We start from the raw sequence: 72089 nt of genomic DNA on the forward strand, positions 1-72089 counted from the left end.
GCATTGTCTCTAGAAAAATCTACCTCAACATCATCTACCTCGAAGTTGCTGTCTAATCCTAGCCTATTGAACGAATGTTCAGGTCGTGGAAGTCCCTGGAACTCTTGCCACGATAAGTCCTGCATTAAACGGTCATTACACACACTTTCTATTATATCATTCGAAATGTTAGGAGAAAAGCTTTCGTTGGGAGCTGTCGGTTCGCAGTTTCCGTTGGTTACCAAGTTGGCGTAACGCAACCCCCATGACTTTTTAAACAAATTGCAGAACATATAAGGTGTTATCCTTACACATCTGCCACCGCCCCTTCTGATTTGTCCAAAATAATTTTCAAGGTTGTCCTGACATAATCGTCTCGTCTGTACATGTTGAAAACCTGAGCGTGACAAGAATCGCCACAATCGTTTTAAACTATTTATGTTAAGGATCCAACCCTTAAGGTAGTTGAAAGATGAAGTTATGTCAGCCCCGGTGTCATCGTTAACCGTCTAAAAATTGCAACTGTTCGGGAGTTGCCGAAAAAACTTTTTTATTGGGCAAAATAGCTTCAAAATTACTACTATTAAATATATCAAATAATTTATTAATAAATAAAATATATTCCGCCGTATTACAGTAACTATTTGAGGGACAAGTCAAATGACCGGAACTATAAATCGATAACATTCCGGAAACGACTGTGTCACTGAACACTTGACTAGCAAGTTTGACACTCATTTTTTGAAAATTATTTGGCGCAATATGATCATCAGACAATTTCGGTGCACAGCGAATGTGATTTTGCGAATCTTTATTATAAAAGTGCACTATATCGGACCAACTTATCGGACGCGATTTAAAACATACTTTATTTTTACAGTTTTCGAGACAATTTCTGGTATTTTTTAAAAGGTGGGGACAATCATTAAAAAAAATCACCTCTTTGCCATTTACATTGAAGGATAGGCGCTCTTCGCAAACCCCTAAGACCCTAGCTAAATTGAGAAAGTTAGAACCCTGATCACAAGCAAAATGACATGGATTAAGACCTATCTTTTGTAGCTGGGTAATGGCCTCAAAAATATATTTTTTGGCTACATCACCTTTACAGGAACCATGGACAATAAAATACGATAGGACGTGAGACCAAGGTGTTCCACCAATACCTTGGACCATCAGAGTCATCGCATTACCTATTACCTATTCTACAAGTGCGATTTTCATCGCCGTAATCCTCAACTCCTACAATTTTGTCAAATTTAGGTAAATATTGCATATGACTCTTAAGCGCCATTTCGTCACACAAAATAGACACGAATTTTTGTTCCTGACTAAATCCCCGACTTCTCAACTCTAAACATCTAATACTACTGCTATTACATCCTGGATCGCGGGGCCATTCCGAAACAAACTCCTCCAGAGTTCTCTCATCCGGAAACCTAAGGATTGGCTTAAGGTGTTTGTAAGCTAAAGGTGATAAGAAGTATACGCCTAAAGCCAGTGTTTTAAAATAACTGTCGTATCTACGACCATTGGGATTTCGGTTGAAATTTTTTATACTATTGCGCACTATGGCGCTTATCTGTGGAGGAAAATTACTATTAAAGTGGCCTATTAAATCAAAACCTTCCTCTTTCTCCTTTAATTCCTTCTTTATTCTTCTGTATTTCTTTGCTAAATCTTCTAACTGATATTTTAAGTAATTAATTTCCCTTTCCTTTTCTTCTAATTTATTTTTCAAGCATAAATTTTCCTCCACCAATTTTTGTTCCCTAAGAGCTCCTGATACTAAACTTAAATTTGTTTGACTGCCTATTTCCCTGGAATTAGCTATCCCTAAAAACCCTACTTCCTTCTGCGCTTCTTTTGCCACGGATGCTAATAGCATCAAATTATTACCGTTATCAAGCAATTCTGATTCGGTATCATTATTTAGAAAAGAAAAATCTTCCGTTCCCATTTCAATTATTGAATTGGGACTAAAAACATTTTTATATTTAAAACTAGGTTCCGGTGCAGCATTAAGCCTTAGCTTTTTCTTCAACTTCATGGTTAAGGAAAAGTGCCGATCACAGGCAAACAGATGCTTAATTTTGGTGTCTCCTACACCCAACCGATTCAGCCAAATTAAATATCTAATAAAAATACAAATAAAGAAACCCTACACCTTACAACCAAAATCTTATTTATATTTATTTTAATTGAAGCAAATACTATTATACTTTTCTACTTATTAAACTATTATTTATTTTTAAATACTACACGTAATATATATACTATTCTAATTATATTTTTCCTACCAAAATACTGTAATTTTTGAAATTATTTCTACACTAAGTACTACAATCAATAATGTGATACAATAAAATATTTATTTTTATTTAACATACAAGTACGTAGTAGAATTTAATTACAAATATATTATTACTATATGTACTGAGATTAGTAAATTACATATTTTTAAGAACTACTATATTAACTCTATAAAATATCATGCACAAAGTTTAAATTTAAATTTTGGACTAATCTGTCTTTATCCTTTTCCTTACAAGGAAAGTTGAAAATATGCTCTCCGCCTTCGCATCCAACCACACACTTCCTCACTTTCGGCATTTTTACTAAATTATACAAAATTAGTAAATTAATCACTTTGAAAATACATATATAAATATTAATACACACAACACACCAAAATTTTTTTACCCACTTCTATGAAATTTCGTTTCACACTGATTTTGTCAGTTAATTATAGCGGTTTATTTGTGGCATCCCGCCTTTTCTGAAATCAACTGTCAAAAATTCCCTGATCTCCTTGGCTGTCAAATAATCAAGGAACGCGTTTGACAGAAAAAGAGAGCCAACGCTAAAGTCTCGTATCATATTATCCATGTTTATATATTGACAGTTTAAATCAGAGATAAAGAGATCCCCAACTCTCCTGTCACTGGAAATGTGAGAACCGCTCACCTACCGAACTTTGACAGTTGACTGGATTGGGTTGGTTTTGACGTTTTGCAATTGGAATGACTGGAACGGCCAGAGCGAAATTATACCAAAAATATATGTGAACGGAGGAATTTGTTGCCCCCGTTCAAGATCGCTAATACAAATTTAAAATAATGAAAATCAAATAAAATGCGAAACTTAAATATATTTCATGAAACGTTTTGTAATTTGATGCACAATAGAATTAATTTTCAATTACAAATGATTAAAAACATTTATTAATTGAGAACTAACAGGCTTATTTCACCTTATTAAGTATTGAAAGATCAAAAGTCAGTTGTTTTAATATACAATAAAATCATAAAAAACGATTTAAGGTAAATGCTCCTAATTACGGCATATTAAGGTAGATTGATGAATATACGCATATTACAGTGAATCAAAAGTTAGACGGAATGAAGAATTATAAAAAAATCGTAAATAAAGCTTTTATTTTTCATATTAACTTTTCAAATGATATAATTTTTGTACCGTTTTTTTGTTATTAATACTTTTCTGAAACACTCAATTGGCCCCAATTCCGTGCTAAAATTTTGTCAAAATCCTAATTCCGTGCTAAAGTGATCCTTATTCCGTGCTACATTAGAAAAGGTTCTTATTTCAATTATTTCTAGCAATTTGTTAGTAAAACTTACACAGTTTATACGTGGAACACAACGAAACATTTTTATTCACATAAATCACATAGAAAATTACTTAGTTAGATAAAATAAAATAACTTCAAATATTTTAATGACATTATTTGTCAGCTATGCATTTGATGCGATATATAAACATAAAATAATAAGTATTTAGTTAGTAAAACTGTATACATTCAATTACTTGTACGTGAAATAAAATAATTTCAATTACATTAATATACATAAAGTCAGTTCAATATTAAATTTTAGTTTATTACATATCAGGTATTGAAAATATTCCTCTCTTATTTATAGGCTGAGGTAAATTAATTTTTTTAACTACTTCATCGGCGTCGTATTCTAAAATATCTTCTTTTTCTGGCCAACGCCAGTTAGATCCACTCATTGTCATGGTTTTGATTTGAAATTTTTCTGGATTCCCGTTAGTAACTTTTAACACCTGCCCAGGAAATTTCTCGCCTTCATACCTTACTACAACGTAGTCTCCTGGATTAAAACTATTATTAATGTTCCTTTTACTTTCACCTTTGAACCTTGCTTTTCATTCTTTTTTAAAATTATCTTTTCTTTCTTAATCTTTTTTTCTTCATCCAACGTTGCTGATACTCAATGTATTCAGAAGCAGTGGCGACAGTTGGGGTTAATTTTTTCTTGACAAATTTTTTGTTCGGGTTCACTGGTTGGGGCTCTGGCCAGAAAAGAGCATTTTTGAAAGGCGTTGGAAATTCAGATGTTTTTATTTCTATTGAATTAACTGTGCTTTTTGGTGGAGTTCTCGAATTAATATTAACCACGTCTACATTGTCATTCGCCTCCCTAGGGGGCAACTGAGGTCTTGGTGGATGGTTGACAGTTGTTGGGATATCTTCGAAGTTAATGGCTTGAGCTACTGGGCAAGGTATACTGTCAAATATATGTACTACTTCACTCTGCTTGGACTTCACGGCATAAGATGGAGTTGAGCTGCTCAAATTATGTTTGTTAACTAATTCTTCATTGAAATCTATGAAACTACATGTTTTCGATATCCAATAAACAGTCGTTGTTAGCTAAAATACTCGTAATATTAGGATCGGAAGTAGAAATACTTACTTGCAATGCAGCTACTTGTTTGCTCATTCTTAACACTTCTCCAAAAGTAAAATAAGTTTTCGTCTTTAACATCACCCTTCCAAGTTCCGCTGCACTCAATAAACAGTTTAAGCTTTTCAGCCGGCAACCTTTTCTCAAAACTTTGTAAAAATTCTTCGGAATTAGTTTCGAGTGTTTTTGTTGCTCCACAAGCCTTAAAACCGTTTTGTAGTATATCAGAAGTGATTGCAGATTGTATGCATTTCTGAACAATAGGTCCGAAATCTTCCCGTTTTATTCTTTGTCTATTATTTAGCATTCTCCAATTTTGTATTTGCTTTCTCCAGTCATTTTTTAAACTATGAAATACTGCAACATCCATTGGTTGCAGCAAGTGTGTCGAGTTTGGAAGAAGCGCTATAAGTATGATTCCTTTCTTCTTGCAAAACTCAATAAGATGCAGCGACAAATTTGACGTGTGTCCATCCAAAAATAGTACGATTGGGAGTTGTATATTTTCTTTCAGGATGAAGGGATAAAAGACATTTGTTATATATTCATAAAATGTTTCGCAGGTCATCCAACCTGAATCCGACTTTCCAATAGCCCAATCAGAAGGAAATTCGGAAAGTATGTTGGTTGGAAGTCTTTTGTACGGAAAGAGAGCAAAAGTTGGCATCATTTACCGGAAGCGGAAGCTCCTATGCATAATGTAAGACATTCTTTATCATCATTGCCAGATCTGAAGTATACATGCTTTGAACCCCGTTTTGTCAAAACTGCTTGACCTTTTGGACAAAGAAAAAAACGCGGACTCATCACAGTTGAAGATTCGTGTTGAATCTTCTAAAACATCGAGACAATTGTTATTTTCAAAGTATTGATATACTCTTTTAAACCAACTTCTTATAGAATATTCTGTTACCGACGCACGAGAAACTGTTAAGGATTGCGAAACACGTTGACTCACTGTGCGATTTCTTTTCAAAAACCCTTGCAACCACTTTCTGCCTGGTATATTATTTTTAAAAGAATTCGGCCGATTTAGTTCCTTAACCAAGTTAGTAACGCAGTTTACAAGTTGATATTTTGTTACTGGAAAGCCTATTTCCGCCAGATAACAAACCCATTTGACAATAAAACTTTCTTCTTCTGTCGTTAGCACAGTTGGAGATCCTGGGCAGCCTTTTAAATACTTGTATTTAATTTTGTCCAGTAGAGTTTGCTTCGGAACACGATATACCTTTGAAGCCTTGTAACATGTCATCCGATTGCTTTTTATTGCTTCAAGAGCTAAATTTAATGATTCCTGTGTATACTTTGGCATGATGGCGGCACTCAAATTTCTGTTAAAATGAATTGAAACGTAATTAGAAACACACCGTTCCCAACTGCGGCCTATAGAAAGGAATTAGGCACAAAATTAAAAACTGAAGCCTATTTTCGTGCTACATGTTTTTATAAATATTAAGCAGGGAGTTCCCGAAATATTTGATGTAAACTGTTTTGTAACTAATTTAAATTCCACCAATGAAGAATCATCGCAAATAGAGTCTTGTTAATCCAATAACATAGCTTTAGAAAAAGTAAGCCTCTGAATTGTGTTTACTCATTTTAAGCTCATTTATGAAATTTCATACGCAAAAAATAAGCTTTTTCCTCAAAAAACGATAGGACGGAAATTGATCTTTAAACAATTTATAGAGTTTACTTTAAGCTAAGAATTTAAATATATATTAAAACTCAATTTTCAACCCCAAAACAAAGTAAAACGAAATATGGTATATGTTCCTAATTCCGTTTCATAGCACTTAGATCGGTACAGGTGAAATTTCAATGTACCAAATTCCGTTCTAACTTTGCATTTAACATCTTTATGAGTTTATTATATAAAATTCATATTAAAACATATATTTCGGTAAAAAATGCTATAATGTACAAATATTTTAGTATATATATATATATGCACTTACCCAATTATAATATCAGTCTTAAATAATTTTTACACAACTCTTAGCACTTTTCACAACAAAACTTGTTAATTATCACCACCGCGCTAGGCAACTGCTTCCAGCCAACTAACATATGTGAATTTAATATGAAATAAAATGATTTATGGTTTGACATTTTTCAAATGTAAAGTTGAATATATTTTTGACAATTTAAAATAACTGTCCTTTGAATGGTGGGTGGCATTGACTTATTTTGTTTATTTAAAAAACTTGTAAACGAAATAGCACGGGATTAGGTATTAGGCCGTAATTGGGCACACTTACGTTAAGTAGTTTCGTCATATATTAAAAGTCCAATATATAATAATTTGCAATCGTAATAAATGTAGGGTGTTTTAATTTAAAATGCCCAAAAATTCTTATTTTGTTCGATTTGGCCATAATGGAAAATGTTATAATAAACGCTTATTTTGAGGCGCTCTCACACTGGAATAAGTTGGGCATCCCATTATCCCTGATCCCTGGTTTAAATGCTGTAATGCCCGCGTCATCATCTCTTACACAAGAGGAAAAACCTTTTTATTTTCAATGTGTTGTAAGTACCCTTCGTGGGCTGGCGTTAGATGTAGTGAGAAGAGAGCAACCTGCGAGTTGGGAAATATCGAGATGTCTGTTAATTGATGAATTTGCAGATCCGACACCTATTACTACTATGATATTAGTAGTAAGTAATTTAAAATACAAAGGTAGCGTTAAGTAACTATGTGAAGAAATAAATGCAGCAGTATGTAAGATTAAGGATAGCATTAAGTTAAAAGAATCAGACATTTCGACTATTAACTTTCTTAATGTTGAATTACAACGTATAAGTCTAAAAACTCTTAAGAGAGAATTACCGATCCATTTAGTAGCATTAGTTAATGCCAATTTGGTTACAGACGTGAAATCCGCTACTAGAATACTAAAAGAAAACGATGTTTACGATAATATTGTAGTAGAGAAGAATATTAAAAGTAAACATAATGTAACACAAACAGAACAACAATTTAATAATGACGGAAATAATAATTACTCTGCTAATGCGCAACAATATCTTCCTTACAATAATAGTTTTCCTAATTTTCAACAACAAATTCCTATTATCAATACTTTTTATAATAATAATGACAATTTTGGTAATACTCTTAAAAATCCAAGTAATAATACAAGAATACAGTCACGGCCAACATATACTGGAGGGAACAGTTCAAATCAGTCTAGGATTCGACGTTACGGAATTCCTGAACCAATGCAGCATGATATCGAGAATTTTCGGCTAAAATCCTCGGATACTTACCAAAAGTAGAATTGATAATTGAAAATCGATCATTTACGTTTCTAGTGGATACAGTATCATCAGTAAGTCTAATTAGATCTAAGGTTCTTAATACTCAAATTTTTGATACAAAGTCAATCACCTTAACAACAGTTACAGGAAAAGTAACGTTAAATAAAATTCAAAAGGTGTATACAAGTAATAAAAATGTAAATGCTGAATTGATATTCTACGTATATGATTTTTCTACAAAATACGATGGTTTATTAGGCTATGATATCATTCAGCAACTTAATGCTAAAATTGATTTTGCTAATAAAAACTTAATTTTAAATAGCATAAATTTGTAAATAATACTGATCCAAAAACAAACGGTTTTTATGAAAATTTAAATATGACCAGTGACTCGAAGGACTCACCATTTAGGCTCGAGCATCTCAACGAAGAAGAGATTTTGAGTATAAAAAAACTGTTATGTAAATACAAACACATATTCTATATAGAAGGTGATACATTAACATTCACTAATAAAATTAAACATAAAATCCAGACAATACACGAAGACCCCATATACGTCAGATCCTATAGATATCCTCAAGTACATAACTTAGAAGTTGAGAAACAAATTAAAGAAATGTTGGCTCAAGGTATAATTTGTCACAGCAAATCGCCATATTCTGCACCAATCTGGATTGTACCTAAGAAACCGGATGCTTCTAATATACAAAAATGGCGAATTGTAGTAGATTATCGTAAATTAAACGATATTACTGTAAGTGACAAGTATCCTATTCCTATTATGGATGAAATATTAGATAAACTTGGGAAATGCATGTACTTTAGTACAATTGACTTAACAAAGGGGTTCCATCAAATTGAAATGGATACAGGGGATAGAATGAAAACAGCATTTTCTACACCGAATGGACATTTTGAGTTTTTACGTATGCCGTTTGGTCTTAAGAATGCGCCATCGACATTCCAAAGACTGATGAATACAGTCTTAGATGGTTTGATCGGAAAAGTTTGTATGGTGTACTTGGATGATATAATTGTCTTCAGTACTTCACTTCAAGAACACATGGATGCTCTTGAAAAAGTATTTTACAAGTTAATGAAGCAAATTTAAAAATCCACATTGAAAAAACGGAATTTTTAAAGAAAGAAACCGAATTTCTCGGCCATATTGTAACCCCAGAGGGAATCAAGCCCAACCCTAATAAAATAGATTCATACATACCCATTGCCAAAAACTGCAAAAGATTAAACAATTTCTGGGATTAGTTGGCTTTTATCGAAAATTTATTAGAGATTTTTCTAAAATTTCTAAACCTTTAACTCAGTGCTTAAAAAAAGAAAATAAAGTCGTAACTAATGAAGAATATATAAACGCTGTAGATACACTGAAGCTTCTTATAACAAAAGGACCAATTCTAGCATACCCGGACTATGAAAGAAAGTTTACTCTAACCACCGACGCATCAAATGTAGCTCTTGGAGCTGTTTTGAGTCAAGAAGGTCATCCTGTTTGCTTTACAAGCCATACTTTTAATGAACATGAGTTACATTATTCCACAACGGAGAAAGAGTTCCTGGCTATTGTTTGGGCAACAAAATATTTTCGCCCATATTTATAGAAAATAGGTAGAAAATTTATCGTAAATACATAGTGACCATAGACCTCTCCAATGGCTCCACAGTTTGAAGGAACCAAACGCTATGCTGCAAAGGTGGAAGTGGAAACTTAATGATTTCGATTTTGATGTGAAATATATTCCAGGAAATGAAAACCATGTAGCGGATGCTTTATCACGTATAAAACTTTAAGATTGTTATTTTGGTGATACTTAATCTAATATTGCTACTATTCATTCCGCAACAAAAGATTCTGAATCTTATATTTCTATTTCGGAAAGACCATTGAATATAATTAAAAGACAACTGAGATTGATAAAGAGCAATGAAAATAGTTTGCGAACTGAAAATATTTTTTAGAAATAGTATTACAACAATTAAATATATTGACTTAACTAGCGATCGAATAAAAAATATAATAGAGAAATTTTTTATTGATAAAAAGACTACAATTTTCATGCCTAATGAAGCAGATTTTGTGAAATTTAAAGATATTTTTAAAACTCTAATCAACAATACAAGACACAAAATATTTAGAGCAACTAAAGAGCTCGAAAATGTTAGAGATTATTCGGAATTTAAACCTAAAATTCATGAAATTCATTTAGAAGGCCTTCATCAAGGCATAGAAAAAATTGCTAATCATTTTAAACATAAATATTATTATCCGAACTATTTAAAAGAAACTAGTAAAATTATTAACGAATGTGAATTATGCAATAGGTGTAAATATGATCACATTACCCACAAATTGCCTTTTAAAATCACACCTCCTGTTTACGAAATCAGAGAAAAATTTGTAATTGATTTTTGGGAATGGGAGAAAAGACATTACCTTACCTGTATTGATTTGTTTTCAAAATTTGGAACTGCTGAGGAAGTACAAACATTGAACTGGTTAGAAACAAAAAGAGCGCTAATAAAAATTTTTAATACGATGGGACCCCCAAAAATATTAAAAATCGATCAAGATCATGGAATAAATAATGTTAACATTACATAAGAACTGGTGTGAGCAGCTTATTATCCAAATAGAAGTAACCACTGGTAAGACTGGCATTGCAGATATCGAACGTCTTCAGAAAACCCTTAATGAAAAACTAAGAATAATTAGTAGATCGGGTGATAAAGAATTAAAGTACATGCAAATCGAGCAAACTCTTTTTACATACAACCATAATATAATACATTCTACAACCGGTGAAATCCCATTTTATATATATATTTTCTTCAATCATCTAGCACCGAAATTTAATGCTCAACTTATGAAAGAAAATAGAATAAATAATTCGAATAAGACACGAACAGAAAACCCTATAGACACTAACTTAATCAACGCTGAAAATTCAAGAAAACGTCTGGAAAAAACACATAATCCGTTTAGAAAAGTAGAGCTAGTCAACGCAGAATACGATAATAAACATTTTGTTATTAAATATAATAATCGTAAAGTAAGGAAATATAAAAACCAAATAAATTCCAAGAGAATTAAATTACCAAAAAACATTAATTAGTTTGTTGTACAAAAACTAATAAATAAATTGTTATTAAATTTACAATTCTATGATATTGTTAACAATGTTGTACAGAACTACTCAAATCGTTAAGTAAAATTGTATATCTATTGTTTTTAAGATACAATGAAGTTATTAAGTAATAATGTTAAAATAGCAATTTTTTTATTGTAAGTTTGTCGTTTATGTCTTATGTTTTTAAATTGAAACTGTACAGATTTTCTTTATTGTAATTTAATTTAAGCAACAGTTGTATCATACAAACTAACGCAATAAGGATATTGCTGTTTCTTGTGGCGAGAGGAGTAACATATGTACATATAATATATTTATTTGCTGTATTATTTTACCGCTATATGCTCTCTCCCGGGAATTTGACTCACTGTCATAAGGTAAACTTAATTCAGTCTGATGTAAACAGTCAAGCTACGAATAGCATTTTAATAATAAATAAATATGTGTTAAATTAAACTCAAATAATTGTGTTTAATGTTACTTGTGTATTAATACATATATAAATAGATATTTATATTAGTAAAATTTCGGCTTTGCTGATAAGCAAGCATGTTCAATGATATTTGAACACGTAGTGTCATGAGCGACCTTACAGAAGACGCAATGTGATAATTTCTTTTATTTGATAGTTGGGCTATTCCCTAAATGTATATAATATACTAACAGCAAATTTTAAATACAACTTACAAATATATTCTGCTACACGTTGACAACTGATCCAGTCTTTATTTTCTGGGTCAAATGTGAGATGACTTTATTATTAGCCCATTGGCCGTTGCGCTATGAATATCTAGTTCTAGTCCAATCTATTCTCAATCTGCTCTTTATTTTTTTAAGAACTTACATACATTTGTACATTTTTAATTGTTAATATTAAAGCTAGACTCTAAACAAAGAACAAAGATATTGATTTCTTATTAATTTAGCTTAGAGCGAATTTCAATTGTGTTGCTGCATGAATCCAAACTATGCAGAAACGCAATGGGGATTTAAAAGATATAATTTGGTATACTGTTACATTTGAGTTTAAATGCGGAGGCTGCCGTTAACTTACATACATATGTACGTTCGTGCAGTGGTGTAATTTCATTTTCGAACTTGTGCTTTTTCGATGTTCCTTCATAATAATTTACATTTTCGTAAAGTAATTTTTTTTCATACCATTGAAATTGAAAATAGTCATGCGCATCGATAATTCATTTAAGAACACTTGTTGTGACTATTTATACCCTTTTCCCCGTGTTACTCATTTTTCTTTTCGAAGTTATATTTTTCGATGTTCCCTCTTGTGGAAACTACAAATTAACAAAAACTTGTAGTACTCAAAAAGATCTTATTTAACATTTGCGTCTTCTTTATTTGTTAACATTCTCTGCTCTGACGTTACAAATTAAATTTTAGCATAATATTATTCAGCTATTTACCGGTAGATGTCGCACCTTAAAAGTCTTATCTGTTGAACAAAAGTTTAATGTGTAACAACTACGGAAGACGTATAACCCCGCAAGACGGGTAGCTGTTAGCAAACGTGTAAGCGACTTGTTCTTGTTCACTTTTGCATTCGTTAAAATATTTGTTACTTTTGTTCAGAGAGTGGGAAAAAAGTAACACATAGCTATTTAATGTTATCTCGCTCTAACCAATGGCAAATATCGCATGCTGCCTTGTTCTAAAAGAATACATACATTTGTTAGCAAATCTCTTCACAGTATGTTACGGGTAACAAATTCTTTTGTTAGCGCATAGCTTACCTATGTGTTATGGATAACAAAAAGTATTTGTTACCCGAATATCTGTTAGTGTTATTATTTTGGTTATCAGTTTGTTACCTATAACATAAAAACATGTTAGAAGGAATAAGCAGTAACAAGATTATTTGTTACTCATTTGTTACTTCTAGCAAATTCAATTCTTTTAAATAAAATTCAGTTTTTTATTATTTCGCTTTATTTAATAATAAAATCAAAATAATCAAATATTTACTTAAACTAATAATTTGCCTATTATTATTACATTCGGCAGAAAAATAATAGAAATTAAGTTTATTTCAGTATAAAAATTATAATTCTAAAAATTCATATTTGTAACAGTAAAATTAGAAACTTCAACTTACAACTTAGAACTAATATGTGTAACTTAAAACTAATACTATTTACAAATTAAAACTAATTTGTACAACTGAAAACTAATTTATAAAACTTAAAACTAATATTTACAACTTAAAACTAATATATATAAGTAATAATAGGAAAACTTATATTAATTGTGCCTTAAATTTATGCTTTTTTTGCTTAAAACGATTGTGGCTTAAGGCCACAGATAGTGTTTTTATCCTTGTCAGGAAATATATCTAAAATGAAGCGTTATAAGTTAAAAAACCTATCAAAAACTAAGCCTACGCACTTTAGCTTTAGTAGGGATTCCTTCTCCTTGCGCCCCTCTACATTGTAGTGGTACATTAGATCGTCAGAAAACATACCACGCAGTACGCCGTCCACACTGCCTTTTGCGCCCTTTGACTTCAATATTAGCCGCATCTGTAAAAACAGAAAAATACAGTAATTATATTACAATCGCATAATATTTAAAAACGAAATATTTACCATAGCATCCGTGCTTTCCTTTTGTGAAAGTTTGTCTTCCACGAAGCGCACGTGCTCTTCCCATGGCATGGGCAGTTTCGAAGCGAGCTCCACGTAATGCTCGTCCTCCAAGTCACCGGTGATGCGGATAGGGATGCAAACATCGTGAAATGAAACATCGATGGTTCGATGTATCGATGTTTCTTCAAACAACATCGAAATCAAAAACATCGGCAATTGAAACATCGATGTATCGAAACAACGATGGATTTTTGAACTTTTTAACGTATTTTATTAGTGAGCATAAAAAGCTTATTTCAGAATCATAAATAGGTGAAATACAGTAGTACGCCTTTAATTGATATATATTTTAGCTACCCATTAAAACCTTTTCTCAATAAAAAAAATATGTAAATAGTTTTTGAACAAACAACAAATAATTTATTTAAAACAGAATTTAAAAAAAACAATTTCGAAAGTCTTTTCCCTGTCAGGCGATTTCTTTGCTGTGTGATCGTTGCTCCAGCTTTAGAAAATAGTCGTTCACTAGGGACTGAAGTGGCCACAATGGATAAATATTTGGAAGCTTGTTTATACAATTCAGGAAATACATTTTTCATATCATCAAGATACATTTGCACTTCAACTTCCGTTGTTGTAATAGCAGATAAATTGGAAAACTTACATTTCATATTTTGGTGGGCCAACTGTTTATGATGGCTCCAACTATCAAACGGGTTTTCTGTTGCACACTCATCCGAAGATTCCGACGTACTAACGGCATTATTTGCATCCTTTATGAAATTATTTAAATACAAAACTGTTTTGTTTTTAGCCAGTTCATCTTTAAAATGCAGAAATTTGAATCTCGGATCCAATACAGCAGCCAACGCCAGAACTGAATTAAATTCAAGTTTGTCAAATCTCTTATTCATGTTCTTTTGCAGTTCACTCTTTAGCTCCCCTACAATAGCGTCTTGAGCTGACATTTTCGTCAGAGCTTCAGTTAAACAGGTATCAGCCGAAATCTCCCTGGTCACAATTTCAAAACACTTTAATAATCCAATCACCTCCTTAATTTTGTTCAGCTCGGAGGCATTAACCATAGGGGGTGCTTCTGGGCGAGTGAGCAGTACTTCACTTAAAATAGGGGCTAACTGGACAAATCTCTCTAACATATAAAAATATGAATTCCAACGCGTTCTTACGTCAAAAATCATTTTCTTGGTATTATGTAGAAACCCCACTGTCTATTTGTTTCTTCCGCAATTTATCACTGGCATTAACACTTCTTTTAATAAACTTAACAATGTCGCGCACCTTAGTTATCAAAGCTGATACTTCCGTTGACTTATCTATTGATTGCGTTACAACCAAATTAAGCGTGTGTGCGAAGCAGGGTATTAACAAACAAGCTTCTATTTAATTTCATCATGGTGGAATCATTATCAGTTACACAAGCAGAAACTTTATTTATGGAAACGTTCCACTCGTTGAAAAGTTTAAACATGGTTTCTTCTAAATAAGCTGCTGTATTACTCCTAACGTCCCACTCAACAAACGTAAATTGTCCAAAAAATGAATTGTTACCCCAAGGAACGACTGATTTTTCATTTTCTCCGTCCATATGTCATACGTTAGGCAATAACTGTCGCACTTACGAATATAGTCTTTGAAAATTGAAGACAGCGCGTCATATTTTTCATCAACTCGTAATTTTATTGTTTCTCTACTTGGAACTTTAAAAAGCGGAACCAGTTCTTTCATCATCTGCAGAAAACCTTTTCCTTCTACGGTGGAAAATGACTTGTTGGCCATTATAATACATTTCACAATTCCTTTAGTAATTTTCCTTGATTTAGGGCCATATTGGTAAGAAATACTTTTGACCTGCTCAAAAAAGTCTTTCACATTAGGTTGGATCAGCGCTGGCAACTGATCCGATTTATTTTGCAGTACTGACGGAGTACATGTACTAGGAGACGATTCAATACATGCAGTCTTCTTATTACTATTTTCGGATAACTCACTTGACGCTGTCGTCCCAGCGGTTGGTGATATGTTAATTATTTTAGAAATTTTTCGCGGTTTTAGTTCCGAGTGCGGCGTAGTTTTAGAGGAGCATTCTGCATTATCAACTTGATCGAGTAGTACCTTTCTATGTACATTCTCAACGTGACAGCGAAGATTCGACGTGTTACCTGATGTTTTTAATTTCTTGTGGCAGAGTTTGCATGTGGCGGAAGCATCTGAATTTCTTATAAAGAAGCTCCAGACCATGCTTTTTAATTTTGAAGGCAGCATTTTGAAAATCTGAAATATTATGTGCATATTTAAACGTCTATTTACATATATTTTATATTCACTACACCTGTAATAAAGTTGTGATTGACAACAGATGAATTCGAAACAAAACTTACATATGTATGTATATTAAACGCTCAAAAACAACTTCTAACACACATAGCACGAAATAGACTGTCGCGCAAAATGTATTTTCCATTTGTTGTAAAACTTATTTCGCATTAATTCATAAGCGAATTCTCAGTATTATTCAAGTGAACATTCAACCAACGAATTCTCCGTATTTTACAACAAAACACATGCCAGTTTCCTAAAGCGTTTCGAAGCAGATGTTTTCGCATTAAGTGCTGCAAAGATGTGGAGTAAAATTTGAAAAAACATCGACATAAAATATCGATCCAGGCAACATCGATGTATCGATGTTTTTTGAATCACAACATCGATGGCAAACATCGATACTTTTTGACAAAAACAGAAACATCGATGCATCGTTTGCATCCCTAGATGCGGCTAATTGAATGGTGCGTCTTTGCCGCTATGACGCGGCATCCGCGCAATAGTTTACTTTGTGCCTGCAACTCGGCCTTTTCTGGCATCTAGAAAATTAAAATATAAAAGTTAGCTTCTGTTTTAATTTGGCAATGTAATACTGCGTTACTTACTTTGTCTGTTAGGGACTTTTCAATGGCAGTGAGACGGGTCTCAATGGCATCCAGCTTCTGGATTATATCTGAAAAACATAAATGTATTTTTATTAAGCAAATACTAATATATTTATATATAGCGTCACCTGAAATGCAAAATAACGTATCATCAAAAAATTCAAAATTGTATACATAATATTACATATGTCCAACATTTTCAGGTTCTGTGCTCAGATATAAACCAGTTTTAATCAATTTTAAATTTTTCACTCATGTTCCATTTTATTCCGTGTTTCATTCTTGCCACTGTAAATTTCCGAAAATGTTGTTACGTTATTTTGCATTTCAGGTGACGATATATACATTAACCTGCATGGCCGCCAGACGATGGTGACGGTACTACAATGGGATGGTTCTGCTGGAGAAGTGCAAACGAGAATGTAAGCTATTTTTTTGAACACTTTATCTGTAAAAAATATTATTAAAAAACGAAAAATATTTATGTTCAATACAACCTCTATGGGGGCTCAACGGTTGTGAGCATTCCACTTCGGAATCCATTCCTTCCACGAGGTCATCGAAATTCATTCTATGAAAAATCAATAAAAAAGGTGATGAATGAGTGGAACTAAAAGAATTTTATCATCTATAGGTATGGAAAAATACTCATATTTAATATCATCTTCTTCTTCTTAATTGGCGTAGACACCGCTTACGCGATTATAGCCGAGTATCAATATCATCGGCATACGCCAGCAGCTGTATACTCTTATAAAAGTTTGTACCTGCTCGATTAACTTCTGCAGCTCGAATTATTTTCTGCAGCAACCGATTGAAGAAGTCACACGATAGGGAGTCGCCTTGTCTGAAACCTCGTTTGGTATCGAACGGCTCGGAGAGAACCTTCCCGATCCCGACGGAGATTTTCGTGTTGCTCAACGTCAGTTTACACAGCCGTATTAGTTTTGCGGGGATGCCAAATTCAGACATTGCGGCATAAAGGCAGCTCCTTTTCGTGCTGTCGAAAGCAGCTTTGAAATCGACGAAGAGGTGGTGTGTGTCAATTCTCCTTTCACGGGTTTTTTCCAAGATTTGACGCATGGTGAATATCTGGTCGGTTGTTGATTTGCCGGGTCTAAAGCCACACTGATAAAGTCCAATCAGTTTGTTGACGGTGGTCTTTAATCTTTCACACAATACGCTCGATGGAACCTTATATGCGATGTTGAGGAGGCTAATCCCACGGTAGTTGGCGTAGATTGTGGAGTCTCCATTTTTATCACCTTTGCGGGTTCTACAAGAGTATGCTCCGGTTTTGAAACCTTCTGTAAGCCGCCGCATTTTTTCGTAGAATTTTCGAGCATTACCCCTGTCGGCCAGCTTATTAAGCTCTTCGTACTCACGCATTTCGGCCTCTTTCTTCTTCTGTCTACAAATGCGTCTCGCTTCCCTCTTCAACTCTCGGTATCTATCCCATCCCGCACGTGTAGTGGTCGATCGTAACGTTGCGAGGGAGGCAGCCTGTTTTCTCTCCGCTGCGACACGGCACTCCTCGTCGTACCAGCTCTTCTTTTGCACTTTCCGAAAACCAATGGTTTCGGTTGCAGCGTACGTAAGGAGTTTGAAATGCCGTCCCACAGTTCCCTTTTACCGAGTTGTTGACGAGTGCTCTCAGAGAGCAGGAGTGCAAGCCGAGTAGCAAATCGTTCTGCTGTCTGTTGTGATTGCAGCTTCTCAACGTCGAACCTTCCTACCTGCACAGAGGCGGGTGCGAATCTTGGCTGGAACAAGATGGTGATCCGAGTCGATGAAAGGACCTCGGAGCGTACGCACGTCCAGAACACTGGAGACGTGTCTTACATCTATCACAACATGATCGATCTGGTTGGTGGCTTTTCGATCCGGAGACTGCCAGGTAGCTTGATGTGTCTTCTTGTGCTGGAATCTAGTACCACAGACAACCATATTTCGGGCCCCGGCGAAGTCAATCAGCATCAACCCATTTGGGGATGTTTCGTCGTGGAGGCTGAATTTACCGACCGTAGTGTCAAATATACCTTCTTTGCCCACCCTGGCGTTAAAGTCGCCAAGCACGATTTTGACATCGTGGCGAGGGCAGCTCGCATAGGTGCGCTCCAAGCGCTCATAGAAGGCATCTTTGGTCACATCGTCTTTCTCTTCCGTCGCGGCGTGGGCGCAAATCAGCGATATGTTGAAGAACATCGCTTTGATGCGGATTGTGACTAGACGTTCATTCACCGGAGTGAATGATAGTACTCGGCGACGGAGTCTCTCTCCCACCACGAATCCAACACCAAACTTGCGCTCCTTTATATGGCCACTGTAGTAAATGTCACAAAGACCTACTCGTCTCAGTCCTTGTCCCGTCCATCGCATTTCTTGGACGGCGGTGATGCAAGCCTTTATTTTCGCGAGGACATCAACCAGCTGGGCAGCGGCACCTTCCCAATTAAGGGTGCGGACATTCCTCTTGTTCTTATTTCGTTTGCCATGGTCGTCATCAAAAGGGGGTTTCTTTTCCGAGGCTTGTTGTTTCTTTTCCTTGGGGGTGATTTTTTACGTGACGGGTCCCAAACCCAGCGCACAACCCTATGTAGGGGGTGTTTCGGCTCACTTCAGCTCGCCTTCGAACGGATGTTCTTAGGCTACCCAGAGGATACTTGGTCAAAGACTGGAAGTTGTGAGCTGGTTGAGCCATGTGTAAAAAGAATCGTTGCTGGCCACTCCCAAGTGAATGGCGATCAGAGAACTTTCCTCACTTGCGTGAACTTCTACACATGACTCCATCCTCCCATTTAATATCTAACCTACTTGAAACTACCTCATTTTCTGAAACTTTACCTACAAGTATGCCTAAATCTGCAGAAGCAACTGGCTTTTGAAATTAATCGTAAGTCTCAGAAAAAAGAAGGCCTATAAAAACATCGCCCTCTATTTTATTTTAATTTTAATTTAATTTTTAAAATCATGCTTCGGAGCAGAACAGATATCTTGGACAAACAAATGAACATTTTTAGTTATAGAGGAGGTTCTCCAGTTCATTAATATATATAGTTATACTCGCGGGAATATTCGAGATGTTTGCGTTTAAAGCTCAAAATTACCACTATTTGAAGAACGTATTTTTTCGATTTAAAACTAAGTTTACACTTATGTAAATTTCGCATTTTTATGTTCATTAACACTTCACTAATTTGTGTGAATTTTTTTTAATATTAAACTTATTGTTCAGTTATATTTATTTAACACAAACTAAAGGATTGCAATATGGATCTGAAGAACCTCCTCTATCCGACCATACCCATTTTATTCCCGAAATCTTGGGACGGTATTCTAAAGTCGACACAATTACATATAATTGTAACCGCACAATTCGTTTAAATTTAGATTTTAAATTTTTTACATTTACACATTTACACATGTATGTATGTATATATGTATATACTTATGTAGATTTAACGCACAAATTACATATTTCACAAAAATGCACAAATTATGATAGATGTTGAATTAAATACGCACTATTTAACTTTAATAATTTAAAACTTACTCTCTTATTTGTTTGTTATACGCAATTGTTATACGCATCCAAATGCTCCAAATGATTTCTATAGTATTAAAAATTTTAATTACACACACGACATTCAATTCACATTGCTTACGTTTTTCTCCATGTTAAGCTCTTTTGTTTGCTCCATATAAAAGAAATTATTAACATATATTAGGGCGGGTCGATTTAAAAATCGCCCATTGCTCTATGAAAATCATAGTCTTGGGATCAAAGTAAGAAACTTTGTCCAAGGAACCATACCTCTAAAACGAAATTTGATGTCCCCCAATTTGGGTCGAACTTTTGAGTAGGGGCAAATTTTGAAAAATCCCACTTTGACCCATTTAGAGTGCTCCAATCGAGTCCAAATGTATGACCGATCCCCACTAACTTTGGACGGCCGATCCACCCATGCCAGTGGCACACCCCCTGGAACTCCCCTGGGGGGTTCCCCATACAATCATTTCAAAAAATCACCATTTTTGGCCTGTACATGAAAAAATCAGCTAAATGGCTATGTTTTTTATTTATTTACTTATAATAATGTATATTTTTTCTCTTAAGAAATTTATTTAGTCAGAACATACACCCACTGTATGTAAATGAAAAAATTAATTAAAGTGAGTTATAGAAAAGAAACTAAAAAAAATTATTGTTTGAAGTCTTTTTTACCTTCAAGTCTGGGCAATTTCGCACGGCTCTCTAATGTCGTCGCCATAACAGCCTCTACATTTTCCGGTATAACCCGTTTGGAAACGCTAGCTAGCAATTGAACATGTCGTCAATTTTTGGATCATTAAACGGTGAATCATCTTGATTTAAATATTCTTTCAATGTATCGTAAGGAATGCTTCGCGTGAATGGTGGTTCAAATACTATATTTATATCATTCAAATTGATCATTTCCGTATAACTTGTGCAATTAAAGTTTATATCTGGTTTTTCATAAACTCTAAGTTCCATTGGCTCGTCAACATCTGTTCGATAGCGTAGAATTTTCTTGATGGCACAGTCGCGCTTTTCTTTCCTATCATCAAACAACATTGATAACAAGATATTTTTTGATTGACAATTTTGCGTAAACGAGGTTCTAGAAATCGTGACCAACCAATGAACTTTAAAAATAATGCACTGCCCTACACGACAGAGCTGTAATACTTGATATTGAAGTACATTGGCACATAACATTTAATTATAAATTCAACCAGAATTCTTAAATTTGCATCTGGATTTTCCGTTGTCACATATAATCGCAATAATCTAGCGGCTTTGGTGAGCCACCGAGAATGTACAATTTTCCCTGGTTTGATGTTAGCCAGATCCACCGGAACCACGCCGCTAGAAATTGCATGGGCCATGTCGTATAAGTACTTCGAATCGGTGGAAATTTTTTTTTTCTGGAGCAGGGGGCATATTTTGCAACTCAATTTTCTGGAAGCCGTCCACCACCTAAAAATATATAATAATAAAATAATTAAAAATGGTTGACAATTATAATAAATGAGTGATAGCAATAACTTACCGGAAGAGTTTCACAAGTTTCGATTTGACGGCTCAGTTTTCCTGTTGCCGATCTTGGTCCAGTGCTGGTTGATTTATCCAAAGCTTCAAACAAATGCCGAAACGGAAGTTCGTTGAAGTGTAGAAGACAAACAAACCAATGCAATGGTCTTTTTAACAGCAATTCGAATCGTCGTATAATTCCACCGAGTGGGCCAGTGTTTGTTGGCTCACCGTCAGTGCATATTCCAATTAATGTATCCAGTGATATATTTTTATCGTTGAAAAAACCAGTCTTACGTAACCAATCAATTCAGAATTGGGTTCTCTCAAAATAACAAGATGAGGTTCTTTTACCATCCTAGTTTGATACTTCTCATCAATTTTATCTATCGTTAAAGTATCATCTTTTCTGCCATCGAATGGAAACGCTAATAAATTGGTATCATCTAACCGTTTGCGAAGCACTTCTTGTCTGCATTTCTCTTTTTCACTGCGAACTTTCGATTTATCCATGATGAGAGGTTTCCCATGCTTATCTTTAATTTTAAAATTTTGCAAAAGAGCGGTTCCCAATGCTGATGCTACTCTGTCAGGCACACCAAATCTGTCACATACCAAGGCAAAGTTAAAACAATCGTATCTCTCTGTGTATTGTGAACTTGTGCTTCTATCCATATCTTCTTGAACCGGTGGCGGTGCGTATGTTGAATCATCGGGATCTTGGTATGTTGGCATTGATGACATAGACGTTGCTCCTTGCTCTTCAGTTTCCATCATAAATGCATTCATTGTTAGTCCTCTCTGATTATCTTGATCGTGCATGAACTCTTTGAGGCGTTCGGGAACCCAGCCGCATGCACATGGAGCTGCCTTCAAATCGCATTTACGTGTTCCAATGTAAAAAATTGTTTCCAGAGATTTTACATACTCTGTAAGTTGTTGGGTGTTGTTTCTTCTCTTGATTTGCTCTTGATACTTGTCAAGCAATTTATTCAATTTATTACATACACTTCTTTTCAGCATTATTTCCATACCAAGTTTTTCCCAAATTCCAATCAACTTATCCCTTTAGTAAATGTCATCAGAATGACACATGCATTTATTTGGCTTATAAAGCCGATAATTGAATTCCGATTTCAGTTTTGGGTTTGTGGTTCATTGAATATTTAATTTTTACTCAAAACAAAAAAAATATACTATGCCGACATACACCGACGTGTCCTAGTTAGGGACTTTGATTTGTTATAGGGACACGTCGGATATGCTCGACGTCGGACAGAGCCGACATGTCCTATTTCATGCAATATGATGTTACTGTGGGACACGTAGTCATTATCTGACAATAAAAGTGTATTTTTCTTTCTGTGTAATTAGGCTAAAATACAACAAATAATATGAAAGAATATTCAGTTTCATAGAATAAATGTTCATTTATTTTAGAAAAATAAAAATTTTCGATTCACAGTCCATTCATTTGGTTTTTGTGTACATACTTATATAAAATTTATGTTTATAAAATAAGCAGGTTATGCATATATCTCCAAATACTTTTAAACTAAAAACTAATATATAAGAATAAAAAAAGGGAACCTAAAAAAGTTAATCTAGATTTGACGATTGCTGTTGTTGCCAATCAGTAAAACACTCGCCAATACATAGTCCAGGGTTAACTTCACACACTGGTTTCCTTACGAACGCCATTCTTAGAACATTGACGACATCGAATATATTATTTTTTTGTACCTTTGCGGGGTATGTTTTCCAAAAAATGATCAATTTGAATTGGAACTGTCAATCTACGTTTGCGACTAGGTTTTTCTGGATGAAATTTTGATTTCGGCAAATCTATCATAGCATATATCAATTATCAAAAAAGTTAAAAATTCCATTTTTGATTTTGCCGGAAATCTTTTTTTGTACAACAAAAATGAATTGTGTACTGCCAAATCTAGCATTCGGAATATAACCATTTTATACCACCGAATCGTCTTACCAGGACTTGAATAATAAGAATTCATTTGATCAGTGCGATCAACGCCACCCATAAATTCATTATATCTCACAATTTCAAGTGGTTTTGACTTTCCTACCCCAAATCGGTTCTTTGTTATAACCATCTGTGGACTGTAGCCGGTATACATAGCCGGTGATACATAGGACATCTCTTTTGTCGTACCATTTTGATACATACACCTTTCCTTGTCTTTTCCAAATATACCTGCTTTTAATTTCTTTTCTGTCGCTTCAATTGGATTACCTTTTCGATTACTTCTTAACGTTCCAGTAGTGTGAGTTTTGTGCAGCAATAAATCATGAGATAAATTTATACTGTTATAATAGCTGTCCGAAAATAGGTGATGACCCTTCCCAAAGTATGGAGTAACAAGTCGATTAACAATTGCGTCGATTTTTGAACTTTCGTTGGATCTGGTTGTTTACCTTTATAAGTTTCAATATTTAAAACATAGCTGGATGAGTCGCATAGTTGAAAGAATTGTATTCCAAATCGTGCCCTTTTCGATTTAATGTATTGACGAAAAACGAGTCTACCTTTATGGAGTAACAACGATTCATCTAGGACAATTTGCTCAGACGGCCACAAAGCAGCTTGAAAACTCTGATTTATCAATTTTACGAAATTAAATATTTTTGCCATATGTGACTCGCCTCGCACATGATTAGCAGTAAGACATCTCAAGATTTGTTCGAACCTTCTGCCGGATATTGTCGCAGAGAATGCCGGGTGATAGTATAGTGCAGATTTCGAAAATAACTGACGAATCTTTGGTACTTTAATTTGCTCTTGAAGTAGACACAAACCTAAAAATTTTAACATTTCAGGACGATCAACGGGTGAAAATTTCATCATCCTTTTGAATCTGCTACCTCTCTGCTGGTTACTTAATTTAAGTCCGTATTCATTTGTACAGCTAATAAGTAGCTCCATGATGTTGTTATTAAATACTTTATTGAAGAGATCAATTGGAGACGATGTGCCACTTATTTCGATTTTTATACCAGACGAAGTAGAATCGAAACTAAAATTTGGTATATCGCTAACCGTGTCATGCCAATCCTTGTCATTTTCATCCGCTTCTACATCGTCCGTTTCGGAATCAATATTTTCATCTGCTTCTAGAACGTCCGTTTCGGAATCAATATTTTCATCCGCTTCTACATCGTCCGATCCGGAGTCATTGGCTTCACCATCGCTTGCAATGCATGCACTTTCCTCATCACTATCAACGTCCGAATCGCCATCGCCGTCGGTTTGATACGGGTCCTCTTCTGACGAATCATCGGTACAGCACTCATCAAACATTTTTTGTAAATGTTCTTGTTGTTTTTCGTGATCCATTTCTATAAGTCAATTTTTTCAGCGTCAAAGCAAAAATAACACAGGAAAAACAGGGAAAGTAAAAAAATAAAACTTACCAAAAATATTACGTCCTCACGCAATGACACTCTTTTTGCAACTGTGCAAAAATACAAATAAGTACGTCGGCTATAACCGACGTGATGTTTTTGTCCCACTCACGAAAATTTCCCTTATAGTTAAGAAAAAAAAAAAAAAAACAAATCGAATTGGGACACTAACTTATGTAAATCTGATTGCTTCTGCAGTGGCACACAATAAGCTACTACATATAAAACCAATGCAGTAGACGTCCCCTATGTCCGACGTGTTTATATACGATTTTTTTTCTATGTAGGCATATACCGACGTGTCCAATTTAAGACATTCGTTGTGTCGGATTATGCCGACGTGTCCGCGAAAGGGTTATCTTGTACTTGAATAGTGAATGATTTATGGGAAAACTTTTTTTGTTCTGTTTTAGCACTTTTGCTTAAGTAAAAATAATATCTCAAGATATCCAGATGGGTTGGTAAATGAAGATCAGTCAAATCAGTAGACACACCAAAAACAGTAACATCGTGCTTGGGTATATGACTCATTGAGTTTTCGATAGTTGTTGATGTAGTTGCTTCATCTTGCGGTGTAGAGGATGGTGGATTCATTGTAAACTTTTTGATTTGGAATGGTCACTTCACTTATTATTTTTTTTGAAATACCGTAGTGGTTATTGCTTTAGTTCTCCTCACTTTCAGAGGTAATAAGAATGAAATGGTAATTTCAATTTTATTTCAAAATTTGACCCTACCCAAAAGTTCGACCTAAATTGGGGGACATCAGAACTCGTTTCAGAGGTATGGTTCCTTTGGCAAAGTTTCTTATTTTGATCCCTAGAATATGATTTTCATAGAGCAATGGGCGATTTTTTTGTCTCCCCGCAAATCGACCCGGCCTACTATATATACATATGTATGTATATGTATAAGAAATTAATTATAAACAAGAAAAAACGTTAACTTCGGTTGCACCGAAGCTAAATACCCTTCACAGGTGCATTTCTGTTAGTAACTATGTGTTCAGCTTGTATGGAAGCTATATGCTATAGTAATCCGTTCTAAACAAGTGTTTTAGAGATTACATTGTTGCCTTAGAAAATAAAATATAGCAAGTTTCGTGAATATATCTTGTCAAATGTGAAAGTTGTCCATACAAGAACTTGATTCCGATCGTTCAATTTGTATGGCAGCTATATGCTATAATTAACCGATCTGAACAATTTCTTCGGAGATTACATTGTTACCTTAGAAATTAACATATACCAAATTTCGTGAATATATCTTGTCAAATGTGAAAGTTTTCCATACAAGCATTTGATTACGATCGTTCAGTTTGTGTGGCAGCTATATGTTATAGTGGCCCGATATCGGCCGTTCCGACAAATGAGCAGCTCCTTGAAGAGAAAATGACGTTTGCAAAATTTTAAAAAAATATCTTAAAAACTGAGAGACTAGTTCGTATATATACAGACAGACGGACAGACGGACATGGCTAAATCGACTCAGCTCGACATACTGATCTTTTATATATACTTTATTGGGTCTCCGACGATTCCTTCTGGGTCCTTCTTTTTACAACGAATTCAGAAATACACAAGAAAATCGCGAACACACCCATTGTAATGTCGTTGTAAAATTTGCCGAACAGCTGATTTTTGTGCCACAACAAATAAACAAAAGTGAGAAATATGCCGCGAAAAAGCGAAAAAACTAAAATATTAGATTTTATTGTTGATAATTGTGAAAATCAAATTGCTGATGTGAACGGTAGGTAACTTAAATACTTATAAATAAATAGCTTTTTAATTATATTATTTTTAATTTATCCTTATTGTTCTCTTTTTCTATGGCTAATTTTTCTTTTTCCAGCTCAAACATCTTCTCGTGTCTTTCTTTTTCCAAAACAAACTTCTCCTTTTCTATACTTATCCGTTTTTCCTCCCTTTCAATGTAGTCTCTGTGTTTCTCCTTTTCTAATTCTAAGCGTTGCATTTGTAGCTCATTTCTTTCCGATTGTAGTGCAAATAATTTGCTAATTGCTGTTTTCGGGGCCGATTTCCTCATCTTTTCAGCGAATTCTACTGCCTTGTTGTCATTTATATTTTGAGCTCGTTTAGAAGAAACTGGTGTTGCAATTTCGATAGGTATCATTCGGCAACGTATAAAATACATTATCATGTTCGCTTTCAGTCGTTGTCGCAATTTCGTCAACGAACATACTACCACTGTCATGTTCGCTCTGCTGAATAATTTCACATTCACCATGATTAGTTGTACCATCTTCGGACTGGAACACGTACTGTGTCGAGTCTGCCGATTTGCTCTTAAAAAATATGCTCTGCAATCGCTTATAATGGGGACGCATCTTGCTCAGTTTTTCTAAAAGCATAAAATAAATTACTAATAAAATATAAATTTCGAAATTCATTATACTTACGATCAATACTTTCGATACCTTGTTCCTCTAACAGGCCGGTGCCTGTCCCATTTCTAAACTGCTCTGCTTTGTTGTATGCGTTGCGGATGTTGCGTACTTTCCACCGAACTAAATTCCAATCTGCTGATATTCCTGTTTCTAATAGTAATTTTTTTGTAAAAAATTTGTGCAGAAGGCATCTGTAGTATAAAAAGATATAAAAGCGTCCATACAAATAAATATAAACAAACAAAATAGGAATAGCTGCAAATTACTTCAAATGACGGATGCTCCTGCAAATAGTTAAGAACTTGTCCCACTTCTTCTTCTGTCCATTTCTTATTAGGTTTTTCCCGCCGCCTTATTTTATCCTTTTTTAACTTCTGTAAAATAGACTTTTTATTAAAATATTTAAAAAAAAGCTTAGCAATAAAAACTTACAGCGTCCATCATTTCAGCCATCTTTTTAAATGTGATCAGCTGTGAGAAATGTACGAAACAAAAACCACAATTACAATAGGGTCGCACTATTGTATTTTCTTACACTGTTGTATTTGAATGGTATGTATATTTTGTTGTTGGATTTTTACTAAAAAAACCACAGAAACCACGAATACAAAAATACAATGGCAAATACAACAGATCCCGAATACCCCTAATGTGTTTGTGCAATCTGTTACCTCCGTCTTGCAGGGTAAAGTTCGTATAAGCAACGTGCACGTACATACTACATATATGATGATTATTTGCAAATATAATATATTCGGACCTAAAATTTTAAGTGTATAGATCACATTTATCTATTAACTAATCTACACTATTCTCACTACTATTGGAGATTTATAAAACATAAGTTTTGACATTCAAGAAATCACGTCGTTTAATATTTATTAAAAGAAATAAATGTTATAAAATTCGTCTTGTTTTAAATATTTTATATTTAATGGAAATATGGAAGCATTTTTTATTCGGAGGATTTTAATTTATTTGCATTGCTTTTAAATCGTTTGTTGGTTTTCTTTTTTTTTCTCCTTGTAGTGTCTAACAGCCCTGACAGACGACAGCGCTAATATGCATTAGCGAGCTTAATAGCGGGATTCTGTAACCAGTCTCTAGTCTCTATTTGAGACATTTTGAGGCAAAGTCTCAATTTGAGACTAGTTACTATTCACTAAACAGTCTCTAGCGTTAGTCTCAAAATATTGAGATCTGGTAGTTAGCAGGTCACAAAACTAAAAAGAACTCTTGTCTGCCATTTTGAATATACTGAATAGAGATCATCATAGATATTAATCGATTGTCGTTTCTTTATATTTTGTAAGCAACTCAAACACGAAAAGGTTAAAAATAAATCAATTTTACATAAATTTCGTAAATATTATGAAACAAAGTCAACATATATTTTTATTTTCATTGATAATTATGTTTTTGACTATGTTATAGAAAATTTAATATTTGTTATCGACATATTTATTTTCATTCAAGTGTAAAAACATCTCTGAATAATGAAATGTAATAGATTTTGTGACTGTCACTTACAGAATAGCAATATCATCTCAAGTCTCAAAAATTTTCTCTAACTTAAAATCTCAAATTTAGAGACTTGGTAAGTTACATTTATTTACTCATTTGACCCATGTGAATGCAAGTTTGTAATGCACAAGAATTTCGTGCATTTGGCTGAATTTAGGAGGCAACATTGGTTAAAAATGACAGATTTTTGATATTGTTTGACAGATGTCGCTTGAAATCTGCCGCCTTGTTTGTGTTTACAGCTTCAGAGGTAAACAGTTTTTATATTGCTAATTAAATTATGTGCAAGTATATTAACAAAAACAAATTTTAATATTTTTAGATGACAGAAAATAAACAACGCACAGTTTGCTATCCATTTTTCCAATATTCTTCACTTTTTCGCACACTTTTATTTCACTTTTTTTAATAAATAAACAAATTTCACTATCAGCTGTCAAATGCACAAGTCTGCCGCCTGTCACCATAAAATTGAAATGCGCATTAGCGTTGCTTAAGGCGCATTAATTTTGCTCGTCTGTCAGGGCTATAAATGAGCTGTGATAATGCGATAAATTTCCATATTGACAAATAGATGGCATTAAATCGAAGTCGCATATGGAAATTTCGAATAGATTAGTTTCAAATCTCTTCAGGGAATAACAAGTGTTATTTTTGGATGTCTAAATCTTTTTAAATCTAGTACTTTAGTGGGATAATCTACTCAACAGCCTAAATCTCGTGATTAAGTGACAGAATAAGGTATAAAATAAAAACCAGCTAGGAAGTCTTAAGTTCGTGTGTAATCTTACATTTTATATTCCCGCAATTTGCAATGCTCAAAAACATTCAAACTGTATGTTAAAACATGTTGCGTAAGAATTTAACATTCACTATATAACGAAATCGTAGATTGATTACATAATATTTGTCATCTTATTTACTTATATTATAGGTCATAGAATCACTTCATGTTGCCGATATACATATGCATTCAAAAGTCCAACCAAATTTCGAAAATCTTTATATTAGGTATGTGGAGGCTATTGTAAGTATTGATCCTATTTTTCCCAGTTTTGACACATTATTCTCAGGACCCACATATTCTTACCAAAAGATCAAAAATGTTTAATTGTTATATATGGGAATTAGTGAATTTCGGCACTTTTTGTAATTTTCAACAAAACAGAATTTTTCTATCACCCACAGATATTCAGTAACCTGCGGCTTTAGATTTTACAATACTAGTATGATCAAATTGAAAGATGACTTTATTTATACTTCGCGTGTTTTTCGAATCAGTAACTTTTTTTTTCTCTAAGTTGGTAGTCCTGTTGGTGACATCTATGCTAAATTTCACCTCAAAATATTGATTAATATTTGAGGCTCTAAAAGGGAATTCTTCGACTTTCATTATGTCTGAATTTATTGAACAAAAAAGTGTGACAATACACAATCTCATACTGCATTGGTTATTCGTGATTATTTCGCCACATTTTCAATTAATATCGTGCCGCAACCACCGCATTCGCCTCATTTAACTTCGCGTAACTTCAGGCTTATCAGCAAATTCACATGACCACACCGAGCAGTGGCCAGTACGTCAGGCATTCACTCTGCGACAAAAAATCGTTACCAATGAACCTCTAGTTGATTCCAAAAAGGTATTACTACCACCTTTGCATATTAAATTGGGTTTAATGAAGAATTTTGTAAAGGCAATGGACGGAAATGGAAGAGGGCTCTGTATCTCAAACAAAAATTTCCAAGAGTCAGTGAAGCAAAATAGGAGAACTAATGAAAGATGAAACATTTGAGGAAATGCTCAAAGAAACTGAAATACGAGCCTGGAGTGCCTTTAAAAGCATTGTTAAAAATTTTCTTGAAAATGTGAAAGTTGACAATTATTACAAAGATCTTGTGACTGAACTACTTACTGCCTATAAAAAAATGGGATGTAACATGTCCCTTAAAATTCACTTTCTGGACTCCCTTCTGGATTTTTCCCCGAAAATTTAGGGAACGTAAGTGACGAACATTTCTGCTATGGAGAAACGGTACCAAGGCAAGTGGAGTGCCGGTTTTTCTTTACTCCATATTCGCTAAAACTCGCACCTTTGATACAAATCACATTGTTAAAATAAAGAAAATGCATATAAAATACGTACAGTGGACCAATAAAGTTTACATACACCTAGTTCTATTAAATAACGACACGTTTATTTGTTATAAAATGAATAAATTTTGTGGTTTTTTTCTATCCATTTTATGTATACTTAGCATATCAAAATATTCTTTTTTTACACAAATAAGAAAAAATTAATGCTAAAGCTTTAAGCTTTTAATAAGCATATGTATCTGAACATTTTAAGAAAATAATTTAAATTTGAAATGAGCTTAAATCGGCTGTTAATAGCAGCCACTTCTATTTACAACAGCATAACGACCCAAAACGCACGTCTTATCTTCTACGTGAATGATTGTTATGGAAATAAAAATAACTCCAATAATCCCGCAACCACTAGACTTTTTGGAAACCGTATTCGAAAACAACGAATTTCTTCAAAATAAGGTCAAAAAACGGATTATGGGCTTAGTGGATCAAAATATCCAAAAATGATACCAGAACTCGAGTAGGGAGCATACGTCGACGTCTAGGGACAATAATAGCAAGGAAATGTAGGCCAAAAACCGCTAAAACTATTGTAATTACTTTTGAATTATGTAAATAATCATTGGTGCATGTAAACTTTTTTGATATGAATTTGGCTCATTTTCAGCTTTAGCATTAATTTTTTTTATTTGATCCAAACATCGAATTTCTTCAAAATAAGGCCAAAAACTGGATCATCGATTAAGTGGGTCAAAATAACCGGAAATAATACTAGAAATCGAGTGGGGAGAAATCTAGGGTCAAAAATTGCAACAAAATGTTGGCCAAAAACCGCTAAAACTGTTGTAATTACTTTTGATTTATATAAATAATGATTGGTATACGTAACCTTTTTTGATATGAGTTAGGCACATTTTCAGCTTTAGCATTAATTTTTTTTATTTGTGTATTTTGAAATGGATAGAAAAAAAACACAAAATTTATTCATTTTATAACAAATAAACGTGTCGTAATTTAATAAAACTAGGTTATGTAAACTTTATTGGTCCACTGTATACAAGTATAAGTCTATTTAGGTACGTTGAATGCATATGTATGTATGCACAATGAATGACATTTTTATGAAAATGAGCCAGAGAACTTTGAAATGTTAAAAGTTCTCTGGATGAGCAACTACCGATAGATGGCTATTCAGTACATTAGAAACGGAATGAGAACTGAAAAGAGAAATGTCTTCTAAGTTTGTGTATGTGTAAAAGAAATTCTCCATGATCTTTATAAAAGGAAAATTGATGCTTTATTACGAACAGTTCCAAAATGAAGTTAGTTCTTTGGACATTTATATTTAGTTGTAAGCCGAAATTTATAATTTTATGCACCCAAAACTTTATTTTAATTTTATATAATTTCAGTTTACACATTATGGGTAAGGACTGCCAGTACTGAAGGAAAAACCGTTGCCGCAAATAAAGAAACTGGCAGATATATAGGAGTGCCGTCTTCACAAGTTCAACTTGTCCCGATAACATATTCGGGTCATTCCGGTCCCTGTCATTGTCTACCTGGACCACCAGGGCCACCTGGGCCACCAGGACCAACCGGTTATAACGGACATGATGGTAAACCTGGAATACCCGGTTTCCCGTGTAAGAAAGGACCTCAAGGTCTCAAAGGCGATAAGGGAGATTCCGGTCCAATAGGGCACAGTGGACGTCATGGCTACGTGGGACTGCCAGGACCAATCGGACCACCGGATCACACAGACTATAACTATCACCATAGAGAATATGGTCTACATCATCATCATGATCGCGGTCCTTCACAGCCATATATAATACCCCTGCCCCCGTCCGACATCTATCACCAGCCTTACCCATACCCATATCCTCCATCATATTCAAACTATCGTAGATGGCCATATTGGAATACAACTAGATATAACATTGATATCGATAACATAAATGACAACGATATTATAAATGATATTGATATTACTATTTATCGACCAACTAACACAGATCGATACTTTACTGAAGACTTGAAATCAAACAAAAATGAAGACGGTTCTACAGATTTAAGAGAAAATACAAACAATTCTTTTGAGGAAGATGGTATAGAAGAATGGAAGAGTGTCGAAGATATATATGATTCTGAAGATAGCAACAACGAGGATAAATACCTTATGGGGCGATCGAAGCACAGCCAAATCCCAGCAGAATTAAATTATAAGCATATAATACGATTAATTAAACAACCAAAATAAAAAAATGTTATTATTTTGGTAAAACTTTGATTTACGAAAAATTTAAAGAGATTTAATTTAAAATAACAGAATAATAACAATTTAAAACAAGTAAGTAAGGGATACGTTCGAGTGTAACCGAAAATTTTATATTCTCGCAATCGCATAAGATCGAAACTGGAGAAATATTTTCATGTTGACAAAAATTTAGATTAAAAAATGTTGTGAAAGAATTCAATATTCATTATTTCACGAAATGGGTTACAATCAAAATTGGTATTTTATTAAGAATATTACACGTTATAGACTCACTGATTTTTTTGTTATATTTTACTTCGCGACAGCTAAAATTGTATTAAAATTATCTTCAAATGAGATACATATGTATAGTATGTACATATAGTATACATTTGTGATATTAACTCAAACGAAGACGATAAATTTAATATATTGAGATGATGTAAAAAAGGTCAAGCAGATGACCGAAATTTAATGTAATACGGATATGAAGCTTACTTATATCAAGGTCTACACAAACACCATTCATTTGCAACTCTAAACTATCAATATAATTTTATTATTCTTCAAATGCAATAACTACATATAAACTGCATTAAACTTTGACATTGCTCAGATATACTTGAGAACATATTTTGAAGCAATTTTATACATACATATCTAAATAACTCACACACTGACCGACATATTTGTATATATGCATGTACATAATATTTGTTATACGTAAATATGGGAGCAGTGGCGTAGCTACAACTTCGGGCTCCCGGGGCCAAGGATGTTCTGCCGCCCCCCTTTATCTACCTAACATGAGGTGGTTCGAACAAAAGTGAATTTTTAGAAAATATCTTCGATATTAAGTATATACAATTTAGAAACTAGAAGCCACGCAAATTCTGAAGTTCCAAAATTCTCACAATACGGTTTTTGAGGAAATTGATAGTAAATTTACAAGACATCTTATTAAAAGACATAGAAAAAACCCATTTTCGCCCTATATCTTGTACACTTTTGACACAATTTGCAGGAATTTTTGCCCGAATTGGAGTTTTTAAATACCATTTTTGAAAATTTGGAGAAATAAAAGTATTTGTTACATTCAAAGCATAGGGTAACTGTGTGAGTGACACGTCGCTAGACAAAGCTAGAAAAGAGCGTCTTTAAGTTCTATCACTATTTTTAAGAAAGATATAAGCCAAAAGATATAAGACAAACTCAAAGACTGAAGAGTATTCGAGTAAAAATTAATATTTTTCATTGTTATTCAGATTATTACATTGTGAGTGTACAACTCTTTATCTTTTATAATAAATTTTGTAAAAAAAATTTATTGAAGTATTTTTCTGAATAATAAAAAACAGCGAAGATCGTTTTGCCGCCCCCAAGACATTGCGCCCGGGACGACGGCCCCCTCCCTAGCTACGCAACTGTATGGGAGATAAGATAATTCACAGACCAATTTCACATATGTTCGGCAATAAACTATAGTATTATAGTATAGTATCAGCTATTATATGCTAAGTGGGAGCCTATTGAACCGATTTTACCAAGTTTTGTGATTACCACAAATTACAAAAGTAAAAAATTGTTTTGATCGTGGGTGTTACTTAACATGGGAAAGGACGATTACAAATTAAAAAGTTTTGCTTTTTAAGCAATTAAAGCGATTTCATGTACGACAATAGTACAAAATGCCTTCGAGAAGTTATGTATAAAGACACGCTGAGTCGTTTTGCTATAATTGCGAATTTATTAAAATGAGAGAGAAAGAAAACATATGATTCAAGTACAAATTGAAATAAATATTTGAGTGTCATATCAAGCTTACTATCTGCTATACTTTAAATCTCTCCGTCTGTCCATGCAAGCTGTAACCTGAGTAAAAATTCAGATATCTTAATGTAACTTGGTATACGAGTTCCTTGGAAAAAACGAGGCGAGTTCGCAAATGGGCGTTATCGGACCGCAGCCATACCCACAGAAAGCCACTAAGCGAAAACCTTCTAATAGTTGAGCCATAATCTAAGAACTAAATTAAAATATAAAACTTTAATTTGGCACAGGGGATTGCAGTAACAAGGGCTGTGGGTTAAACATTTCCAAAAAGCGGGCGTGACTCCGCCTCCTATATAGGTTGCATATATGTACATGCAAGGTGGCGCAAGGCAAGGTTCATTGTTACGAAATCGATGTTAAGTGCTGCTCGAATACTCTTGATGCTCTGATGGGTCATTTGTTACGGCTTATCAGAGCTGTGTCATCCGTGAAAGTGGATGTTAATACTGTTGGAATGTCTGCTATATACTACTGTGATCAAATTGAAAGATGAATTTTGTCCATTTCATCTCCTTCAAAGTAATCCCCTCCCTCTGCAATACATTTATGCCAACGAATTTTACAGTCATCATAGCACTTGGAAAAATCCTCCGTCGTGATGGCCATCAGAGCCTTCTTTGATTCAGCCTTTATATCCTCAATTGAGTCAAAACGGTGTCCTCGGAGTGGTCATGTGAATTTGATGAATAGCCAGAATTTACACGAAGGTAAATCAGGCGAATGCAGTGTTTGCGGCACGATACGTATATTAGTTGAAAATGTGGCGAAATGATCACGAATAACCAATTCAGTATGAGATTGTGTATTACGCACTTCTTTGTTTTCGAAGAACTCACTTTAGAGCCTCTCAAACCGAGGCGTATCTCAAATACTAATCAATATTTTGACGTGAAATTTAGCATAAATGTCACTAACAGTATTACCAATATTCTTAATCTAAATTAATCTTTCAACGTGATCACAGTAATACATACGTATAAGTATTATATACAGAGTAGGGCCTAGCACGCTATCTTGAGGTACACCAGCCCTTATTGCTCGTTCTTCTGATATGAAGTCTGCTACTTTAACTGTAAATTTCCTGTTTCTTAAATATGGCTCCAAAGTTTTATGGAAGTTGTAAGGTAAAACTTTTTTGATTTTCCATAAAAGTTCTCCATGCCAGACCTTATCGAACGCCTGGCAAGGTTTGGCAACTTAATTAGCCTTTTCGGAGTAATATTATCGTGCCCAATTAACATTCAACTGCCTTAGAGGCATGTTGGAGTCTGCTGGTGACTTAAAGTACTTTTGGGCTTTCCAAAGGAAGTTTTGCTTGATAGAATTCTTTATATAATTTTTGGTGTTGTGTTTTTCCTCGCAGATTTCTGTTAAAGGGGAGTGACTTTTCCCTTTACAGTGTACAATTTAAGAAGTTGTTAATATAACGGCTAGGGGCTTTTTAGTTAGAAAGACATTATTCGTGCAAAGTTTTATCGCGATACAGCCAGTACTGCTTGGTTTGTATACTGAAAAGCGAAAGGATGAGATGGATATTTAAGTTGGGGTTTCCCACTGTAATATAGGAATCTAATAATACAATGTCTTATTAAGATAATTGCATGTCATGATGCCAAAAGTGGATGAAATTTGTTGTTTTTATATACAAAAATAGACCATGTAACTTCAGCAAACCCACAGACAACTATGTAAATAAAATACTTGGAACATCAGATTTAGATTCAAATAGACATTTATTTATTAACTGTTCACGTCTGCACACGCTCGCCTCCTACGAAAGACTTAAAACTAACGACAGATGCCGATCGCGGCATACCAGGCAATTACACACACATATGCATATATACACATATATGTTTATTCTCTCCAGTTTTCATCATTGGAGACTTTTGCCTATTCCTTCTTACATTATATATTTACAGTGGTTATGTTCAACACACCTCCTCAAAAGTTTCAATGAAAAAAAAATTTAAATGTTATTCAAAAGTTACAATATTTCTTATACGACAAGCATGTGCTTTCTGGGGAGATACAATTATTCATGGTCCAGCATTTGCTGCAAGGATTAGGAAAACCCAGTAAAACCTAATCAGACCATTCAAAATTAGTAATACTAATAATTATACATAATAATATAAATTCATATACTAAGTTTAACATATTTTATATTCAAAAGCAAAATTAAGTTCATTAAAGTTCAAAAATCTTAAGTTAAATTAATTTTAACATATTATATCTTCAAAAAAAAATTAAATTCATTAAAGTTTTTAAAGATCCAAAGCTAAATTCATTTTAATATATTTTATATTCAAAAATTTATGAATTGTTCAGAATATCCATGTTGTGAAAATTAAGTTTATTCATTAAGTCCCAGTTGCTGCCGTAGTTGAATGAATCTGGCTGTAGGTAATGATTTTGTCAGGACATCAGCCAACTGCATTTCTGTAGGGATATACTCAAGAGATATAAGATTACATTCGATTTGTTCTCTAGTAAAGTGATATTTTATATCTATATGCTTTGTTCGTTTATGGCAAGTTGGATTATTGGCTATGCTTATGCATCCTTGGTTGTCTTCATAGATATTTATTGGCTTATCCAATTTAAGTTTAATTTCAGAGATTAACGACTTCAACCATAATGCCTCTCTCACACTTTCAAATAATGCCATATATTCTGCTTCTGTCGAAGAAGCTGCTACTGATCTTTGTTTCATTGTACACCAACTAATCAAACAACTATCAAACATTTTAAATAGAAAGCCAGTTGTACTTTTTCTATCTGTTTCACTTCCTGCCCAATCAGAATCTGCATATCCAATAATAATATTTTCGTAATTAAGATTTCTCTTAAAAGTTAATTTTAAATCAACCGTACCCTTTAGGTACCTCAGAACTCTTTTTAGGCATTGCCATAGTTCCTTATTATTATTGTTTGTATAGCGACTCAGTATGCTTATTGATGCACTTAAGTCTGGACGTGTACATAACATTATGTACATTAAGCAACCAATCACGTTCCGACATGGTGCATCCATCAATTCATCTGATGCTAAATTTTCATAGTTTATTTTGCTGGGAAGTGGTGTACTGACAGGTTTACAATCTTGCATATTAAATTTACTTAACACATTATTTATATAAGCTGATTGACTCATATACATTTGATCTTCTGTTCTCTCTATTTTTATTCCTATAAAATATCGAATATCTAACAAGTCAATCATTTTGAATTTACTCATTAAATATGATTTAAATTTAGACATTGTAACAATATTTTCAGTAACTATTATAACATCATCAACATATAATAATACATAGATATTTTTAGAAATATCTTTTTTGTCTTTTATGTAAATACAACGATCGACTCCTGTATTTACAAATCCTACTTCTTTTAAAGAATCCTCAAACATTTGAAACCAGCACCTAGCTGCTTGTTTAAGACCATGAATAGCTTTATTTAATTTACAGACTGTATTATCATTATGTACTAACCCTTCAGGAACTCTCATATAAATTTCTTCTTTTAAAACTCCATTTAAAAATGCTGTTTTTACATCCATATGATGCATTTTTAAACCATATTGGTTTGAAAGCGCTAGCATTAAGCGAAAACTAGATATTCGTGCAACAGGTGCAAATGTTTCATCATAATCTGTTAAGTATTCTTGGGTAAAGCCTCGTGCTACAAGTCTAGCTTTGTACCTAACTAAATTACCACATTCATCTTGTTTTATTGTAAATACCCACTTGCAATCAACAATATTTTTGTTATCGGGTTTTGTTACTAATGACCAAGTATTATTTTCAGAATGTGATTGCAATTCATCTTGAATTGCTTTTTCCCAATAAACTCGATCACTTCGATGTTTTACTTTTTCATAACTAGTTGGAATACTATTGAAACATGTGTGAGCATTCATTAGACATTTTTCTAATAATCTATATGACAATTTAGGTTTATCTTTTAATCTTTCACTTCTTCTGATTACGTCAGAATGTTGCGAGTTATCTCCAGTATTTATAACTGGATCGGCATTATCTAGATTTATGGAATTTTCACTAGGCTGCTCATCTGTATTTAAAATATCAGATTTATCAATATTTCCTTCCATTCCCAATGGAATAACTGACTCTTCATTCTTTGCATTCTCATACAAAGTTTCAACTGTTTGCTCTTTATCCGCATTTTCCAACACAGAGCCTTCAACTTGATCATTACTTTCAAGTTCCATGACAGAGTCCTCAAGCTGTTCAGGACAGCTATCTGCAGTCCTAGAATTTAAAACATTCGTTTCATCCACCACAACATCTCTAGCTGTCATAAACTTTCTTGATTCCACATTCCACAATTTGAGACCATTTAGTTCATATCCAACAAGTATACACTTAATTGACTTCTCATCAAATTTTCGCTTTCTCACTTTATTGTGAACATATACTGTTGAACCAAATATCTTAAGGTATTTCAAAATTGGCTTTTTGTCATGCCACATCTCATATGGTGTTTTCTTTACACTATGCAATGATCTACTTGGACTTCTATTTATCAAGAATGTCGCTGTTAAAACAGCTTCACCCCAAAATTGTTTACTCATATTAGCTCCATTAATCATTGCCCGAGCCTTCTCAGTTATCGTTCTGATCATACGCTCAGCTACACCATTTAATTGTGGAGTGTGGGGAATCGTTAAATGATAGCTAATGCCTTTTTCTATACAGAACTCTCGCATTTCATTAGAAAGATATTCCCCATTGTCAATATATAGGTTTACTACTTTCACATTAAAGTGAGCTTCACTTTTTGCAACAAAATCTTTAAACATAGAAAACACATCGGACTTGTATGTTATTAAATAAGTCACACAATAATGTGTATACTGATCTAGAAAAATTACATAATAATTCTTATTATCAATTGAAGAAGGTGTTATCGGACCACAAACATCCGAATGCACTACAAATAAAGGTCGTTTTATATTTTCTTTATCTTTAATATTTTCAAACTTAAGTCTCGATTGCTTTCCATTAATACAAGCCTCACATAGTTCAGTATTTAACTCTATTTTCTTTATCAAATGATTATCACTAAATAAATCATTACGTTTAATTTCCATAAATTTGCCAAGACTAATATGCCCCAACCTTCTATGCCATAAACGATACTCAGCCTTGTTTTTAATTGTTGATAGATATATTTTATGATTTAATTGAAATTTAATAACCGAAACGTTATACTCACTGTTTCCATCGAAAACCAATTGGCCATTCTTTGTGACTCTGACACCTCCTGGATTAAACTCAATGGTCATGCCAGCTTCTTGCATTTTCTTCACTGATAAGAGATTGTGCGGCACCTCCTTGCTGTATAGCACATCTTTCAAAGCAATTTCATTACCACAGCATTTCAGATGAACCATGCCTTTCGCTGTAGCTTTAATGCATATACCATTCTTCGCCGTAGCAATCTCCACAGGTGTTGTCAAGTCATGGTAATCAGCAAACAATGCAGCATCTTTGATGAGGTGATCAGAAGCGCCTGAATCAATTATAAACAAAATGTCGCTCTCTTCTGGCCAACTACTCATACTCCTCATCATAAAAGCAAATCCCTGATTTGGTTGAGTATTTGCTAATTGAGCCTGTTTCTGCTTTTCTTTATTTTGATTATCTAAACTTTTCTTAAAAATAAAACAATCCTTTTTATAGTGGCCTGCCTTGCCACAATGAAAACATTTAGAATCTTGCTTAAAATTCTTTTTAAATGGCTGTTTCTTATTTTTAAATTTTGGCTTTATTTTAATCTCTTTATTTTCTTTTAAACTAACAGCCTGCAATACCTTACCACTCGTGTCCTTACTGACTGTTTTTAATTTAATTTCGTGATCGAGGAGACGGGTTTTAACGAATGCTAACGTTAAATTACTCTCTGATAAAGTTTCAATCGCTGTTATTACTCCATCAAAACTGGATGGAAGAGTTAAAAGTAAATGGGATACCTGGTCCATCTCATCCATTTTAGCACCTGCCGCAATTAAGTTTGTCACTAGCTCGTCAAATACATTAAAATGATTTAATAAATTTGTGTCGCCTTTTAACTTCAATGCCAGCAGTTGCTTCCTGATTGATAATTGTGAAGCTAAGCTTCTGCGCTCATATATAGCATCTAAATTTGCAAATATTTGTTTAGCGCTATTTTCGGAGTTTGCAAAAATTAGAAAAAGAATCACTAAGATATTCTATAATTATATTTTTCGCACTGCGCTCCTTCTTTGCCACTGATCAGTTATTTTTTCTGGCACCTTCTCAACTACCTCTAATAATTCACTTTCTTCTAACAAAGACTTAACACGAAATTTCCAAGTTGAATACTTATCTCCGTCGAATGGTTTTATGTTTCGTTTTGGTTTTTCCATTTCGATCAGCAAAGAATAACGGCGTAGCAAAGAATAACGGCGTAGCAAAACCACAAAACGTCTGGATGTATATCACTGTGTATACACACAAACAAGCAAACCAAGTACAGTTCAAGCTACGTTCCAAGAAATGCCCGCTGTGTGTAAAATGCAATACGCAATACGCAATATTGTGAAACTCAAACGTTTATGTTTTTATGTGTGTCTGCAAGTATGCAAATTATAAATCACAATATTTATCTATTCACTGCAACTCTTTGCACAGCCACTTCACTAGTCCACACTTGCACTTATTTTATTAATATTACCAAAGAACAAATTAAATAACCGCCACATGTGTCTGGGCCCATAACCTGTTGTTTTTATATACAAAAATAGACCATGTAACTTCAGCAAACCCACAGACAACTATGTAAATAAAATACTTGGAACATCAGATTTAGATTCAAATAGACATTTATTTATTAACTGTTCACGTCTGCACACGCTCGCCTCCTACGAAAGACTTAAAACTAACGACAGATGCCGATCGCGGCATACCAGGCAATTACACACACATATGCATATATACACATATATGTTTATTCTCTCCAGTTTTCATCATTGGAGACTTTTGCCTATTCCTTCTTACATTATATATTTACAGTGGTTATGTTCAACAAAATTAACTCCAGATATCTCAATTAGTAGGTTACCGACTATTATTGGAATTCCTTAACGGTTTCCTCGAATAATGAATATGGAATTTTTGCGCTACATTTTCTAACATTATAATTAACTAACTATTTGTGTTCATTTAAATTAATTGTTAAGAAAATAGTTGGTTCTTACATCCAGTATCAGAAAAATATTAATATTAAATTGTAGATAAGCGCAATTAAAAAGAGACTACGAGCTTGTCATGAAAATCAAGATACTTTTCCCAAATAGATTCCTATTTGATATAATTATTCATTCTACTTTTTAACTACATAGAAAAAAGTTAAGTTAATAAAATGCATTGCCTCTTGTAAACAGTCATCTACTCGTATGATAGCTGAACTCGTTTTATATTTTTTCAACACATGGACTATCTTCAAATTTATTTATTTATTTTATTTATTTATAATAATTCATATAACAAAAAGAGTTTTATTATATAAATACATAAACGCAGCACTGGCTACGAGGCCTTCAGCCGTCTTGTAATTATATCTAGGTGAAAAATTCTATTTGCTAAGGGTTAGTAAAGATGTAAGTTGCTTAAATATATTTTAACAAATCGTTGGTTTTTAAGAATCTATATACAATCATCACGTTTTTTTCTGAAGGTTCACTTAGTAGTTTTATGAGATCAATGTTGCCAGAGTTGTGGGCTGTTGGGTGAAGCATCGGACAGAGTGTGAGTAAGTGTTTGATAGAAGCGGTGTCATCGCAAAGGGGGCAAATGGATGGGCTTTCACCCGATAGTAAGTGGGCGTGTGTTATGATAGTGTGTCCAATCCTTAATCGAGTATATGTCTTCATTGCGCTAGTTGGAACTGTTGACGAGTAGATTATACGATTTCTGGCTGGGTTTATGACCGCGTAGTGATGTTTAAATGTTTTCCATTCGCTTGCGTTTTTTTGATGCCTTTTGTGCTTAATAAGGTTAGAAATGTCTTGTTTGGTTGAGACGTAGTATGTTAAGGCAGGAGCTCTGGCTACATTTTTCGCAGCGAGGTCTGCAAAGTGGTTGCCTGTAATACCAGCATGGCCAGGGATCCACATTACTTGGATTTTCTGAGGGGCACCAATAACCGCGTCCCTGATAACTTCTATTATGGGATTGCGATTGGAAGGAGACGTTATTGCAGACATACACGATTTGCTGTCTGTACAGATGAGGAACTTTCCTTTCGTTTTTTTTGCGTAATTAACTGCATGAAGGATAGCAGATCCTTCAGCGGTAAATACAGAGCTCGTTGAGGGAAGAAGCCAATTGCAAATAATTTCTCCTGTGGCAGTGACAACCGCTAACGAAGTGGAATCGATGGACTTGGAGCCATCCGTAAACAATAACTTCCAGCCATTATTTGTGTAATTAGATTCCAGTTCAGCAAAGGTTTGTTGGAAGACTTCGTTTGGTGTGTTTTGCTTGGACAAAAACATAAGCTTATTCTGTAGTATTTTATCATTGATCAGACAGGGAGGATGTCGAGTGGTGAATTTGCGTGTTGCGTTACGTAAAATATTATTTTCTTCAGCGAAACTTAAGCATCTCGAAATAGCCGATTGTATTCTTGGAATTTTTCTTTTTTTCGTGACATAGGTGATAGTTGTATTTAGTAATGGGTTGGTGTTCTCAGCCGTTTTCGCAAGAATTTGAAGCGAAGAATCTATAATTTTATTTTGAATAGTTGGTAAACCAGATTCAGCCATTATCGTTTTTATTGGCGAGGTTGGAAAGACCCGGAGACTTCGCCGTATTGCGCAATGGTATGGTGCATTTAAAAGGTTGATACTGCTTTTGGAGCAATTGCCATAGATGGGGAGCCCATAATCTATTTTTGAAGTTAGCAAAGCTCTGACAACATTGACTAGTGTGTTCGGATGAATAAATGAATGCTTAGACGAGAGATATTTAACAATATTTAATCGTGACATTAACGAGTTTCTGACATATTTATAGTGAGCATTAAAATTATATTTAGAGTCAAAAATTAATCCTAGTATTTTCAGCTGTGTTTTACATTCGATGTTAGTTTGGTTGTGGGTTAGTGAAATACCGTTGCAAATTTGCTTCCTACATACATGAAGGATATGTGTTTTGTCTAAGGAAAGTGAAGAACCAGACTCCAGTGACCAAGTCTCAATTCTGGCGAGTATATTAGTAAATAAGGATTGAGCTAAATTAACGTCAGAGACTTTTGTGTAGATTAGGACATCGTCAGCATAGATCTGGTGCTCAACTCCTATGTAATTTTTTATCATCCTACTAATATAATCGAAAGCAATGATAAAAAGGAGGGCTGAAAGAGGTGAGCTTTGCGGCGTACCATTAGAAAGCGGGAGTGTTGAAGAAAGAAAACCATTTACGTTGACTTTGAGTTTTCTGTTTGTGAGAAAGTTAGTAATAAAACGTATCATATTCTGGCCTATTTTCCATTTTCTAAGTTGTCGGATAATAATATGGGCTCCAATTTTGTCGAAAGCTCTGTGAAAGTCCAGAGATAGTACGGACACGTGGTTTTTGCTGGACAAAGCGATAGTAATGAAGTAGTCTAGTTGGATTAAAGCATCTAACGTGCCTTGACCTTTTTTGTAGGCGACTTGATTCGGTGATATGAACTTGTTTCGCTGAGCATACCACATCAAGCGGTTAGCCACGATCTTTTCCAAAATTTTGCCCATACATGGAAGGAGGGAAATCGGCCTATAGTTAGCAAGTTCATCGGAGGATTTGTGTGGTTTAAGTATTGGTATAACACAGGACGTTTTCCAAAATTGGGGGTAGACACCAGTATTGAAAATTTTGTTATAAAGCTTTACCACTCGGAGCTTGAGACTTTTTGGTATATGTCTGATAATTGGATAAGAAATTTTATCTTGCCCGGGGACTTACCCTTAACGGTAGATGCAACGAACTCGAATTCAGACAGTGAAATGCTGGTTTCTATTTGTTTAGCAGAAAAAGAAAAAGGGGAGACAGAGTAGGAAGTGTCGGACAGTGTGGTGGTTTTAGAGGTTTGAAACTGTGTGCTGAATGAAATATCTGAGCTTGTTTCAGAATAGTGGTTTGCAAATAACTCGGAAATGTCGGATGGATTGGTTACCAAACCTGTTGGCCCCTTTACGCATTGAATGGTTAGATTTCTAGGCACTCCAGAAAGTTTTTTTTTAAAGCGTTCCATATTAACTTAGGACAAGACGAAGGATTTATTTTGCTTGTGAAATCCTGAAAACATTTACGCTTGGCCTGTTTCGCGGAACGACGGAAAAGAGCATTGGCTTTCCTGAAAGATATTATGTTAAAAAAAAAAATATATTGCACGAGATAAACTCTAAACTTTGGAATTACATTCCCATTAATTCACACTAATCAGTTAAATGTTATTGAAGTAGATATTAATTTATTATTCTTATGCATATAGAGCGTGAAGGGAACTATGTTACTTATACATACATACATATATAAAGTAACTGAAAAGTAGTTGTGACCATAGAAATGTATTCACTTAACTGTGTATCGCCCTGAATTCGCACCTCTTTTTTTAACTTAATTCTTAGGTCAAAAGAAAGATATTCTTAAAGTACGAAATTCAACAAAGTTCCCGTATCTTTCGAACACCAATAATTCATACATACATACATATGTGTACAAATATAACAAAAAAGTAATAATGCCATTCTATAATATTTAGCGGTATTTGCACAATTAATGCGACTTTTCTGTCAATGAATGAGTAAGTTTAAGAATGATTGACAGAAAATCAAAAAAAAAAAACCTTTATATAACGAACAGATGCAGAGCGTAAACTACATATGTCGTTTATCAGCCATCGCACTATGAGGTCACACCTAAGCACAAATCCGATTCCTGGTAAGCGGGAATAAATATTATATTTATATTTATTTATTATCTAGATTTTTAAATAAGTGAAATACTCTTAGCATATTTATTAGGTTTGTGGATTGTCGGCACTCTGGGCAGAACTTACAATGTAGAACAAGGATCTGGAAGACATATTAGTTTACCATATAAGCAGGACCAAATTGTTTCTATACCGTCATTATATCCTTACCAATCAAGCCATTGCCATTGTCCTCCGGGACCACCAGGCCCACCTGGACCGCCAGGATCACCTGGTTATCCCGGTCATAAAGGGAATAATGGTAAACCGGGAATACCCGGACATCCTGGTAAGAAAGGACACCCAGGCCCAAAAGGCGACAAGGGAGATCCTGGGCCAAGAGGACACAAAGGACGGGATGGGTATTTTGGTCTTCCAGGGAGTCTTGGACCAATTGGCCCTCCCGGTCTATCTAGCTATAGCCATCATCCCTATCCTCATCACTATGATCACGGTGCTCCAGCTCCAATTATAATACCCGTACCTGGTCCACCGGCATATCCTTACCCACCACCATTTAACCGTTGGCCAGACTGGAACGCAACCAATTATCCTAATATCGACATAAACAATAATAATAGAAATAATGTAACAAATGATGTGGACATTAGGATTTACCGACAGACCCCCAGTACACGTGGCTTTAATGATTTGATACAACTAAATGGAGAAGATTCAGAAGATATGAGGGAAGACCCTAATGACTCCGTAGAAAATATGCAGATATACCGAACGCAAAAACCCGCAACCAATATAAGTATCAATGATGCAGACTATGAAGAGAATATTTCTTCTGAACGGTCAATAAAAGGCCACACCGAATCAAATTCTCGACAATCTTACAAACTTATTGCTTTCTCAAAATAAATTGGCAATTATAAAAGAAAGAAAAAACTTGAAATAATAAAATGCTTAGTATCTATTATTTCTGACACAATAAATACATTCAGTTCTAATTACGAATTCAGATAACTCAACTTTTGTTTATTTTAGAACGCAAACATATCAATAACAAATTTGAGAACACGCTTTATGAAATTGAACGCTTTTGAAGATAATACATTACGGTGCTTAAAATGTATAAAAAATACTTTTATTACATAACAATCAAACATACAAATACACATACACATACATATGTACATATAATTCGTTAGCTAAACATTAGAAATCATTGTATTATGAAAGAAAAGAGATAGGTTTTGTTTTCTGCCCTTGCTCCATCAAATGTTTTCATTGGAAATATTTGCATATCTTAAGTCATGCCCATGTTCATACAGATGATACATTGTTGTGGCTTCTGACTTTTAAAGTGAAATTAAAAGAAGAAATTTAGCGGTGTCATCTTTGGGAAGCTATTTTTCACATACATATTAAAAAAACAATATACCTTGTGCTCATATAATTAAGTCATTCAGTAGTTTTTTACAACATGTAAAAAAACAAGGTATATTTCTTTATGCAACATTCCCAATACTGCGCGAGCAAAAAGTTCCGTTATTCTAAGAACGCCAACATCACATTCAAGTATTTTCGTTTGGGAGAGTTTTAATCAGTTTTCCATTTTGAACAATTATGTAATAACTTATTAATTTATTGAGAAATACCAATCCAAAAAACCAAACCAAAAAGTATCGCAAATTTTTTGTTTTTTCAAAAATTATTTATTTATTCATGAATATCTATTTTGTCCCCTTCAAAGTAATCCCCATGAGATATTATACACTTGTGGTAACGGTTTTTCCAATCTTCGAAGCACTTCAAAAAATCATTTTTTCTTCAGCTCCTCCTTCGATGCCGTCTTTATTTCGTCAGGAGAAGAGTAACGTCGTCCTTTCATGGGCCTCTTCAGTTTAGGGAACAAGAAAAAGTCACAGGGGAACAGATCTGGGGAATACGGTGGCTGCGGCATCATTAGTGTGTTGTTTTTGGCCAAAAAGTCGCGCACAAGCAACGATGTGTGAGCAGGGGCGTTATCGTGGTGCAAAAGCCAATTTTTGTTCTTCCACAAATGCGGGCGTTTCTGGCGGATTGCTTCGCGCAAATTGCGCATAACTTGCCAATCGATACGTTTAGGTCCTCAGCAACTTCTCTAACGGTGATTCGACGATTGGTTAATACCATTTTCTCCACTTCATTAATTTTTTCGTCTGTTGTTCAAGTGCTCGGGCGTCCTTCACGCTCTTCGTCGTTCACATCTTCTCGGCCTTCTGAGAACATTTTGTACCACCGATAAACGTTGCTTCGGTCCAAGGTAGCTTCTCCGTATGTCACAGTCAACATTCGGAATGCATCCGCGCACTTAATTTCGTTTTTCACACAAAATTTGATACAGGTTCTTTGATCCATTTTTTTGAATAGGTAAAAATCGAAGACGATCCAAAACACGTGCAAGCAAAGCAGCTGTCAGCAATTTAAAGAATATTCAAAATGGTCGCGTTTGTCGGCATAAGTGAAAGACGCCACAAAAAATTCGAAATTCGAATATACGTAACCCGCGAAAATTCAAAATTCGCGATACTTTTTGAACACACCTCGTATATTATAAAATTGTGTTGGTAACGAAGCACAGTCCAATGTTTTGCAATGCTGTATGTCGGCGCGGGTGGAACGATGTCGATCAGATCCAAAGGTCTTGACGAGGCGCAGTATAGATTCGAACGTTGATGCCGCGCGCGGGATGGGTGTTGCAACCGGAAGGTGTATCAAAACGAAAAGTGGTCGCCATCCTTTCGCCCAGCCTTTTTGATGATGTAGAAGAGTGGTGAGTTGTATTGGTGTTGTGTTGTAATGTCGTCAGCTGTGGTGAATTGCGCTGTCGTATTAGGGTGCGCCAGTTTTTCCCAGGTTGAGTGAGTGATGAGGCTTAACTCATTTAAACACATTTCTTGTCAATAAAAGTGTGCTCACATAATTAAGTCATTCTGTTTGAAACGGGTAAATTAAAATTTTTTCACCACAATTTACATCAATATTGTTCTTTTTTACTAAATTAAGTTATTTTTAACAAAATTTGTAGTCATCGTCGTCATGGGCAAGAATAAAAGCACAACTTCAAGCGAAACAAGGGTCATGTGAATGTTTTCAAAAATATCAAAATATTGCCAAAGTTGTAGATGTTTTAGGATTTTCTGGAGGCAAAATTAATAACGCTGTTCAATTTTATAAAAAAAAAAAGACTTTTGAAAATTTACCGCGTAAAAAGCTTAGAAACACCACCCGTGCTGAGGATAGGGCCTTAGTAAGGCTAAGTAAGTCTGATCCATTTTTAACCTCCACAGAAATTAGGGCTCAATTAAAGGAATACCACGGCGTACAAATATCTGAGCAAACTGAACGAAGACGACTACAAGAAAATTCATTGAATGGCCGTTTAGCAAGACGAAAACCTAACGTTTCGAAAAAAAATATTGAAAAGCGAAAAGCGTTTGCTAAAGACCATCTCTGGAAGGCCTCTAAATTTTGAAATTTGGTGGTTTGGAGTGACGAATCCAAATTTACAAATTTAATGTATTTGGTAATGATGGGAAAACATATGTAAGACGACCCCCTTTGCAAGAACTCAATCCCAAGTACACTAAAAAAAACCGTGAGACATGGTGGTTCATCGGTGATGGTGTGGAGTTGCTTCACGTCATCAGGCGTTGGCCCGATAGTTAAAATAGACGGGAAAATTACAGGTGAAATGTACAAAGGAATACTGGAGAACAATTTAGACGTTGACTATGTGGACAATTTACCGTTAGCTTGGATTTTCCAGCACGATAACGACCCCAAACACTGCTCGCGGTTCGTTAAAACTTGGATACGTAGTCGAAATATTAAAATTCTGGATTGGCCAGCTCAAAGTCCGGACCTAAACCCCATAGAAAACCTATGGGGGATTATAAAAAGAGCCGTAGCTGCACGAAAACCTCGCAACAAAGATGCTTTATGGGAAATAATACAGGTAGAGCGCCAAACAATGCCTAAGCGATGTACTGAAGTGCTACGTAATAAAGGATATCCAACCAAGTATTAGTCTTAGGTAAGGTAAAACTGCAAAAAAATGCCGTATACTTCGAATAACTACATTTTTCTTTAGGTGACTTAATAATATGAGCAAAACAACTTGCATGTGCTAAGCGAATAAACGCAATATTTTTATTATTTTAGAAGTTAAATAAAAAATAAGTATTCTGTTTTGAACTGAATTAAAATTTCTTCCATTTTTTGTAAAATTAAGTTTCATTCCTGTACCATAGAAGTTACTTTGAATAAACTTTCGTTCTGTTACTGGCGTGACTTAATTATATGAGCACAAGTATATTTAACTAGTATGGGTATACGATTTTACACTTAAATAGCTTAAGTTACTTCATTGTTAATTTCAACACCGGAAATGTAAGTATTTATATATGTACATATGTATATACATATATATTTATAAATATTCTTTAAACAGTTTTTATATATTGTTGTTCAACTCTTTCCTTCTCAAATGTTCCTATTTAAAGTAAAACAATCATCACCAAATTTAAGGTGTTAGAAGTGATTTTAATACTCTGAATTGAATAACTTTCACATTTTTTTTATAAATGAGTTATAAATTCAATTTTTTATTAAAATAATATAAGATTAGAGTAATATAATCCTAGTATGTTACACATTTTTGAAATTGTTAGCACTCGTGTTATACTCAACGTCATTATACATTTTTCTGCAAGCGCAAAATCGAATGTAGTTATATACATATTAATTTTTAACATTATTTTCGATAGGAAAATATACATACTATGTACATATGTATATAAAACATATTTCTTAATTTGAGTTAGATGTTTGTTGTGCAGGTGATTTCCACTTTGATAAATCCACTTGAGGGAGACTTTTACAATTTCTCAAATTATTTCTGCAAAATTAATAAAAAATAAGTGTAATATTTGTTGATTACATAATTGAATACAATTTAATTATAAAGACAATATTATATATTCACCTAATATTAGGAAAAATAAAAGCATTAGTTTGAATATCTTGCAAAAAGTCGGCATTGTTGCAAAATAATTGTGCTAAGCTAGCTTTACGGATTTCAGCCAATTGATCTATGAAATAAATAAAAAATAATGAAGAAATTGCGAATAGACTTACATATTTATTAATATACTATATCTATTATAGCTTAATTGGTGGGTTATTCGTAATGCTGGTTTTTTAGAATAACGCCATTTTATGGGCATGGTTCATAAAAATGCAATACCTGTCTCCTCAGACTATGTATTGGCTTATATGTATAATGTATTAATTATAGAAAAGCGCAACAAACCTTTTGAAAATCCACTAAGAGGTTGGTAACGTTCAAAAAAGAAGCGATCACCCGTCCGAGCATTGACAAATTGACGTCCGATTATGCACTGAAATGTGGGTCCAAGAATAGATTCAGGTGCGTGTGATTCCAAGGAACCACCAATAGCCAAATCTACATCGTCTGGAGAGGCGTACATCTTTTGAATAAACATAATTTTCTGAAAGAAATAATAGTAATAAAAAAAATCAATTAGAAAGAAAACACTGCCACTCTTTCATCGATTCGCTTTTAATCTCTGCAAAAACTAACTGTAATAACGGCTCTCAACTTATCGGCGCATCTTGGAGTTAGCAGGCAATCATTACAACGGACAAGTGATGTCATAAACCTGTTTCCATACAAATTTCAAATAACAAGCCGGTTAAACATTCTAGATTTCCCTGTTCGCCTGGAATTTCGCCAAAAAACAATCGAAATGGTCGAAGAAGACAATAACTTGATAAATGACCTGTTTATGTCTGGTGAGGACCATTTTGATCCAAACGGAAATGTAACCAAGCAAAATTACCATAATGGGGTGAATCAAATCCAGAAATAAACCACGAGACAGAACTTCACCCAGAAGGTGTTACTGTGTGATAGGCAGTTTCATCAAAGTATATGGTCGGGCCATATTTCTTTGAAGAAACTGTCAATGGACATGGTTATTTAAATATGTTGAATGATTTTTTTTTACCCAGAACTGCTCCCTTTCAATAGCGTTTGGTTTCAGCAAGACGGAGCAATTGCACGCATACCCAAATCGGTTATTGCGGAGCTCCAATGTAAATTTCAAAACAAATTAATGTCATGAAACTCTCCTTTCCGTTGGCCGCGAAAGGTAAGGAGTCAGAAAAATTTCATGTACCGAATTTGATTGAAATCGGTCGGGCGGGTATCGGGATATGTGTTTTCACCCCTAAGTTAAAACCCTGTCATATCATATTGGTGGTAAAATTTAATGTCGCTGGCGTATTTAGTTATTGATTTTTCACGCTTTTAGTATAAAGAGTGAGGTTAATGAGGTTATAATCCGATTTCCTCCAATTTCACACTGTAGAAGTCTGTATAATATTTGGCTTAAGGGAAATTGATTGTTTTAGCTTAAGTGGCTTAAGAGATATACCGTGGCTTTCACGGTTGGTTTCACCTTCACCATTAAATTTCACAGTTGACTTATTTCGACCGAAGTTTTATTTTGATTTTCAGACAAACTCTTGTCCGATTATGCGATGGAGCCACTGTATATATTAAACTTATTAGAGGATGGGGCCACGTCCACTTTTTCAAAATATTTTGCCCACACATACCCCTTGCTACTGCGATACCCGGTGCCAAATTACAGTTTTATATCTTAATGCTTAGACATGGCTTTATATGTAGGTATTCGGTTAATGGTGTTTTGTGGGGTGCCAGGGGACCGATTACAACCATCTACGAAATCGTAATTTTTTTGTGTCACACGCATACCAAGTTTCATCAATTTTTACTCAACTCACAGCTTGCACGGACGAACGGACAGACAGTCAACCCGATTTCAAATTTTCTCATCATCCGAATCATTTATATATATCTATCTCGCTTAGTTTTAATTAATACGTACAACCTTAGATATACAAAACTATTATACTCTGTAGCAACATGTTGCAAGACTATAAAAAAGAAAAAGGCGTTCACTTATTAAATACAAGTACGAATTTCTTCGAAGATAACATCATTGCCCTAGGCAATAACCCAAAATTTCCTGAAAATATCTCGTTAAATGAAAAAGTTTTCCTTACAAGCCCGATCGTCCAGTTTGTATGGCAGATCTAGACAATTTCTTGGAGATTGCATCATTATCTAAGGAGAAAATCCATGCTAAGCTTCTTAAATTTATCTTGTCACATCAAAAAGCTTTTTGATAAAGTTCTGAAGTTTTCTTTTTGGGTATTATAAACATCATCGTCCAACTTAAGATACCCCGTTCAGGGTAAACAAATTTGACAATTGGAAATCCGGGAAATTTTAATTTAAAATTCCCGTTATTTTTTTGACACACCACTTATTCTGTAATAAACATATATGGTATATACATATATAAATACAGTCTTAATATTTCTACTCACATCTGGTGATATTTCATTTGAAAATCCGGCCCAGTCGTATGCACGAGGAAGACCACAGTAAACACGCATATCATTATAAGAGGGTAATCCATAGTCTCGTCCACGCTGTATATCAATTGCTTTCAAGTCAGTGCCGTATTCTTCAAAGCTTTTGCGGTCAAAGTAATGTTTTATCTGTTTTATATGTAATAGGAAGATAAATCAGTAAGAGTTAATAATTTTAGTGTTTAGTATGCGCCTCTCTTTCTGTAGTACATAAAGTGCATTCGTCGATTTTTACGAAGTGATAATTTATTCAACAAAGAAGTTCCATTAAATTTGGTGTGCGAAATCAAATTTCTGGAGCCGAAACGCTCTGAGTGTTGAAAAAGGCCTTCGGTGATAATTGTTTGTCGAGATCAAGTGTTTTTGATTGGTACAAATTATTCACAGAGGGGCGAGAGCGCATTGACAACCAATCACGCCGAGGTCAATTCATAATCAACAGGTCAATAAAATAAAGGAATTGGTGCTTGTGAATCGACGATTAACAGTCAGAGACCGCGTCGTGTAGAATCTTGGATCTATGCTTACAACCTGGAAACATACAATAAATCGGCTGAATATCGTGCAAAGGTGAGCCGAAGCCGAAAAAATAGCGTCAAAGAAGGTTAAAAATCAAGGTCATGTTGACAGTTTTCTTCGATTATCAAGGTGCACACCGAATTCCTTCTGGTTATATGTTGTTTGGCGAACCGTCGCATACTGCATTCATTAAACGTGAATCGCTACGCGCATTGAAGACTATTCGGAAATTGACTTTAACAACTGTTTCGAGGATTAGAAAACCGTTGGCAGAAGTGTATTGGGGTCGGACGACATAGATTTTGAAAAATAAATGAAGAGTTATAAAATTATGAACAAAGTCGTACTATTATAGTAGTAGACAAAAAACCAAACATATCCATTACACTTCATAATGACACAGTATTTTACATATTAAGCTTATGAATACTTAAGTTATTTATTGTAAATCAATATATACAAGTCCATATCGAAGGAAAGAGTACTTTATAAGATTTGATTTTTTATGTAGGCTTAACAAATATTATATACTTAAACTTATAAAATATGTCAAAAAGTTCTTTTCATAAATTATGCAAAATAGAAACGTAAATATAATATATGTATGTACATTTATTACCTCTTTATCTATATTACTGTCCGGACGTTTTTGGAGTTGTGTAGATAAACCTCTGATAAGTGAATCAAAGTTATCACTATCCCATATCAAATTCAAGTTCTCGGGACGATCAAAATGATTACTTAATCGCAAAGTTCGATTGAAATTTCGTCTTGATGAGACTAATCTATGAAGTATTTAAAAAATTATATAAATAATGGAGTTTAAATTAACTAAAATTATTATCTAAATACATACGAAAACCATCCAGGTATTTGATTGTGTGAATATCGGAAAGCAGCCGCGGCAAATTCTGCATAAGGCGCAGCATTAACCGTTGGTGCATAATCGTCCACATGTTCATAATTTGTAGTGTGGTGTATTAAGTGTATATTGTAGGCATATGATGTTCCGATAAGAAGCGGCAACCAATCGTAAAATGTAATTTTCTGGTACTGTGCAATATTTATCTTCCTTGCTTCGTTGAAGAGTCGTTCATCTGAGTATTGAGGGTTAAAACGTTCTAAAATTTTTGCAATTCGATTGTGCTCGCGCAAAATGATCGTATGTAATACTGCGATTGTAGGTATAAATTGGTTTCGCATATCGGGCAGAATAAAGCATTGGTAAATGTCTTTCCCGCAGTCAGTTTCGGGATTCATTGATAATGGCAGCCAATCGCGATTGTTCACTAAACTAGTTTTCATTAAACCACTTTTAAAAACACGAAATTTTTTGTTTTCACTCTTAGAGTTGCCGTAAAGAAATGATAGATCCAAATAAGCCGAAGTCGTTGTTATTTTTTCTGAATATGGCGAACCATTTTCGTGGCACATAGTATCCGCATCTGAAGCACTTCTTTCAAAATGCCAACATTTTTTAGACGTACTCTGAGTAATTGGACCATGGGGATAAAGAAAAATTGGGTAGCAAGAATTGTTTTCCGGTTGTAAGCAACAGTCTCCTGAAAATCGCATAAATAATATACATAATAATTAATTTACATAAAAATTTACTTACATTTATATTAAATTGCATTTTAAAGATCATGCTCATACGAATGATAGTTACCAGTAATATTCGCTTTAAGAAAGCTTGTCATATCGTGCGCCACCAACTGACCCCATTGAAGAAATGCCATCGTTCGAAAGTCATCCGGTAAGGAAGTTTCGCCATATAAACCCAAAGATAATAGGCGTGCGTTAGGTAACGGAGCGCCTGTAACTGAAACTGTTGGAGAATAAACACCGTCACTGTATTTTGGCGCCAACATTCGCTTATATCTGTAGAAAATTAAAAAAGAATGGACATACATACATATGAATATTAAATTAAGTATCTAAACTTGAAACTTAAGTAATTTTATTATTTTCGAAGCTATGCACAATTAATTTAGATGCCACCTTTTTTATCTCATAAAATCATTATTACACTTTATGTGTAGCAGAAGCTTTTTAATTCAGCTTTCTACTAAACAAAGTTTTAAATAAGATAGGACTGAATGTTGTGTTAATCAGTACCACCTTAAAACAATATCAGATTAAAATATTAATTCACATTTAAAATAAACATAAATTTAAATATAATATAAAAGATTAAGAATTTATATCACTTAATTTTCCAATGGGCACTATTTAAATATTTTAAACTTTTTTTGTACTAATAATTTGTATTTTAGGATGGTATAATCGCTTTCTCTGTTACTACCAATTTTATGCTTTTCATGTGGTATATATGCAGTCTTTTCGATTCCCTAATATCCAATTAATATTAATATAAATCTTAATTAGAAATAAAACTAAGAAAAAAATAACTATAACATCTGACACATTTTTTATTTTTTCTGTCCCTTCGCGTTAATATTAAATTATTTCTATACGGTAACGTTAAACGCAAAAACCTGAATACCTTTTTCTTTCAAATCTTGACGATTAATAAAATATAAAGCTTCAAATGCGTGTTTTAACTAAGCCAACCAATCAATAATTTTGTACTAATTTCTACCCAATTTCGTACCCAAAGTTATCCTTTGTATGTATTTGATCGCTATCTGTCAGTTAATATAGTGCGTAAAAGTGTGACATTCAAAATATTATGTTGTGCGCAGATTGATATTGCAAGATCATCAAGTGAATTAATCACGGATTGACGCGTATGTATGAGTCCAAAAATAAACAGACGTTAAGCCCATGGGTGTTTAAAGATGAGCCGAAACAAACAAAGGTTTTTCGGTCACGAAGCAGTTCCAAGCAAATGGTTGGCTATTTGTTTTGGTAAAACTGGACGTGTCGCAACCATACAACAAGAACAATGCAAAATAGTAAATTCTAAGCGGTATACACCCGTTTGTTTGTCAGTTGTGTTTCAAGAAAACAGGAATACCAACACCCGAAGATGGATCACTCTTCACCGCAATGATGCGAACTCTCACACATTGACCCAAACATCGATTTAATGATATATAGCAATAATAATAATAATAATAATAATAATAATACCAGTTGTGTACTTCTAAATGTTTTTGATTACCTTTCAAAAATGTAATATATGGATTCATGATCAAAACACTACCTATCATAATTTAATCATTTGGAACGGCGAAACTTATGTTTAATGTCATGTCAACTGAATACTGAATATGATATACATATATATGTATATGTATGTATATACATATATATATATTTATATATGTACATATTTTATATTCTTATTTTGAGCTCTTAATATGCATAAGTGGTGTTATCATTTTCGATTTACCATGTAAATAACACGCGAATGTTTTCTTAATTAGTTTAGATATTAATATATTTGTACAAATTAATGTATTGTGTAAATGAAATATTGTTCTTGCAGAATTTAACGATCTTCAAAAACGACCAAATATGATTTTTTGCAAAACCGACTCGTTCAAAACTTATTCTAGGGCAAAGTTCAACATTAAACCGTTAAAGCTAATTTTTACAATGTCTTATATTTTTTCAGGAAATAATGTCTCAAAATTTTAAAATATCCGTTTTTTGACTTTCGTTGTTTTTATTTCATAAATTCATTGAAAAGACTATCCAGATCCTAGTCATCATTTTTATATTTTGCCGTTAAAATCGCTGTAGTAAATTGCGATCGGAAGAGTTTACAGAAATGTCGAAACAGAAAAAACTCATTAGCTCAAATAAAAAGCCAACATCTTTTTCAAAAAAACTGATTGAACTCTTTGATATTATGGATCAGAAAAGCTTTCAATGGGACATGAAAAAAGATATTTCCAGAAAAACAAAAAAGTTCGAATCGAAGGGGAATTATTAAACTATATTCGCAACCAGGTCTAATGAAAGTTGAGGAAATAAGAAAGTATTACATTTTATGAACATGTAATAATCATAGTGCTCATAACACCATAAAAGCGATAAGTTTGCGGCAAAGAAGACTTTCTTCGATTTGGAAGCTTTATTTTGTGAAAAAGATAAAAAAAAAACCTTTTAGTAAATCGTTAAAATCACTGTATTCATTTGTTATCTATATGGAAAACCGTGACTCAGAATGCGGCATCTTAATATTAAGATCACAATGTTTGCCAGAGTTTTTTTCGTAATTTCACAATATCTAAGGGAAAAAAGTTAAAAGTACATACCTAGAAGTTGCCATTCCGTAGCCCGAGTTTTTAAAGTTATTACACGAGCCGTCAAATGTTCTATATAAAAAGTTTTTTGAATTACTTGCGCAATCTAAGGGCGGCAAAATGCATCGAAATTTATCGGATACTTTGGAACTAAAAATAACATCATTCAATTTGGGGACAATGGTTCTGGCCACATGACTAATATCGTAATTCTTGTTAACCACAGGATTCCTTGCACCTACTTCTGCAAATGCTGCAGCTGCGGATGAGGACACGTAGACCCCGGGATCCGCTCCATATTGCTGATAGATTTCGAAAGGACTGAAAACGATAAATATACTTTCTCTTATTTGTATTTTGAAAATTTTATTATAAATACTCTACCATTTGCTTTCAAAGTTAGCAACTCTTTTGAACGCAAGAAATAAAAGTAATGCTAGTAGAATACAATTGATTTGTCGGCAACCCATCTCTACGTGTGATTGCTTGATAAACTCCACTTTTAATATGTACAACTTAAATTTACATCTCTATTTATATAGATGCAGAGATTATATATGTAGTATACACCAAATGTTGACTAGACAACGACTTTTGCTTTGTCGATGGCTGTAGATATCTTAAGCACGCATACAATTCTTACCAATATTTAGCCGTCGGACTGTTTTGACACGTTCGTACATTCCGGAAGTGTTAAAATATTATTATAAGCACATTTCAGAAATTCTTTAATTTAATCAGTATGTATATAGTCCCAAACAAATTTGAGCAACTTTTGATTTCAAAGTTGTGTTTGAAAGCACTAATAATTTTTCTGAGATTTCTTGCCATAATACCGAGAAATGTGAAATAAACTCAACTAACGGGATGTTAAGATACCTTAAAAATTGGCCTATAATTCCGGTGTAACTTAAATTTACATCTTAATTTACATATATATGTAGATGCAGTGATTACATATATCGAATGTTGACTAGACAACGACTTTTGCTATGACGATGGCTGTAGATATCTTAAGCACGCGTACAATTCTTACCAATATTTAGTCATCGGACGGTTTTGGCACATTCGTACATTCCAGAAAGCACTAAGCACTATTTTGTTGTTGTTGAAAATAAGTCCGTTTCCAATGCGACTCTGTAACAGCAAACATGCATACTAACAAAAAATGTACAAAACGAACAGATCTATGATTTCTTCTCTCTAACTGTTCATTCCTGTTAAATACTTTGAATAAAGCGGAATGTCAACAGTTTATGGGCCTAGGCACGTGGGTCCCGCGGTTTTGATATTTATAATATTTAAAGTAAAGTAAAGTTTATACTAGTATTCATTTAAGAATACAATCGCAATGAGTTCCATGTATCAGTTTGAAAAATTAAGTGAAGGTAACTACGATACCTGGAGCATCCAAATGCGCAGCGTACAGAGACGTGGAAAGTCATAAGTGGACAGAGACCAGCAGCAAACCGAGAGGGCTGGGATACGCTCGATAGCAAAGCATTGGCCATGATGACATTGAGTGTGAAGCCATCACAATTGTGCTATCTAAAGAACTGCACAACTTCAGCTAGTGCCTGGAAGAAGCTAAAAGAGGTGCATCAGTGGACCAGTAAGAAAAGTGTCGCTTTAAAAGCAGTTGCTTGGTTTGCGAATGATAGAAGGCGATGTTATGACCAGCTATATAAATAAATGTTGTACAACAGTTGACAAGCTTTAGGAGGTTGATATTAAGCTCAGTGAAGAGCTGGCAGTAATAATATTACTTTCAAGCTTGCCCAAAGCTTTTGAAAATTTCGTGATCGCCATGGAAACACGCGATAGCCTGCCTTCCCTTGAGATATTAAAAATAAAGTTATTAGAGGAAGGAGATCGTAAGGGCACTTCATCTAAAACAGATCATTACAGTGAACAACAGGCGTTTCAAGCAACCACAAAGCCGATGGAGAAAAAGCGAGAGGAGAAGAGCCATATCAAATGTTACAAATGTGGTCAACAGGGTCACCACAAAAATCAATGCAGAAATAAAGGAAAAGAAAAATTTACAGAATCGCAACAACAACATAGGTCATTTACAGTTTTAGCAGCGACAGATGTGGGTGACTTAAAACACTCGATATGGTACCTGGACAGCGGCGCGACGGCAGATATGGGTGGCTCACGTAATCTTTTTACAAATTATGTTACACAAGCAGAGGATGTTATGTTGGCCGACAACAACATTATACGCGCAGTAGGGAGAGGCGACGTTATAGTTCAAACAGATTTTTGTTAGTTAAAGTTAGAGAACGTATTGCATGTCCCGCAAATGAAGGGGAATTTTGTATCGGTGAGTCGAGCTGTCGAACGTGGCTGTACAGTAAGCTTTAACAACGAAAACGCTATCGTAAGCCAGAATGGCGAACAAATTTTAAAAGCAGAAAAAAGAAATAAATTGTTTGTATTTGAGTGTATTAACAACGCGTGTTTTGGTGCAGCACAGTGCAGTGCAGAAGTTTGGCATAATAGATATGGCCACTTAAATTATGACAGTTTGATGAAGCTAACAAAAAATAAAATGGTGTTTGTCATAGAAAATGTGAAGTTCGCAGACAGTACGCAGTGTAAAACGTGTATGAAAAATAAAATCCACACTCAACCGTTTCCAGCGGCGTCTGAAAATCGAGCAAAAGAATTGTTGGAGCTAGTGCATACCGACGTATGCGGCCCATTTGAAAAGCGTTCTCTTGGTGGATCATCATATTTTTTAACATTCATCGATGACATGTCTCGGCGTATTTTCACATTTTTTCTCAAGTCTACAGATGAGGTAAAAAATATGCGTACATTTGGGTCCGTGGCTGCTGACTTAGACAAAACGCGAAAAAACTAATTCCATGCGGAAGGTAAAGAGTACAAATTCGTTGGGCACTCCTTGGCGTCAAAAGCTTACAGACTCTACGATCAAGAGAAGCATCAAATTGTAGAAAAACGTGATGTTTTGTTCTACGAACATTTCAACGAATCCCAGTCAGATGATCAAATCGATTTTGATGTATTACCAGAAATTTTGCCAACTGATTCAAATCCAAATGAAGAAATATTTATCCCGTGCAGAAGTGAAGTTAAGCAGGAGAAACGTTTGTACAATAAAGAAAGCGACGAACACGGCAGTGCAGATGAGCCAGAGCTGGAGCAGAAACGTAAGATAGGACCAGGTAGACCTAGAATTATTGGGAGCGGTATACGAGGACGTCCGAAGAAGAGCTACAATGTTACATAGGCAGTGCAATCAGTACAGATACCATTACCACAGACGTTCAATGAGGCAACTGACGGCAAGTATGCTTCATACTGGCAGGCGGCTATGGACGCAGAGCATAAGGCCTTAGTGGCAAATGGCACGTGGACTGTGGCAGACCTACCAAAGGGTGAACAAGTAATTGGGAGGTAAATGGGTTTACACAGTTAAAAGAGATAAAACTGGCGCAGCTGAGCGGTACAAAGCACGTTTGGTAGCCAAAGGGTGCGCGCAGAAGTTCGGCGTGAACTATAACGAAAATTTTCTCCGGTGGGTCGATATGAAACGATACGCTTGATACTCGCGCTCTCTGTCGAGCTGAAGTTACACTTGCATCAGATGGACGTTTGAACGGCTTATCTCAACAGCGAGTTAAAAGACGTGATCTACATAAAGCAGCCTGAGGGGTATGTAGACAGAATGTGTGGCGAAAAAGTGTTACGATTGAACAAAGCGATTTACGGGTTAAAGCAAGCAGGAAGGGAGTGGAACTCCAAACTGAACGCGGTGCTGTGTGAAATTGGTTTTTCTCAATGCCAGAATGAACCGTGCTTATATAAGAAGGACATAGAAGGTAGCCTTTGCTTATTATTAATCTATGTAGATGATTTACTTATAGCATGCCAGAAGAAGCCTGATTTAATACAAATTAAAACAATGCTCTCAAGCAAGTTTGAATACGTTGATAAAGGCCCACTTCAGATGTTCTTGGGTATGCAGATTCAGCGCGATGACGATACAGGCGATATTTCATTGAATCAGTCTCCTTACATAGACGATATGCTACAACGCCACGGCATGCATCAATGCAGGGTAACAACGACGCCATTGGATGCAGGATATCAGGTAGCGTGCAATGAAAAACGTGTGAGGAAGTGGATTCAGCGGCTTATCAGTCAGCAATAGGCGAATTGATGTGGTTAGCTTTGGCTTCCAGGCCCAATATTTACCATTCGGTTGTGAAATTAGCACAAAGGAACAACAACCCTTACACCGAACATCTCACAGGGATGAAGCATGTAATGTGATATTTAACAGCAACAAAAGACTTTAAACTGAATTACAACGGTTGTGGGCAGGCGCTTGGAGGTTATGTAGATGCAGACTGGGGAGGTGATATGAGTAACCGTCGATCATACACCGGGTACGTGTTCTTCCTGGCAGGTGGACCAATCTCGTGGAAATCGGAAAAACAAAATTCCGTAGCCCTTAGCACTACGGAGGCTGAGTATGTGGCTTTATCATCAGCGGTCAAAGAAGCGTTGCACTTGAGATGTTTAATTATTGAAATTGGCAAGGCTGGTACACCAACAATAATGTATGGCGACAATCTTAGCGCACAGAATCTCGCTAAGAACCCAGTTTACCATAACAGGTCAAAACACATCGACATCAGATATCATTTCGTCAGAGAAGTTGTCCAGAGTAGTGACATAGAATTAACGTACATTTCAACCGAAAATATGATAGCTGATGTCCTAACAAAAAATCTATCGAAAACAAAGCACTTACTTTTTGTTAAGTTAATGAATTAAAATAAGATTTTATGTAAACAGAATCACATTGAGGAAGGGTGTTGAAAATAAGTCCGTTTCCAATGCGACTCTGTAGCAGCAAACATGCATACTAACAAAAAATGTACAAAACGAACAGGTCTATGATTTCTTCACTTTAACTGTTCATTCCGGAGGATGGAGTCATGTGTAGAAGTTCACGCAAGTGAGGAAAGTTCTCTGATCGCCATTCACTTGGGAGTGGCCAGAAACGATTCTTTTACACAGGGCTAATGCAGCTTACTACTTCCGGTCTTTGATCAAGTATCCTCTGGGTAGCCTAAGAACATCCGTTCGAAGGCGAGCTAAAGTGAGAAGGCGAACCATCCTCTACATAGGGTTGTGCGCTGGGTTTGGGACCCGCCAAGTAAAAAAACACCCCCAGTGAATAGCTATAACCAGCCTCGGATGAGAGACCCCCCTTTTGATGACGACCATGGCAAACGAAATAAGGACTACGAATTGAGGGTATGGACCTGCAATGTCCGGTTCCTTAATTGGGAAGGTGCCGCTGCCCAGCTGGTTGATGTCCTCGTAAAAACAAAGGCTGACATCACCGCCGTCCAAGAAATGCGATGGACGGGACAAGGACAGAGACGAGGAGCGCAAGTTTGGTGTAGGATTCATGGGGGGAGAGAGACTCCGTCGCCGAGTACTATCATTCACTGCGGTGAATGAACGTCTAGCCACAATCTGCATCAAAGCGAGGTTCTTCAAAGTATCGCTGATCTGCGCCCACGCCCCGACGGAAGAGAAAGACGTTGTGACCAAAGATGCCTTTTATGAGTGCTTGGAGCGCACTTATGAGAGATGCCCCCGCCACGATGTCAAAATCGTGCTTGGTGACTTTAACGCCAGGGTGGGCAAAAAAGGTATCTTTGGCACTACGGTCGGTAAATTCAGCCTCCACGACGAAACATCCTCAAATGGGTTGGGGCTGATTGACTTCGCCGGGGCCCGAAATATGGTTATCTGTAGTACTAGATTCCAGCATAAGAAGATTCATCAAGCTACCTGGCTGTCTCCGGATCGAAAAACTACCAACCAGATCGATCATGTTGTGATAGACCGAAGACACGTCTCCAGTGTTTTAGATGTGCGTGCGCTGCGAGGTCCTAACATCGACTCGAACCACTATCTTGTTGCAGCTAAGATTCGCACCCGCCTCTGTGCAGCAAAAAACGCGCGCCACCAAACACAAGGAAGGTTCGACGTCGAGAAGCTGCAATCACAACAGACAGCCGAACGATTTTCTACTCAGCTTGCACTCCTGCTCTCTGAGAGCACTCGTCAACAACTCGGTATAAGGGAACTGTGGGACGGCATTTCAAACTCCTTACGTACAGCTGCAACCGAAACCATTGGTTTTCGGCAAGTGCAAAAGAAGAGCTGGTACGACGAGGAGTGCCGTGTCGCAGCGGAGAGAAAACAGGCTGCCTACCTCGCAACGTTACGATCGATGGGATAGATACCGAGAGTTGAAGAGGGAAGCGAGACGCATTTGTAGACAGAAGAAGAAAGAGGCCGAAATGCGTGAGTACAAAGAGCTTGATAAGCTGGCCGACAGGGGTAATGCTCGAAAATTCTACGAAAAAATGCGGCGGTTTACAGAAGCTTTCAAGGCCGGAGCATACTCTTGTAGAACCCCCAAGGGTTATCTAGTCACTGATGCCCAGAGCATTCTTAAATTATTGAGGGAACACTTCTCCAGCCTGCTGAATGGCAGTGAACGCACAACACCAGGAGAAGGAGAACCCGATTCCCCAATCGATGACGATTGAGCAGACGTTCCATTATCCGACTATGAAGAAGTTCGAATAGCAATTGCCCGCCTGAAGAACAACAAAGCGGCAGGGGCAGACGGATTGCCGGCCGAGCTATTCAAACACGGCGGCGAAGAACTGATAAGGAGCATGCATCAGCTTCTTTGTAAAATATGGTCGGACGAAAGCATGCCCACCGTCAACAAACTGATTGGACCTTATCAGTGTGGCTTTAGACCTGGCAAATCAACAACCGACCAGATATTCACCATGCGCCAAATCTTGAAAAAGATCCATGAAACAAGAATCGACACCCACCACCTCTTCGGAGCTGCCTTTATGCCGCGATGTCTGAATTTGGTGTCCCCGCAAAACTAGTACGGCTGTGTAAGCTGACGTTGAGCAACACGAAAAGCTCCGTCAGAATCGGGAAAGACCTCTCCGAGCCGTTCGATACCAAGCGAGGTTTCAGGCAAGGCGATTCCCTATCTTGCGACTTTTTCAACCTGCTTTTCGAGCAAATAGTTCGAGCTGCAGAACTAAATAGAGAAGGTACCATCTTCTATAAAGTGTACAGCTGCTGGCGTATGCCGATGATATTGATATCAAAACATCATGTAATCAAATTAGGTAAATTGATCCAATGGATTATTTTAATACATGGTTAATAGGCCCAAACCTAATTAATCTATTGAATTCATGGGTGGTGCAACATTTATCTTTATACGCAACGTTTTTTTAATTATATTTTAACGACCTTTGCATTTTTGTTATGATCTTTTAAATTTCGGACTTTAATGATTTTAGTTTTAAATAGTAGTGTGGTGTGTACAATGCAAGTTTATCTTAAGATTTATTCGATTAAAATTTCATGCTTTCTTGCTTACTATTCACAGTAAATAGCCACAAACGGCCAACATTTGCTCAACATGGGGAAAATTAAAGATCTAGCAATAATTGAAACTGAAATAAAAATATATGGGTCAAATATTAATATGTTTAAACTTTTAAACTTAAACTTTTTTTGTTCAAACATAAAATCTTTGATATGAATCGTTTTGTTAACAATATTATTTGTTATTTTAAAACATCAAATTTAAAAAAGGATACCTGAATATGCTACCTATTTTTTTAATTGTGGAGTGAAATAAAACGCCATATTTTGATGATAAACAAATTTGGTAATTTTGCAACAGATTTGTTAAGCGTTTTGGCACCATACATATAATAGCATTGAACTAAACTCACTAATAAAGTACAAATAAAGAAAACATTTGCAATTTTTGTCAGTTCGGCTATTCGGATACTTTTTGGATATACCTTGGAATAACGTAAAGTTTTGTAGCACTTTTTTTTAAGGGTTTTTATCCGGCTATCCGGCACCGACTGGAGAGACAATCTTCCGAGTGGCGCACGCCGGCGTCTCCTCGTCCAAAACTCAAACGAAGGGTCAATCGGGTTCGACAAGACATCGCAGCCGATTGGAAGTTGCACCACGACAACGCCCCGGCTCACACCGCCTGTCTTGTGAACTGCTACCTAACCAACGGCATCCCAACGTTTCCCAGATGTGGCACCCCGTTCTTTTTTTTCCTTTCTTGAAAAGGCCAATGAAAGGCAAAAATTTTGGGATGACAGAGGGGATCCAAGCAGCATGCCCCTCGGCTCTCAAGGCTATTCCAGAGAATGTCTTCCGTGATGCCTTTAATACTTGGAAATCGCAATGGCAGCGCTGTATCGATGCGGAAGGAGCCTATTTTGAAAGATTTTAAAGAATTATAACGATTGGTTCAATAATTTTTTTTAAATTGACTCAGTCCTATTACTTTCCGGATTAAAACCCTGTATGTTTATAACCCCATCTAAAATCTACAATGAGAATCGGCAAACTTCGTTTAATTCCATAACATCATCATATTTCTAAAGAATGAAAATCGAAAGTTTGTAAATGAAGACTTTTTAGAGATGTGAGGCTGAAACAAATGTAAATGTACTATGTATCAGAGAACTGCAACGAGTAATAAATTTTTGTGTATACTTAAGTACTGATCCGTTACTCTGTCTGATTCTTTCAGTTCAGTTCATGTACACGAAGCGAACTGTTTGTCTTCAAATCAGCGATAGAGAACAACTTTGTATCACTAGCGATCGGCTTATATCTGATTTGTTTATGAACATTCGTATCAGCAGAAAATACCCAAAGTGATGCAAACTCATGCTTCAATGATTGAAATGATCGACAGCGTTCGGTTTGTATATCATCCCCTAGACACTGATTTTCTCTAGTGCACTTCTGTTCTATTTCAACTACATATGTATGTATGTTTGTATACACATGTATGTATGAATGTATATATGTTATATGTAAAATGGAAATTCCATCGATTACATACATACATACAACAAATGTATGTATATATGTATGTACATCCATATGTACGTATTCGATGCAATTTTCATTGTTTACGCTTCGAAAATTTGTAACACGCGCACATTTTCAAAGCTGATACATTTTTTGCCACACATGATTCAAATCAGTGACACATGATTCAAATCAGTATCATATGATACGATTGCAACCGAAGCCAGCCATACGTTTACACGATCGTGATTGCCGACGAACAGATTGTTCGTGTTGCATCAGGTCAGTTGACGCTGGCAGATACACGAATTGATTAACAATGTTGTTTATGCTGAACTGAATTGATTTGACTCTGTTTTTGGCACGACTGTTTGTTCTGATTTTATCATACTTGTTGCAGCTCTCTGGTACTCAGTTACTATTTAAACAGTTTGTTGGATAAGTTATTATGTGAATGTAAATGAAATAAGTAAATGTTAATTATGTGTAAGGGGCATATACCTACCGTTATACATAGTATAAAAAATCGAATGTTGGGAATTAAAAGATAATAATTTTGAAACCTAAAAAATTCTCGACTAGAAGATATTCAAGCATGTTCCAGAAACCAAATGAAATTGTTGTGATTTCGTTTTTACAAGCCGAATGATTTCATTTATTTCGAAGTATTTGTATTTCACGCCGAAAGAGCTGTTTGAGGTAAATGACATTTATTTTCAACTGATATGTAAATATTTTGTTTTTCAAAAATTTAAATCTTCTATAACTTCTTACATAGATACATATGTATGTTTATTCGTTGCTGTCGTGAGACAATGATGCGTGACAATGATATAACAAAATCAGAATCGTTGCAGTCTTATATCTCCAGTGCTACCAATCACATTGTGTCATACCAAAATTTAATTCGGGGGAGTTGAAAATAAGTTACAGCTGTTCAAAAAAGAGTGAAAATAATGAAGAAATTCACTATATTTTGAAATTCTTAAAAAAAATATGGGAAGAATACCACGCAAACTACCAATGAAGTTTGTGGAGACGAGTAGTTTGCGCGAACTACTTAAAACAAGTTTCTGATCTTGTAACTGCAGCGTAAATATATACATATGTAAATAGACGAGACGAACAATACCATAAAGTAGAATATAGAGAACGGAAATCTTTATTGGAATCAGCAAGTTTCCTTTGGAATCCATGCACTTTGTAGATTTAGGTGTAATGAAAAAGTTACTGATCTCACTGAAATCCTCATTAGAGTGAAGGCTGACATCACCTCCGTCCAAGAAATACGATAGATGGAGCAAGGACTAAGGCGAGTAGGTCTTTGTGGCATTTACTACAGTGGCCATATAAAGTAGCGCAAATTCGGTATGGGATTCGTGATGGGAAAGAAACTCCGTCGCCGAGTACTGTCATTCATCCCGATGGATGAACGGCTATACACAATCCGAATCAAAGCGAAGTTCTTCAACATATCGCTGATTTGTGCCCACGCCCCGACGGAAGAGAAGGACGATGTGACCAAAGATGCCTTTTATGAGTGCTTGGAGCGCACTTATGAAGGCTGCCCCCGCCACGATGTCAAAATCGAGCTTGGCGGTGGGCAAGGCAGGTATTTTTGGCACAATAGTCGGTAAATTTAGCCACCTCTAGGAAACATCCGCAAATGAGTTGAGGCTGATCGACTTCGCTGGGGCCCGAAATATGGTTATCTGTAGTACTAGATTCCAGCATAAGAAGATTCATCAAGCTACCTGGCTGTCTCCGGATCGAAAAGCCACCAATCAGATAGATGATGTTGTGTTAGACAAAAGGCACGTCTCCATTGTTCTAGAGGTGCGTACGCTCCGAGATTCTAAAATCGACTCGGACCACGCATGTCAACAACCACAAGGAAGGTTCGACGTCTAGAAGCTGCAATCACAACAGACAGCCGAGCGATTTTCTATTCGACTTGCACTCCTGCTCTCTGAGAGCATTCATCAACAACTCGGTATAAGGGAACTGTTGGACGGCATTTCAAGCCCCTTACACACAGCTGCAACCGAAACCATTGGTTTTCGGAAAAAGCAAAAGAACAGCGGGTACGATGAGGAGTGTCGTGTCGCAGTGAAGAGAAAACAGACTGTTTTTCTCGCAACGTTAAGACCGACCACAGCATGCCCGGGATGGGATAGATACCGAGAGTTGAAGAGAAAAGCGAGCCGCATTTGCAAACAGAAAAAGAAAGAGGCCGAAATGCTTGAGTACGAAGAGCTTGACAAGATGGCGGACAGGGGTTATGACCGAAAGTTCTACAAAAAATGCGGCGACTAACAGAATGTTTCCAGACCGAAATGTACTCTTACAGAACCCATGGAGATGATCTAGTAACCGATGCCCAGAGCATACTAAAATTATGGGGGGGACACTTCTCCAACCTGCTGAATGGTAGTGAAAACATAACGACAGGGCAAGGTGAACCATATTCTCCAGTCGATGACGATGGAGCAAACGTTGCATTGCTCGACCATGAAGAAGTTCGGATAGCAATTACCTCTCTGAAGGACAGCAAAGCGGCGAGGGTCGATGGATTGTCGGGGGAGCTATTCAAACACGGCGGCGAAAAACTGACAAAGGTTATGCATAAGATTCTTTGTAAATTGGAATTTAAGTACGCTCTGCCCAGTCCATAAAAAGAGAGACCCCACAACCTGTGTCAACTACCTTTGGACCAGTCTCCTAAATATCGCATATAAGGTTCTATCGAACGTATTAACCCACCGTCAACAACACTTATCAGTGTGGCTTTAGACCTGGAAAATCAACAACCGACCACACCTTCAACATGCGCCAAATTTTGCAAAAGACCCGTGAAAAGAGAATCGACACACCCCACCTTTTCGTCAATTTCAAAGCTGCTTTCGATAGCACGAAAAGAAGCTGCCTTTATACCGCGATGTCTGAATTTGGTATCTCCGCAAAACTAATACGGTTGTGTAAGCTGACGTTGAGCAATACCAAACGCTTTTTTCGGATCGGGAAAGACCTCTCCGAGCCGTTTGATACCAAACGAGGTTTCAGACAAAGCGTCTTCCTATCGTGCGACTTCTTCAATCTGCTACTGGAGAAAATAATTGGAGCTGCAGAACTTAATCGAGTAAGTACAATCTTCTATTAGAGTGTACAGCTGCTGGCGCACGCCGATAATATTGATATCATCGGCCTCAACACCCGCGCCGTTAATTCTGCCTCCCCAGGCTGGAGAAGGAAGCACAGAAAATGGGTCTGGCAGTGAACGAGGGCAAGACGAAATATCTCCTGTCATCAAACAAACAGTCGTCGCACTCGCGACATGGCTCTCACCTCACGGTTGACAGTCATAGCTTTGAAGTCGTAGATAATTTCGCCTATCTTGGAACCAGTATCAAATCCAACGCAGAATAACTCTTGCCAACAGATGCAACTTCGGACTGAGTTTGCAATTCAGAAGTAAAGTCTTCTCTCGGCGAACAAAAATCCAACTCTCTAAGTCAATCATTATTACCGTCCTGCTATATGGTGGACAGACATAGACGATAACAACATCTGATGACTTGACGATACGAGAGAAAGGTTCTGCGAAAGATTTATGGTCTTTTTCGCGTTGGCCACGGCGACCATCGCATTCGATGGAACGGTGAGCTGTATGAGATATACGACGACATTGACATACATATGTAGTTCAGCAAGTTAAAAGACAGCGGCTACGCTGGCTAGGTCTTGTTATCCAAACGGACGAAAACACTCCAGCTCCGAAAGTTTTCGATACAGTACCCGCCGGGGGAAGCAGAGGAAGACCTCCATTCAGGGACAGACCAGGTGAAGAAGGACCTGGATTCGCTTGGAAACTCCAATTGGCGCCACAATAGCGAAGAGAAAAAACGACTGGCGCTGTGTTGTTAACTCGGCTATTATCACGGAAGTGGTGTCTACGCCAGTAAAGAAGAAGAAGAGGGTTGGGTGTCTAGGGTTAAACATATGTATTTTCGCATCCGGTATAGTATTAAGTATTTCTTCAATATCAACTTTTAAGTGATATATTTAGATTATAGGAAAAATGGAAAGTATTTTTGATGAGATGTCGGGTAATGAATTTAGCTCCGCCGATCTTTAAGGTAATCAATTGTATTAAAATTTTTAGTCAAATATAATATATTTTTTGAAGAGACAATGGTTCATCATGATATGGAATATTTCTGTTAGCTATTTGTGATGATAAAAAGGTAATAAAAATTAACCCACGTCTCAAAATAATTGAAAAGATCCTTACCTAATCTTTAATTCTAGTTTGACAAAGCTTTTAATAATTATTACAGTCGAGTCGCGATAATTCGTAATAGCACGGGGATCATATTTTTTACGAATTGCGCGGGACTTCGACTTACCGAAATTTCCATTTAACGAGACTCAACAAAGAAAAATTCGAATTAACGGGGCTTTTACATAGATAATGTTTCCATATCTTTCTTTATTGTTGGACTCAACAAATCGACATACATAGTTACGAACATTCATTCGTACATTTTATATATTAAATACGAACTAAACAGTAACGTAAAATTATAATAACAAAAAACTAAGCCAATTGATTAGAAACATCAAAGTAAA

The 72089-nt window shown here is 35.3% G+C and overlaps 3 protein-coding genes across 3 annotated transcripts; 2 read left to right on the top strand and 1 right to left on the bottom strand.

The window, feature by feature from the left end:
- The first annotated feature begins 26830 nt into the window (after positions 1 to 26830).
- Positions 26831 to 33447, top strand: LOC120781093 (collagen alpha-1(I) chain-like). The gene is made up of 2 exons (XM_040113235.1): positions 26831 to 26910; positions 32597 to 33447. The coding sequence occupies exons 1-2, from the start codon at positions 26832 to 26834 to the stop codon at positions 33445 to 33447; spliced, it is 930 nt and encodes a 309-aa protein (XP_039969169.1). The 5' UTR covers position 26831.
- An 8378-nt stretch (positions 33448 to 41825) lies between these two features.
- On the top strand, positions 41826 to 47259 carry LOC120781094 (cuticle collagen 19-like). The gene is made up of 3 exons (XM_040113236.1): positions 41826 to 41906; positions 46213 to 46256; positions 46314 to 47259. The coding sequence occupies exons 1-3, from the start codon at positions 41826 to 41828 to the stop codon at positions 47152 to 47154; spliced, it is 966 nt and encodes a 321-aa protein (XP_039969170.1). The 3' UTR covers positions 47155 to 47259.
- A 3580-nt stretch (positions 47260 to 50839) lies between these two features.
- LOC120781095 (peroxidase) lies at positions 50840 to 58972 on the bottom strand. The gene is made up of 9 exons (XM_040113237.1): positions 58887 to 58972; positions 58515 to 58823; positions 55955 to 56166; positions 55142 to 55847; positions 54905 to 55070; positions 53722 to 53895; positions 51593 to 51791; positions 51266 to 51371; positions 50840 to 51178 (listed from the first exon to the last, which is right to left on the bottom strand). Exons 1-9 carry the CDS (start codon positions 58970 to 58972, stop codon positions 51091 to 51093), a joined length of 2046 nt encoding a protein of 681 aa, XP_039969171.1. The 3' UTR covers positions 50840 to 51090.
- Between the last annotated feature and the right edge of the window lie 13117 nt (positions 58973 to 72089).

This window comes from Bactrocera tryoni, unplaced genomic scaffold (genome assembly GCF_016617805.1).
Source record: "Bactrocera tryoni isolate S06 unplaced genomic scaffold, CSIRO_BtryS06_freeze2 scaffold_27, whole genome shotgun sequence".
NCBI classification, from domain to species: Eukaryota; Metazoa; Arthropoda; class Insecta; order Diptera; family Tephritidae; genus Bactrocera; species Bactrocera tryoni.

Excerpts from the sequence above, each read along its gene's own strand:
- LOC120781094 (XM_040113236.1), top strand. The coding sequence starts at position 41,826 with ATGCCCGCTGTGTGTAAAATGCAATACGCAATACGCAATATTGTGAAA. Across the intron at positions 41,907-46,212 it reads GTTTTTATGTGTGTCTGCAA|CCATCGCACTATGAGGTCAC; the intron begins GTATGCAAATTA and ends GTCGTTTATCAG. Across the intron at positions 46,257-46,313 it reads AAGCACAAATCCGATTCCTG|TGAAATACTCTTAGCATATT; the intron begins GTAAGCGGGAAT and ends TTTTTAAATAAG.
- LOC120781095 (XM_040113237.1), bottom strand. The coding sequence starts at position 58,972 with ATGGGTTGCCGACAAATCAATTGTATTCTACTAGCATTACTTTTATTT. Across the intron at positions 56,167-58,514 it reads TACGGAATGGCAACTTCTAG|ATATAAGCGAATGTTGGCGC; the intron begins GTATGTACTTTT and ends AATTTTCTACAG. Across the intron at positions 51,792-53,721 it reads CAAATGAAATATCACCAGAT|AAAATTATGTTTATTCAAAA; the intron begins GTGAGTAGAAAT and ends TATTTCTTTCAG.
- LOC120781093 (XM_040113235.1), top strand. The coding sequence starts at position 26,832 with ATGCCGCGAAAAAGCGAAAAAACTAAAATATTAGATTTTATTGTTGAT. Across the intron at positions 26,911-32,596 it reads TCAAATTGCTGATGTGAACG|TTTACACATTATGGGTAAGG; the intron begins GTAGGTAACTTA and ends ATATAATTTCAG.